At 40.5% G+C, this 64,489-nt stretch overlaps 2 protein-coding genes across 4 annotated transcripts; one reads left to right on the forward strand and one right to left on the reverse strand.

The window, feature by feature from the left end:
• Window positions 1–697: 697 nt before the first annotated feature.
• Window positions 698–6,851, reverse strand: LOC149303306 (DNA replication complex GINS protein PSF1). Of its 3 annotated transcripts, XM_089481624.1 has the most exons (7): window positions 6,777–6,851; window positions 4,688–4,752; window positions 4,240–4,338; window positions 3,652–3,742; window positions 2,837–2,953; window positions 2,075–2,149; window positions 698–766 (listed from the first exon to the last, which is right to left on the reverse strand). In XM_089481624.1, the coding sequence occupies exons 1-7, from the start codon at window positions 6,849–6,851 to the stop codon at window positions 698–700; spliced, it is 591 nt and encodes a 196-aa protein (XP_089337750.1). The 3 variants fall into 3 exon arrangements, with proteins under 3 accessions (XP_089337750.1, XP_089337751.1, XP_089337752.1); XM_089481625.1 differs by lacking the exon at window positions 2,837–2,953; XM_089481626.1 differs by lacking the exons at window positions 3,652–3,742; window positions 4,240–4,338; window positions 4,688–4,752.
• A 24,483-nt stretch (window positions 6,852–31,334) lies between these two features.
• Window positions 31,335–60,690, forward strand: LOC149303307 (lysophosphatidylserine lipase ABHD12). The gene is made up of 13 exons (XM_089481427.1): window positions 31,335–31,504; window positions 42,684–42,808; window positions 43,293–43,398; window positions 44,656–44,775; window positions 45,983–46,013; window positions 46,627–46,672; window positions 54,744–54,873; window positions 55,519–55,556; window positions 55,790–55,869; window positions 56,532–56,614; window positions 57,232–57,310; window positions 58,582–58,709; window positions 60,657–60,690. Exons 1-13 carry the CDS (start codon window positions 31,335–31,337, stop codon window positions 60,688–60,690), a joined length of 1,170 nt encoding a protein of 389 aa, XP_089337553.1.
• The last annotated feature ends 3,799 nt before the right edge of the window (window positions 60,691–64,489 follow it).

The following is a 64,489-nucleotide window of genomic DNA, read 5'->3' on the forward strand; positions in this document are numbered from 1 at the left end:
TTAAAGTGTGTCTGTTGTTGCAAAAATGACAAAGTGACATTGTTTTGTAGAGCATTCATTCCCGCTTACTCATTGTGCTAGCCAATCAGTAAACTAAATATTTACATTAAATATATATTTTTTAAAAACAGTGTTGGCACCTATGTATTGTCACAACAGAAGGGTTAAATATATATTTGCAGCAGGGGCTAATATTTATATATATCAGCAGCAGGGGCTAATATTAAAAGAATGAAAATTAACTGCCAGTTCAGCTGTTATTTTGAAATCATATTTCAATCACAGTCTTTACTTCAAACAGATAACTACATATTATGTAGTCAAATGCGTGTCTAACGCATATATATTTTATAATTGCCCCCGCCCCAAATACGAAAGCTGGAGATGCCACTGCTATCCTGCCACCAACATTGATCAATAGATAATCTAGGGAACAAGATGTTTTAAGGGCCTTTACATCACAAGTGCATGTTATGAAAACCATGTACTTTGATTTTCAAATGTGTATAAAAGTTCATATATGCAAAACACAGAAGTTAAAAAATAAAAATTTGTAAGCCATTATGTTTTATTACACAGACAGGGACGCAGAAGTATAATTCAACATTTAGTCATAAATACATACATTCTGGTGCTGATCTGAGTGAAGGCTACAAATTTATTTTGGTCTATAATTAGCGAGACATGGAGAGCATTTTTAAGATAACACGTGTTCCAGAACGCCTTGTCTAATTAACTGCTCACATTTCCATCTTGGCAAAAAATGCTGGAGGGGGGAAAAAAAACAAAACAACACATTTTTAATATGAAACAAATTAACATTCAACCCAAGATTAGCATCTACTCAAAGTAAGCCGTATGTTGTTATACAGCAAATGTAGGAAACCTTGGCCACACATATCTTACTATAATTTACAAACAATGAAAAAATAGTTACATTCGAAAGAAAGGAAGACTCCTAGTTACTCATCACCCAAATTATCGCGTAAATTTACAGATGAACTTGTATGTAATTTTCTAATAGTAATTTTTTATTTTTAAAGAAACAGTCTAGTCCCCAAATCTATATTGATTTCCATTTTTCACGGACTCCTAATAATTATACTGAATGCAAACCAGTGCGGGATTTTTGTACTTATCGAACTAGAGACTTCCGAAGCATAAAATAGTATTGTACAGTCAGGTAGGTTACCAGCCACAATAACCTGCTTCATCTCATTTTGTTCCAATAAACTTTATATGTAGACCTGGAGGCTGCCACTGTTATGTCATATTTTGGGGGACTTTCCTTGTGCAAACACCACACTGATTCTTCATAGCAATAATGTGTTGCTCCACAGGCTTTCATTAAAAAAAGACTGTCCAGCTGGGTTATTAAGCCATTATTGTGCCATTCTATAGTTTAACACAGGCAATGTGAAATGAGTCAGGGTTCTTGTCAAATGCACTGGGTTAAGGTAACAGCTAGAACACTTAGACAACAGTACAATATTTTTAAGAAACATACTTTTAACCGATACTAGTAATAAGAAAGTTTGGGGGAGTCTCTCCTCTGGCTGGCATCTAATGAAATCAGGAAGCTTTAATGTGTAAGCCTCTCGCACATGCTTAGTAGCATGGCACTAAAGCAGCGATTAATGGCATGTATGCTAGCAATACATCAGTGTTCAGATAGCATACACGCCATTAGAGATCAGTGATGGGAGATCGGTCCCGATGTATAGGGTCCCTGCATACAGTTGAAGAAGAAAGAAGTTGACAGAAGAACGCCAATAACTAATCATCTACACTGATTTTCATAAACAAAATTGACTTTCATTTACAATTATTGGAGTAGGTCCCCTTTAAACTGCTGTGATCTGCATTTCATACGCAAACAGAAGCACTCACTAGAAAGTAAGCTGTCAGCGTAAAATTGGTATAATATACTTATTTGAATGTCACCTAAGAGTCACGCAGTATGAGACATTCAAGCTGACAAATCCACATAGTACAAGTACTTTAGGCTATTCTAAGAAACAAATAGGACTTATATCCAATGACAGGCAATTGCTTTACGTGAACCATTAATTACCTGGCTGTTTTTCTTTAAGAGAATTGATGTTCCATCTTCAATTTCAAACTCCCCGTAGTCTCTTATGCAGCGTACCTGAGGGGGAAAAAGAAAGTGGTAAAATACAAAGGGTGATCTACTTTAAATATACCATATCTTCCCATATTTTGATTTGAAAACCTGTATTTTAAAGAAACATAGTCCAAAGCATTACAGGTCATCTTGCAGAGGTTTGCTCACAAGACACAGATTTAAAGGTGAAGAATCACTACAATTATAGACATGCCAGCTTGGGTATATTATATACACTATGGACAAAAATATTGGGACACTTGACCATTACATCAACAGGGATTTAATGACATTGCATTCTAAATACATAGACATTAATATGAAGCTGGTTCCCCCCTTTGCATCTATAACAGCTTCCAATCTTCTGGGAATGTTTTCCACAAGATTTTGGAGCGTTTGAGGGATTTTTCCCCATTCATCTAGTAGGGTTATTTGTGAGGTCAGGCACTGATGTTGGATAAGAAGGCCTGTCTCGCAATCTCCGTTCATCCCAAAGTTGTTTGATGGGGTTTAGGCCTTCCCCAAACTGTTTCCACAAAGCTGGAAGCATAGCATTGTGCAAAGTGTCTTTGTATGTCCCCTTTAACACATCAAGACATTTTGGACCATGCCATGACATAAAAAGTGTGCTCAGGCAAATAGCAAGACTGTCAACGACCCTGCAGACACAAAGTGAAAAAAGAAATCTTACGTACAAAACCACACACTCACCTCAATATATAAGCTTTTTGGCGGCTTCATATCCTGGGTTATATCCAAACCCTCTTCACCTCCTAGGGATCTCATGTATGTGGCCAAGGACCTTTTGTACTGATTAAACCAGTCAGTCTACAAAAAAAACAACACATTGGGGTTAACTAGAATTATAAAAATTAACAAAACATAAGTGACATTTTTGAAAAGGCAGCTGGTCTATGACATACTATAGTAGTATGCCGATAGCCAGAAATACATAATTAGCATGATAAACACAAAGTTTAAAATCCCAAATTAGAAACACCTAACAGTACCAGGCAGATTCATAATTTATAGATCCTCCAATAATTGTTTATTATATTATCTGTCTGCCTCTTCAGCCCCATCTTCGTGTTGGCAGAAGCAGGTGTTTCCTAAAATAAGGGGTACAGCAAAAAAGCTCTACAGGTTTACACAGTGCCAGAAAACTATGCTTAATACAGAAACCACTGCATAAAAGGGCCAGTTACCAGGGAATAAGCACAACACCGGTGGCCTGATTGCCCAATAGGGAGAATGGCCCCGTTCTGCAACCACCCTAGGCCGGCATATCCCACACAATCTGTGGAATTACGAGGGATATGCAGATTATGTGAAAATGTCATTCACGCAATCTGAAATTACGCACAAAGGATGAAAATGTCATTCACGCAATCTGAAATTACGCACAAAGGATGATAAAGGAGTCCTAATGTTTGCTTTACAATGGAAACGTTGCGTTATCCTTGTCTGAATTTTGAAAGTTTACTTTAAAGAATAGTTCTTTCCATAAATGTCTAACACCAACAAACCTCTTCTGCAGACATGTGGAATCTCAAGGCATTGGGGAGCACACTGCCATATTCCCATCGGAGAGCACGGATCCGAAGTAAGCGGTCATACCTGCAAATCAAAACAGCCTCACTTAGTGGCATAAGATAAGCAATATTTTGGGGAAAAACCTTGAAATTGACATTGAAAATGATCTTCATCCAATATCACTTTTTCAGTATACAAAGCTGATATTCTTTATAAAGAAATCTGTGAAGAGTGGATGTTGCATAAAAGTGGATCTGTCCAGGTTTTATAAAAAAAAAATTAACTACTCAGCCCAACAGTGTGCGTGCAGGAAGCATCAACTAGCAGCTGAACTACCAGCTTTAGGTACACAATGATGTCACTGACATATCGTACACATGCGTACTTGTTCCATTGGGCAAGATTGACACAGTGCTGCGAAAAAGGTATTTGCCCCTTTCCAGATTTTATTGTTTGCATTCTTAACAGGACCATGTAATATATATATATATATATATATACACACACACATACATAAATAAAACTCTTGTCTGATGTTACTTATTGTTAGTCTCTGTAACATTGGAATGTCAGACACTTACAGATACGCTACAATGCAGCGGCGATTCCTTAGCAGACAACAATGGCGGAATTTAATAGTTGGTATGAGGTCGCTGCGGCCTTCAGACTTTGCTTCGTTACTAATGGAAGAAAATCAGAAATAAGAGCAGCCAAGGTTAACATCCCAGCACAAATAAATTCTGTGTCTGGGATATGAAGTGTACTAAGGACAACAAATTAGTCCCCAGCATATGCCGAGGGAACCCTATTACTGGAAACGGCATTTTAAGGAAGAGTAACAGAATAATATTGTTTATTTTTGATGTGTAGCTGAAAGCTGCATTATGGATCTAAAAAAAGAACCTAAGCAACCTTCATTGCAATAGACGATTATCTGAATTAACAACGTATTACAGTGGCCTGTATGTGGAAACACGTATAATTAAATGTGTGTGTGTGTGTGTTCTCCCATAGCACAAGATGACTTACACATCTGCCTGGTTCTGTTCATATAAAGCTTTCATTTCTTCAAGAACCTGTCGGATCCCATCCTCCTGAAAATACAAGCGCACTAACCGAGATTATTACACGGAGAAAGCCTTAAACTACCTTGAAGTTTGAACTGTTTAAATAAAAACAGTGATTATATATATATATATATACATACACACACACACACACAGTATATATATATATAAAATAAATATAATAAAATTCTGTTTTAATACCTAGCAGATCCCTAGACAGCAGTTACAGTGTAATGATACATCCTATGACCTCGGTCTGCCCTTTCTTCTGATTTTTAGCTCTCATGCACGCTTGCAGGATTTCTAAGGGGCTCCTCTATCATCTGAGTGTCCTTTCCCGTCCCAGCCATCTTTCCCCATCTCCCTTAAGACCCACAACTTTAAGGACACTTACGATCATACGCGCCCTTCCTCCCATATTCCTTTAGCTCACCTTCCCTAACCCCTCTCCTGTAATACTTACTAGTGTGTCGGCTCCATCCCTAACAACGAAGCTTTTACCTCTTGTGTAATACACCCTAAATCCCTCTAGATCAGGGGTGTCCAACATGCGGCCCGCGAGACCTCGAGGTGTGGCCCACGTAAGATCGGCAGCCGGGGCAACCGATGTTACGCGACCTGTGGGAGGGTCTTCTGTACTGCATAGAGGAAGCCATGACTCTGCTCCAGTCCCGCTTCCTCTGTGCAGTACCAGAGACCGCAGAGGGAGGCCGCGCCCTCTGCTTAAGTCTGTGAGCGGCATCGAGGAGCTGCAGTGCAGGTAAGGGGGTGGGGGAGGGTGTTTGAATGAGTATGCGCGATTGAGGGAATTAATCTGTGAATGAATGAGTGTGTGTGTGTGTGATAGCATGGATGTGTAAGTGCTGGAACCTAGGCATGATGGGACTGTGATTGCGGTTAGCAATCACACTCCTATCATGCCAAGTCAGCCAGTACATGCTGAAACCTAGCTAGCTGCCCCCCTTGTGTATTGATGCTGCCAGCGGTATGGGGTCTGCACATCACTTACAGCCACCCTGTACCAGCATGTACTGGCTGACTTGGCATGATAGGAGTGTGATTGCTAACAGCAATCACAGCCCCATCATGCCTAGGTTCCAGCATTTACTGGTTGGATGTGTAAGTGCTGGAACCTAGGAATGATGGGACTTTGATTGCTGTTAGCAATCACACTCCTATCATGCCAAGTCAGCCAGTACATGTTGAAACCTAGCTAGCTGCCCCCTTGTGTATTGATGCTGCCAGCAGTATGGGGTGAGATTAAAATAAAGTAAATGACACAAAAACTTTACTTTTTGTAAAAGTAGGTAACACCCCAATTGGACAAAAAAAATTAGCAATATGACTTGGCATGATAGGAGTGTGATTGCTAACAACAATCACAGTCCCATCATGCCTAGGTACCAGCATTTACTGGTTGCCTGGGTATGATACGAGTGTGATTGTCCAATTGCGGTGTGTTACCTACTTTTATAAAAAGTAAAGGTTTTGTGTCATTTACTTTATTTTAATCTGCATATTTTATTAAAGGCCATATTTTCTCACAGTGAAAAATGAGTGCGGCCCTCGCACGGATACAATTCTGATGAAGTGGCCCACTGCAGAAAAAACTTGGACACCCCTGCTCTACATTGTAAACTCTTCTGCTTACCTATAATTTATGTAGGTAAAATTGTTATGTTACATACCAATTGTTATGCCCTAGAAATAAATAATACTTCTGTCGCACCATACCCGCCATTACCTTTAGAGAGCAATAATACTTTGTAAACACACGCTTAGCATTAAAATCAGGCTTCTATGTAAGAGTCATCAGCTTGCGCGGCTTTTGTGGCTGACAGAAAGCTATGAAGTCCTGCCAAATCCATGACTGCTAGCAGGTATGCTGCAAATCATTGGACTTTTGGGTCCAGCTCTTTTAGAATAGATGAGACTCTCGCCAATCTTCCTGGGGTCTCGTGAGTCTTTCTGCTTAATAAGGACTAAATATACTACGTGTACGGTACCCCTGTATACGTACTAAAGGCACTCTGTAACCGGGGGTCACTCACGTTGAAGGCGGGGAGCTGTCCATCCGAAGCACGTTGTAGCTCCCGGATCAGCTCTATTGCCTTTTCACAAAACATAGTGGACCAAAGCCTGACACCGCCGATAAAAAGTTTCGCGCCAGGACTACAGACGAACACCGGAATCTGACGTATACATGAGGCGGGCGTTCTGAGGAAGCGGTCGCCATTTTCGAACCTGGCAATGAAACCTATACCAAGCTATGGATAAGCGAGGATTACTTTACAGACAGGTTTAAGTACTTATTTTACAAAGTATTCCCCCCTCCTCGCCAGCTATAAACCAGAGATGTATCCGCGTGTCTCCGCTCTCTGGGTTATCCGGGTGCGGCCAATAGGTCAAACCCCGGAAAAATGGCCGCTCCCGTCATAATTTTAAATTTGTGACAGTAGTAGTGTTTCTCTTTGCCTTCTAGCTTTATGGGTCGCGGGAATACGGAATTGGCCGCCTAATGTTGTGAACCAATGGGTGGTTATCGCACTGGTCACTTAGTACGGAACGCTAGAAAGGACAATCTTTCTGTGGTTTGCGTGATCGCGTTGGACGAACTTATGTGGGGCTTGTGTCGGCGGGGTCGCAGGTGAGTCCACTGCCGGGAGAAGCGTGTGTGACGGTATAGTTTAGGGTCCGTTCACTAAACGGGAGAGTTGGATTTCAGCTCCTTGGCTTCACTATGCATTATGAAGGGCCAACCCCTGTGAGCTTCTTCTGCAGGGAGAGCTTGGCTAGCCCTGTCTAATGAACAGATAAAAACGAGAGGCTTCAGTCTCCTTACCTATTGAGTATCATGCATGGCCAGCTCAGCCCTTCTTGCGGAAGACGTTTGCTAGTGATGGCCCTTTATAATGAATGGCCGTTCTGCCTTGTCGCTTACTGTTTAACGCATAGCTCCTGGTATACAATAATAACGTGAAAGATTATGGCTGCGGTTTAGTATTTTATAATGACCCAGGCTAGGAGTAAAACTACACTGTACTTAATATTGCACCTTTTATATCACTGCAATAAACATTATTCTACTGTAAAAGCATACCTGGGAACTTCTCGGCTCTGGCTACCCAGAGCCTTCCCTTGCGGGACGCGGCCAGGACTGCACGCTGGGGAACACCCCCGTGTAAATGAAAAAATGGGCGCTCCCGCGATCCGGAGGATTTAGGTCTTGACCCGGAGGACAGGAGGAGTAGCGCTTACCCGGCAATCTCGGGGTCAAATCCGGAGAGTTCCCAGGTATGTGTATAGGTGATATTTAATGTGTATATATAAACCAAAACAAATATCGTATTAAAATATATATAATTATTACATCAAGAAAAATCCCTAAAGTTTATTTTTATAAAGGGCATTTTTTCATGGGAAATATATATATATATATATATATATATATTACAGAAAATGGCCTTCAATTCAAGTGGTTAATTATTAAATACTTAATAGTATTCTGACAATGTTGTATTAAATGGCGTTTTAGATTGTAAGCTCGTTTGAGCAGGGCCCTCCTCACCTGGGGACGTACTAAACAGCATATTGGGGATGATGGGATGATTGGCTGCAATGTTCAGCACTATCAATAGGTGTCAGTATACTTTTTACACTCATGGTAAATCAAAGTATGTTCTTTTTGGTAGTTCTAGATACTAAGTTGCAACGAATACATTGCAAAAAGAAGCTGCAAATGTTTAACTATTTACTTGCTGAAATATATACAGTTTTATAACGGAAACATGGTAAATTCTATAGAAATAATAGAAACATTTTAAGTAATCAACATATTGATATAATATGGTACATGTATGTGCAAACACCATATTTTACCTGTTTTGATTGGCACAATATGGGAATATATATTATTATTATTTTTACATGGGGATTATGGGTGGAATATTATAGTTACACATGCTAAGGAACACATTTGACCTGTTTTTGATAAGAATATGGCTATAAATATTTTTTACATGGGGAAGATGGGTGGAATATTATAGTTACACATGCTAAGGAACATATTTGACCCATTTCTGATAAGAATATGGGAGTATTATTATTTTTATATGGGGATTATGGGTAGAATATTATAGTTTAACATGCCAAGGAACACATTTGACCCATTTCTGATAAGAATATGGGAATATTATTATTTTTACATGGGGATTATGGGTTGAATATCATGGCTACAGATGCCAAGGAACAAATTTGACCTGTTTCGGATAAGAATATGGGTCTACTCATTTTTATACATGGTGATTATGGGTGGAATATTATAGTTACACATGCTAAGGAACATATTTGACCCATTGCTGATAAGAATATGGGAGTATTATTATTTTTATATGGGGATTATGGGTGGAATATTATAGTTACACATGCTAAGGAACATATTTGACCCATTTCTGATAAGAATATGGGAGTATTATTATTTTTATATGGGGATTATGGGTAGAATATTATAGTTTAACATGCCAAGGAACACATTTGACCCATTTCTGTTAAGAATATGGGAATATTATTATTTTTACATGGGGATTATGGGTAGAATATTATAGTTTAACATGCCAAGGAACACATTTGACCCATTTCTGATAAGAATATGGGAATATTATTATTTTTATATGGGGATTATGGGTAGAATATTATAGTTACACATGCTAAGGAACATATTTGACCCATTTCTGATAAGAATATGGGAGTATTATTATTTTTATATGGGGATTATGGGTGGAATATTATAGTTACACATGCCAAGGAACACATTTGACCCATTTCTGATAAGAATATGGGTATAATTATTTTTTTACATGGTGATTATGGGTGGAATATTATAGTTACACATGCTAAGGAACATATTTGACCCATTTCTGATAAGAATATGGGTATAATTATTTTTTTACATGGGGATTATGGGTGGAATATTATAGTTACACATGCTAAGGAACATATTTGACCTGTTTCGGATAAGAATATGGGTATACTCATTTTTTACATGGGGAATATGGGTGGAATATTATAGTTACACATGCTAAGGAACATATTTGACCCATTTCTGATAAGAATATGGGAGTATTATTTTTTTATATGGGGATTATGGGTAGAATATTATAGTTTATCATGCCAAGGAACACATTTGACCCATTTCTGATAAGAATATGGGAATATTCTTATTTTTACATGGGGATTATGGGTTGAATATCATGGTTACAGATGCCAAGGAACAAATTTGACCTTTTTCTGAAAGGAATATGGGAGTATTATTATTTTTATATGGGGATTATTGGTGGAATATTATAGTTACACATGCTAAGGAACACATTTGACCTGTTTTTGATAAGAATATGGCTATAAATATTTTTTTACATGGGGATTATGGGTGGAATATTATAGTTTCACATGACAAGGAACACATTTGACCCATTTCTGATAAGAATATGGGTATAATTATTTTTTTACATGGGGATTATGGGTGGAATATTATAGTTACACATGCTAAGGAACACATTTGACCTGTTTTTGATAAGAATATGGCTATAAATATTTTTTTACATGGGGATTATGGGTGGAATATTATAGTTTCACATGACAAGGAACACATTTGACCTGTTTCTGATAAGAATGTGGCTATAAATAATTTTTTACATGGGGATTATGGGTGGAATATCATGGTTACAAATGCCAAAGAACACATTTGACCTGCTTCTGATAAGAATATGGGAATTTTATTATTTTTACATGGGGATTGTGGGTGGAATATTATAGTTACACATCCTAAGGAACACATTTGACCTGTTTCTGATAAGAATATGGCTATAAATAATTTTTATATATGGGGATTATGGATGGAATAGTATGGTTACACATGTTTAGTACCTTATTTAACAAGTTTTTGTTAAGAATATGGCTATAATTATTTTCTACATGGGGCTTTTGGGTGCAATATCTAGGTTGCACATGCCATGGAACATAATTGACCTGTTTCTGATAAGAATATGGGTAAAATCATTTTTCTACATTGGGATTATGGGTGGAATATTATGGTTACACATGGCTAGTGATGTATTTCACTTGTTTCTGGTAAGAAAATGGGTATGATTAATTTTTTTCATACATATTATGGATACTATGATATGATTGCATGTGCCATGTAACATATTTGATCTATTTCTGTTAAGAAAATGGTTATAAATGTTTTTCTACATGGGGATTATGGGTGAAATGTCATGGTTACACACCCTTAGTAACATATTCGACCCATTTCTGATATGTTGAATGTTGGTATATTTTTTCTACATAGGGATTATGGGAGGAATAGAATGATCAAAGGGACACATTTGACCTGTTTCTGATAGGAATATAGTTATAGATATATAATATATATAATATGTTACTTAGCATGTGTAACTATAATATTCCACCCATAATCCCCCCCCGTAAAAAATAATTATACCCATATTCTTATCAGAAACAGGTGAAATACGTTCCTTAGCATGTGTAACCATGATATTCCACCCATAATCCCCATGTAAAAATAATAATACTCCCATATTCCTATCAGAAAAAGCCATATTCTTTTAGAAAAAGGTCAAATGTGTTATTTAGCATGTGTAACTATAATATTCCTCCCATAATCCCCATGTAAAAAAATGAGTACACCCATATTCTTATCAGAAATAGATCAAATGTGTTCCTTAGCATGTGTAACTATAATATTCCACCCACAATCCCATGTAAAACAAATAATTATACCCATATTCTTATCAGAAACAGGTCCAATATGTTCCTTAGTATGTGTAGCCATGATATTCCACCCATAATCCCCATGTAAAAAAATATTATACCCATATTCTCATCAGAAATGGGTGAAATGTCTTCCTCGGCATCTGTAACCATGATATTCCACCCATAATCCCCATGTAAAAAATAATTATACCCATATTCTTATCAGAAACAGGTCAAATATGTTACTTAGCATGTGTAACTATAATATTCCACCCATATTCCCCATGTAAAAAAATATTTATAGCCATATTCTTATCAAAAACAGGTCAAATATGTTTCTTAGCATGTGTAACTATAATATTCCACCCATATTCCCCATGTAAAAAATGAGTATACCCATATTCTTATCCGAAACAGGTGAAATGTGTTCCTTAGCATGTGTAACCATAATATTCCACCCATAATCCCCATGTAAAAAAATAATTATACCCATATTCTTATCAGAAATGGGTCAAATATGTTCCTTAGCATGTGTAACTATAATATTCCACCCATAATCCCCATATAAAAATAATAATACTCCCATATTCCTTTCAGAAAAAGGTCAAATTTGTTCCTTGGCATCTGTAACCATGATATTCCACCCATAATCCCCATGTAAAAATAATAATATTCCCATATTCTTATCAGAAATGTGTCAAATGTGTTCCTTGGCATGTGAAACTATAATATTCCACCCATAATCCCCATGTAAAAATAATAATATTCCCATAGTTTTATCAGAAATGGGTCAAATGTGTTCCTTGGCATGTGAAACTATAATATTCCACCCATAATCCCCATATAAAAAAAATAATACTCCCATATTCTTATCAGAAATGGGTCAAATATGTTCCTTAGCATGTGTAACTATAATATTCCACCCATAATCCCCATATAAATATAATAATACTCCCATATTCTTATCAGAAATGGGTCAAATATGTTCCTTAGCATGTGTAACTATAATATTCCACCCATAATCCCCATGTAAAAAAATGAGTATAACCATATTCTTATCCGAAACAGGTCAAATTTGTTCCTTGGCATCTGTAACCATGATATTCAACCCATAATCCCCATGTAAAAATAATAATATTCCCATATTCTTATCAGAAATGGGTCAAATATGTTCCTTAGCATGTGTAACTATAATATTCCACCCATAATCCCCATATAAAAATAATAATACTCCCATATTCCTTTCAGAAAAAGGTCAAATTTGTTCCTTGGCATCTGTAACCATGATATTCAACCCATAATCCCCATGTAAAAATAATATTCCCATATTCTTATCAGAAATGGGTCAAATGTGTTCCTTGGCATGTTAAACTATAATATTCTACCCATAATCCCCATATAAAAATAATAATACTCCCATATTCTTATCAGAAATGTGTCAAATGTGTTCCTTGGCATGTGAAACTATAATATTCCACCCATAATCCCCATGTAAAAAAATGAGTATACCCATATTCTTATCAGAAATGTGTCAAATATGTTCCTTAGCATGTGTAACTATAATATTCCACCCATAATCCCCATATAAAAATAATAATACTCCCATATTCTTATCAGAAATGGGTGAAATATGTTCCTTAGCATGTGTAACTATAATATTCCACCCATAATCCCCATGTAAAAAAATTATACTCATATTCTTATCAGAAATGTGTCAAATATGTTCCTTAGCATGTGTAACTATAATATTCCACCCATAATCCCCATATAAAAATAATAATACTCCCATATTCTTATCAGAAATGGGTGAAATATGTTCCTTAGCATGTGTAACTATAATATTCCACCCATATTCCCCATGTAAAAAAATACTCCCATATTCCTTTCAGAAAAAGGTCAAATTTGTTCCTTGGCATCTGTAACCATGATATTCAACCCATAATCCCCATGTAAAAATAATAATATTCCCATAGTTTTATCAGAAATGGGTCAAATGTGTTCCTTGGCATGTGAAACTATAATATTCCACCCATAATCCCCATATAAAAAAAATAATACTCCCATATTCTTATCAGAAATGGGTCAAAAATGTTCCTTAGCATGTGTAACTATAATATTCCACCCATATTCCCCATGTAAAAAAATAATTATACCCATATTCTTATCAGAAACAGGTCAAATGTGTTCCTTAGCATGTGTAACTATAATATTCCACCCATAATCCCCATGTAAAAAAATGAGTATACCCATATTCTTATCAGAAATGGGTCAAATGTGTTCCTTAGCATGTGAAACTATAATATTCCACCCATAATCCCCATATAATAATAATATATATTCCCATATTGTGCCAATCAAAACAGGTAAAATATGGTGTTTGCACATACATGTACCATATTATATCAATATGTTGATTACTTAAAATGTTTCTATTATTTCTATATAATTTACCATGATTCCGTTATAAAACTGTATATATTTCAGCAAGTAAATAGTTAAACATTTGCAGCTTCTTTTTGCAATGTACCGTATTTGCTCGATTATAAGACGACCCTGATTATAAGACGACCCCCCAAAATCTGAATATTAACTTAGGAAAAAAAGAAGAAGCCTGAATATAAGACGACCCTAAAGGAAAAAAGTTTTACCAGTAAATGTTAATTCATGTAAACTATTTTTTTTAATAAAAGCTATGATTGAGAAAAATATTTTTTTTGTTTTTATTTCTTGTATTTTCCAACCTGTCCCCCAGTTACGCACATCTGCCCCCAGGCTTGCCACTCCAATATGGCACTGTGGCCCATGATATGCCTTTTAACCCTCTATATGCCACTGTGCCCCATGGTATGCCTTTTGACCCCCTATGTGCCACTCTGCCTCCAGAAATGCCTTATACCCCTATATGCCACTCTGCCTCCAGAAATGCCTTATACCCCTATATCCCATTCTGGCATTTAGGGGGTTAAAATGCATATTATGGGGCAGAGTGGCATATAGGTGTATAAGGCATTTCAGGAGGCAGAGTGCTCTATTAAATGCCCCCTTAACGCCACTCCAGAAATGCCCTATGCCCCCATTTAACACACACACACACACACACACACACACACACACACCCTATACCCCCATTTAACTAACACACACACACACACACTCTCCCCTCCCCTCCCCTCTCAGCCCTCTCTTACCGGTGCTTCCAGCCGGGGCAGCGGGTTGACGTCGCCTTCTGCTGCAGCCGGAAGGAGGTGGAGTTGGCAGCGGGGGTTTGTATCCGTCCGTCGCGTGTACTTTCCCCGGCTGTCAGAGATCAGAGTTCCCCGCACCGGTGCGGGGAACTCTGATCTCTGACAGTCGGGGAAGGTTTGCGCGACGGACGCAGACAACCCCCGCTGCTAGCCACACCTCCTTCCGGCTGCAGCGGACGTTGTCTACGCGGATCGCGTAGACGTCAACCCGCTGCCCCGGCAATACAGCAGGAAGCACCGGTAAGTGTGTGTATGATGGGGGGGGGGGGTGAGACAGGAGGATCCAGGTCCCCTGCAGCGGTGCGGGGGATCTGGATCTTAGTCTCCTAATCAGACTCTATTTGAGGTCTGATTAGAAGACGACCCCGATTAGAAGACGAGGGGTATTTTTCAGAGCATTTGCTCTGAAAAAAACCTCGTCTTATAATCGAGCAAATACGGTATTCGTTGCAACTTAGTATCAAGAACTACCAAAAAGAACATACTTTGATTTACCATGAGTGTAAAAAGTATACTGACACCTATTGATAGTGCTGAACATTGCAGCCAATCATCCCATCATCCCCAATATGCTGTTTAGTACGTCCCCCTCACCTGTTGTTTCTGTATGTCAAGGTATTGTGTTATATACTACTTGTTCTATATATATTGTTATATGTCCTGTCTACCCATTGTACAGCGCTACGGAATATGATGGTGCTATCTAAAACAATAAATAATAATGTGATGAGCTCCTCGCGAGATTTACCCATTGTAACATCACTGCAGAATATGTTGGCTCTATGTAAATGTATAATAATAATTCATAAGCTATGACACGCATGTCCCTTGAAATGACACGAATGTGTTTTTTTTAGTTGGGTTGGCAGCAGATCACTGGCTTACACCTGAGAACATGCACAGTATATTCCTTACAGGATGAACATCTACGTATCTGAGGAGCAAGAATATAATTATTAGACTTGTGCAAATGGACCAAAAATGATTCGCACAATTTTGTTTGGTTCATTTTTGTACCATTGTTTTTTGGACAACAAATTTTGTTCTCTGGCTTCTTGGTTCGGACAAAATTTCAAGGGCTTTTCCATTGGAAATGCAATTCATTGTCACTCACACTCTCATTCACTGTTTCTCATGCTGTCTCTCAATGTCTCCCTGTCTTCTCCACCTGCCACTCCCCATGTCCCTGCCTCCTTTTCCATAGCTCCTTTTCTTCTCTTGCCTCTTCTTCTTCTTCTTCTGTCTCTTTTCTTCTGTCTACTTTCATCATCCACTTTTTCTCGGTATCAGCTCTGTTAACCAGGCCCCCTGAAGCTCTTCTGGAAAAGGGCCGAGCCTCCACCTGCTTCGTTTTCGTTTAGTTTTTGGGGGTTCTTGTCCTCTTTTTCGAACCTTCATACAAATTAACATACTTGGCAAATTCCGTTACAGATCGTACGAATCCGAATGCACAATTCTAAGAATTGCATTCCATTTTGGGCTGGGTGCAAAACCAGTCAGTCAAGTTTTCTTGTTAATTTCATTTTAGTATTTGTTTTTTTCATCTATGATGAAAATAAAGCCCAACCTTGTCCTTGACCAAAACCATGATTTTTTATTTCGAACTAGACAGTAAAGTAAATACACTTTTCTTCATTGTCTTAAAGGAAGTTCTGCTGAGCTTTCCTAGTTGCTAGATATCTTAGCAGATGCTTTTTAAAGATGCTGTTCCACTTAGTACCTTAATTACACTCTCTGATATGTTATGCAGGTCTTTTCCTTTGATTGTTTTGATGTAATACTGTGAATCATGTAATTCTGTTTAGAATGCAAATAATAAAAACATGTATAAAGTATTTTATCTCATTGTTTCAGAGAAAAGAATAAAATTACTGATCTGCTAAGGATTATATGCTTAACCTGCTAGAGAGTGCAATTAACACTTGCCTAAATGGAACTGCACCTGTAACACCTTAGTGACATGGGATGTACTATTACGCCATCTAAAACTTGCTCTATGGGAAAGAGGATGTAATAGTACATCTTATGGTTTTTGCACCGGCAGGGACGTTTTCCCGTTTCAGGGTGTCATTTGACAGTCTGAGGTCTCCCCCCTTGGCAGGAGACAGCATCGCTTGCTTCCTGCTGACCGATCTGGTGTAATGGCGCTCCACACGAGCATCAGTTTCACCGGAATAACAATATTAAATGTTCCCAGTGGGTCTGTCTAGGTACTGCGATCAGTAATGCGGGGCATTGCTTGCTGATCATTCTGTAATCACAAGGAGTGAGGTTTCAAGTGAAATAGGGAGGAAAAAAAGTGATTCTACCGTTTCAAATAATACTATAAAAATATTAATTTTTTTGAACAGTTATGAAAAATGTAAAAAATAATAGACTCCAGTGGTGTCACTATGATATAAGGGGTACTGTCCAGTTGCAAGCCAGATCCCTAAGGAATCTTTTGGTAAAAGAAAACTAAAATACAAAAAAAGAAAATCGGGGGGGGGAAATATTTAAGAAAATTAAAAAAAAATAAAAAATTGATGTCCCTCCCATTACAAATATACCTAAAACCTTTTTTGTTTTAATTAACTTTTTTGCCCTCCAATCCAAAGTTCAATAATAATAATAAAATGGTGCAGTATGCAAGGGAGCGTCATGCTTAGGGTGGCCAGAAATGTGACGTGAAGAGGACAGTTTAATAGAGCAGACTGGTAGCATTTAATGATACTTCTAATCATTGTTACGGCCGATACCTTAGGCAAAGCCTCGCCTTTGTCACATACTTGCTCCTCTATGGATAAAATACTGTTTTGATCCATTTCTTAATTTTTTTTCTAGTTACCTTTTAACTGTTTCAATCATAACCCCCACAAATTGGCTGTTTCAAGCAGCCAATCAGTGGCAAGGAAGGTCAGGAAGAGTAGGGGGTGTGTAAGGATCGTCTTACCAGAAGGAATCCGGGATGCAGGAAAGGAACACGCTTGCTCAGTACAGGACACGCACAAGGGGCCTGAGATGGATAACAGGGCACTTGGCGGTGTTGCTGTAAGCACGGGTGATCAGGACAGCGCCGTTAAGCAGACCAGGGTCAGGATACCGGAGGTTCTCAGAGTCGTTAGGAAAGCCAGGGTCAGGATACCAGAAATACACAGGAGCCGAATGGAAAGCCGAGGTCAGGATGCCAGAGATACACAATAACCGTTTAGCGGACCGGGGTCAGGATGCCAGAGATACACAAGTCGTAAGAATAGCCAGGGTCAGGATTCCAGAAGTTCACGATAGCCGTTGAGCAGACCAGGGTCAGGATACCAGCAAAAGTAACAGGATACAGGAAAAATACGAGGGGCTCAATAAGTACGGAAGCACCAGTACAACTGAGCACCGGTGGATAGGTAAGAGAAGTTTAAATAGCCCGGGGAGGCGTTCCCCGGCGTCCCTGACGTAACCGCGCCCACCGTCGCCATAGCGACGCAGCGGAATCCAGGCGGCGGTCAGCCGCATAAATATTCATGAAGCGGCCGCGCGTGCGAGCGGCTGCTTCATGTAGCAGGGAACGGTGCCGGCGTTTCTGCCGGGAGGATGGAGAGGAACTTCCCCGCGTCTGCCAGGTAAGTGCCTTACAGGATCCCCCCGCAAGACGCGACCTCTGGGGGCGTGGAGAACCCGGCTTGAGAGGATGCAGCTTGTGGAATCTGCGAACACAGACGGGGGCATGCACCTGATCTGCCGGTTCCCAGGTTCTTTCTTCTGGGCTATACCCCTTCCAGTGTATCAGGTATTCCAAGTGTCCACGATGGATCCTGGAGTCAACAATCTTTTGTACCACATATTCCTCCACCCCATTGATGACAACAGGAGCAGGCGGAGGAGGTACACGGCCAGGAAAGGGGTTAGCTACCCATGGCTTGACTAGAGATACGTGGAACACGGGATGGATCCGACATGTAGCGGGCAGTTTCAGCTGCACTGTTACTGGATTGATGATCCTGGTGATGACATAAGGACCGATAAACTTGGGTCCTAATTTTTTCGATGGCACCTGCAGGCGTAGGTTACTTGTGGACAACCAGACTTTGTCACCGCAACGGTAGGTTGGTGGGCTGGATCTATGACGATCTGCATATAATTTGTATGTTTTACGAGCCTTGCTCAGGTTCTCTTTCAGGGTTCGAAATTGTCTGGCAAGAGCGGTGACTCGGTCCGTAATCCCAGGAACCGTAGGTCCGGTGGGTAGGCCCGGAATCATGGTAGGATGGTAGCCGTAATTTGCAAAAAATGGTGACATTTGTATGGAACGTTGTTTTTGGTTGTTGTAGGTAAATTCCGCAGAGGGGAGGAACTGGAGCCAGTCAGTCTGGAGGTGAGTGGTGTAACATCTCAAATATTGTTCCAATATTTGGTTTAAACGTTCTGTTTGACCGTTGGTTTGAGGATGAAAGGCCGTGGACAGCGTGGGACGAATGTGCAAATTTCGACAGAAGATCTTCCAGAAGCGTGATGTGAATTGTACCCCCCGGTCAGAAGTGATGGTCTGTGGTAGTCCATGGAGCCGAAAAACGGTATTCAGGAACAAGGTGGCCGTGGTCGCTGCTGAGGGAATACCAATGGTGGGAATAAAATGTGCCATCTTAGTAAATCTGTCTACCACCACCATTATTGTGTCGTGTTTCTTTGAGGGTGGTAGATCCACAATAAAGTCCATAGAAATTTTCGACCAGGGGGCCGATGGGATAGGTAACGGGCGGAGGAGGCCTACCGGTTTCTTGCGTGTGGTCTTGGTCCGGGCACAGGTGGTACACGAGCGGACAAACGAGGTAACGTCTCGATCCAGTGAAGGCCACCAGAAATGACGTCGGACGAGATCTAGGGTCTTCTTAATGCCCCCATGTCCAGAAAGGAGGGAGTCATGACAGGTTTGTAATACCCTTAGACGGGCCGGTCGTGGTACAAATATCATGTTACGGTAATAGAGAAGGTTCCTGGTACGACGGATAGGAGGATGTGTTCTTGGTATTGGCACGCCGCGGGATGAAGTACGGATGTAGTCCATAAGGGGTGGTTGATGAGTGAGAAACAAATTGGATGGGAGAATGGTATCGGACTGACTCTTAGGGTGATGTGAAGTAACTGGTATTCGGGACAAGGCATCTGCTTTAATATTTCGGGATCCAGGGCGGTAGGTGATGTGTAAATTAAATCTTGTAAAGAAGAGAGCCCACCTTGCCTGTCTCGGACACAACCTACGTGCAGAACGGAGATACTCGAGGTTCCGATGGTCGGTATAAACCGTCACGGGGTGTATGGTACCTTCAAGAAGATGACGCCACGCTTCTAGTGCCTGCTTGATGGCCAACAATTCTCTATCCCCCACACTGTAGTTCATTTCTGAAGGGGTGAGTTTGCGAGAGTAATAGGCTACTGGGTGTAGACTCTGTTTTTCTCCATGTCTCTGAGATAAGATTGCCCCTACGGCTACATCCGAAGCGTCTACCTCCACATAAAAGGGTTCAGCAACGTTAGGTTGGATGAGAATAGGAGCCGTGGTAAAATACCGTTTCAAGATGTCAAATGCCTTCTGAGCGTCAGGTGACCATGCGAAATGAGAGGACTGGCGAGTAAGTCTCGTGATGGGTGCGATGACATGAGAGAAATTTCGAATGAATTTGCGATAGTAATTCGCGAAGCCGATGAAGCGCTGGATCGCTTTTTTATCAGAGGGTATCGGCCATTCCAATATCGCTGACACTTTCTTAGGATCCATTTGTAGACTCCCCGGCGTGATAATGAACCCCAGGAATTCTACTCGGGAGGATTCGAATTGGCATTTCTCTAGTTTAGCATAGAGATGATGTGAGCGTAGGCGTTTGAGGACCAGTTTAACCTGGTACCGATGTTCAGACAAAGTTGATGAGAAAATGAGGATGTCATCCAAATAGACTACCAGGAAGATGTCAAGGTAGTCCCGGAACACGTCATTTAGGAAATGTTGAAACGTCGCGGGGGCGTTACATAAACCGAAAGGCATTACGAGGTACTCAAAGTGTCCATAGCGACTTCGAAAGGCGGTCTTCCACTCGTCTCCCTCCCGTATGCGAACTAGATTGTAAGCCCCCCGGAGATCAATTTTAGTGAAGATGTGTGCATCTTTCAGTCGGTCCAGAAGTTCAGGAATAAGGGGCAACGGATATCTGTTCTTTATAGTGATTTTGTTTAATTCACGATAGTCGATGCAAGGGCGTAAACTGCCATCTTTTTTTTCTACAAAGAAGATTCCTGCACCGGCGGGGGAGGTAGACGGACGAATAAAACCCTTGGCTAAATTTTCTTGGATATAGTCTTTGAGGTAACGTAGTTCAGGTTCCGACAATGGAAATATTCTGCCAAAGGGAATGGGAGCTCCTGGGAGAAGATCGACAGGACAATCATAAGTCCTTTGGGGAGGAAGAGAGTCGGCTCCCTTCTTATCGAACACGTCGCTGAATTCTGCATATTGCTTGGGGAGACGTAGGACCGGAGAAGAGGATGAATCGTCAGGGAGTAGCAGGAGTGATTGGCGATTGGAGAGACAACGAGTGCGACAAAAAAAAGATTGGAAGGAGAGGGTGCCTGTGGCCCAGTTTATCGTAGGATTATGAAGCCTCAGCCAGGATAGTCCGAGAATAATTGGGAACATAGGTGATGGGATCAAGTCAAAGTTCAGATGTTCCATATGATTATTTCCCAGTAGTACCTGGAGTCGTGGTGTTTCTTGGGTGATGGGTCCAGAGGATAGCGGAGTGCCATCTACCACTTGGATATGTATTGGAGCTGCTTTGGTCAATGTTGGTATGTGCAATTGCTTGGCAAAGTCTTGATCCATAAAGCAGCTACTGGCACCGGAGTCAATGATGGCAGACACTGTAGTAGAATTACTGGTCCACTGCAGAAACAAGGGAATGGAAAGGTGAGGAGACCCGTCTCTAGGAAAGGAACTCAAGCAAACTGTAGTATGTGTGGGCTTACCCTTAGGAGGGCGTCGAGGACAGGAGTGGATCAGATGCCCGGGTTCACCACAGTATAGGCACAGATTGTTCCTCCGACGACGGGTTTTCTCAGCTTCGGATAGTGGGCCGCGTGCCAATCCGATCTGCATCGGTTCTTCCGGAGGGGGCATGATCGCTGGTAATTGGAGAGGAGGAAGGGTAGGAGCCGTAGGAGCAGTATGAGCCACAGGAGGGAAGTGGCGTCTCGGGGCAGGAACGGCTGAAGCAGCGCGTTCCAGGCGTCTTTCCCGAAACCTGCGGTCAAGCTGGATAGTCAGATATATTAAATCCTCTAATGAATTGGGGATACCCACACGGGCCAGTTCATCCTTTAAGCTCTCGGATAAACCCAGACGGAATTGGTCCCGAAGTGCTGGTTCGTTCCATGTACTTTCAAAAGCCAGGCTCCGGAATTCTGTGACGTATTCCTCCACAGGCCTTTTGCCTTGGTGTAACGCACGTATGGCTGCTTGTGCCGAGGTGGAACGAAACGGGTCATCAAACAAGGTATCCATAGCATGACTGAAATCAGCCCAGGAATTCAGGACGGAGTTATTGGTGTGAAGCAAATGATGGGCCCACAGTTGGGGTTCACCAGAGAGCAAGGAGATCACAGTTCGTACTTTAACATGGTCAGAGGAGTACGTTCTAGGTTGTAGTGAGAACAGGATCTGGCAGGATGTCATGAATGTGCGATAACGAGTTCTGTCCCCAGAGAAACGTTCAGGTAAAGGCACCTTAGGTTCAGGAGCCGTAGCACCGATTTCCTCCATCACCGGGGGCGGAGCTGTTCCCGAAGGGGATCCCCCGGAGGCAGGTAGATTTGTCTGGAGGTCCTGAAGTTGACGCTGCATGTGTGCGTGGCTAGTTTGGAGGTCTTGAAGAGAACGAGTAAGGGAGGCAATTTGTCCCGTGAGAGCCGAGAGTGCGTCAGCAATTCCTGCGGATTCCATGTTTGGGCTCAGTTGTTCTGTAAGGATCGTCTTACCAGAAGGAATCCGGGATGCAGGAAAGGAACACGCTTGCTCAGTACAGGACACGCACAAGGGGCCTGAGATGGATAACAGGGCACTTGGCGGTGTTGCTGTAAGCACGGGTGATCAGGACAGCGCCGTTAAGCAGACCAGGGTCAGGATACCGGAGGTTCTCAGAGTCGTTAGGAAAGCCAGGGTCAGGATACCAGAAATACACAGGAGCCGAATGGAAAGCCGAGGTCAGGATGCCAGAGATACACAATAACCGTTTAGCGGACCGGGGTCAGGATGCCAGAGATACACAAGTCGTAAGAATAGCCAGGGTCAGGATTCCAGAAGTTCACGATAGCCGTTGAGCAGACCAGGGTCAGGATACCAGCAAAAGTAACAGGATACAGGAAAAATACGAGGGGCTCAATAAGTACGGAAGCACCAGTACAACTGAGCACCGGTGGATAGGTAAGAGAAGTTTAAATAGCCCGGGGAGGCGTTCCCCGGCGTCCCTGACGTAACCGCGCCCACCGTCGCCATAGCGACGCAGCGGAATCCAGGCGGCGGTCAGCCGCATAAATATTCATGAAGCGGCCGCGCGTGCGAGCGGCTGCTTCATGTAGCAGGGAACGGTGCCGGCGTTTCTGCCGGGAGGATGGAGAGGAACTTCCCCGCGTCTGCCAGGTAAGTGCCTTACAGGGTGGGTAAGCTTCAGTTTCTCACTCAAGTAAGCTTTTTTTTCTATTTATTATTTTATAGAGTACTTTAATATGCATAGTTTCTTTATGAGACTGACTGGCGCTTCCCTTTAATATGTTTTCTTCTATAGACAGTAAACTGCCCCTCTAACCGCTTGACGACAATTGACATGCAAGGCGCATGACGGAAGTGCATTCATCATCTATCTCTTCGCTCAGCTGATCGTTTTCACCATATTGAAAGGCTGTGTGCCAACCATGCAGGTCAATAGGTCCCAGCTCACTAACCACTATGTGATCAGTAAAATAAAATTGAAAAATAGTTGAAAAAATAAAACAGACCCCAGTGATATCACCATGACACTATAAGGAGAATCATGCAGTTAAAGGAAAATATATCCAAAAAATCTAAAAGAAAAAAATGCAGTTAAAAGAAAATATATCCAAAAAATCTAAAAGAAAAAATGAAATGATATGCGCATGTCCCAAATGTGGCCATTTAGCCCACAAACAACCCAACCAACACCACATACTTTGGCAAAGGCTGGTGGTAGGAAGTGCATGGAATGGGTTAATATACCAGCATTTGAAATTCCCTGAGGTGTCTGGTTTTAAAAAATGTATGGATTGATGGGCTGACTTCAAAGATGGCCTAAGTAGGACATAGGGCCAGGATAGCCAGATTTGAAGAAAAAAAAATTGAAATAGCAATATGCTACTTATTGCCCTAAATGTGTTTTGGCCAACGGTTTGGCTCACAAACACCTAGGCGCCAGGACAAAATTATCAGCCGCCATGGCGACCTGGCGCCTGGGATTTGTCGAGCCCTGCCTTAAGGGTTTAACTGTTTAAAGCTAAGGTCAAAATTACGTCATCTTATTCTTAACAGAACCAATAAAATAATAAAATAAAGATATAATAAAATAAAAGATCTCTGTTTATTACATCTTATCACAATCTATTAAACAAAAGATATTTTATGGCATATTTTACTGGCCGCGGTTTTAATCAGCAATGCAGCCCATGTAAAAAAAAAATGAGAAAAAAATGGCATCTTTCTTTTAAAATAAATTGGTGCGTGGCAGAAAGATTCACAGACAGATGGGCAGATTAATCATTATAATTGGGATTTTTATATCGCATATATTCATTATTCTGCCATCTGTGTGTTTAGCTGTGAAACCTTTACTGCAGTTGTATGTTTACAACTGTTCACCAACGCTGTTTAGTCCCGAAGTCGGCAGTCCTGGCTGCGTCCCGCAAGGACTGGCTCCAGGTAGCCGGAGCCCAGAAGTTGCCAAGTATGTTGTTATGGATTAAAACTACTACTCTCAGCTATATGGTCACTTAAAAAAAAAAAAAAAAAAAAGAGGTAGGTTTGGTTACTTAAGAAATAGCACAGCATTCCATGGCGCTGACAATGAAGAAGAACGCCTCCCTGTGATCGATAATTAAACAATGAGTCTGAGCTCTTATAGTTTGCTCAAACAAACTGTCCTGACTTGTAAATGCACACATGGAAAGGTAAAGCCTTGGTTAAAACCTGCTCTGGAGTTTTGGGTCCACTAAATTTACGTTATTTACAGTAGGCATAATCCACACCTGTGTATAATATGCGGACTTAACTTTATAATCAATTGTGTAGGAACAAATGAAGTACTTGTGTGTATATTACGCAGCCATCAGATTAGGTCACTGGCTGATGATTTGTGAGACTGATCAATGATCGGTGACCTGTAGATTTTTATTCTAAAATAAAAAATAAAATGCAACCACTCTCAAATCACTTGTAAATGACAAGTGTAGCAGTTAAATCCGACCAGTGATCTAAAATGTCGCTAATCAGTGTTAAGATGATAATCAGACAAAATGGAAAAGAAATTATCAAGAATTTGTTTTTATTAATGTTTGTGTGTGTTTTTTCACCATATTACCTGGATGTTTCTGTCTCTCTCTCTCCCCTATCTCTCTCTCTCTCTCTCCCCTATTTCTCTCTTTCCTCCTTTTGTTGTGTAATTTGTAAAGATATTTAATGTTCATCTGCTCCTCATCACAAGGTGTCATAAATTGTAAGATGAAACTCATTGTGATCCATATGCTCCTGACTGTATGATCACTCACCTTGTCGTTCGTGTCATTTGTTCTTTTAACTCCTCTTATGACAAATCCAATAAAAAAATAAAAAACAAAAACAAAGTTTCATAGACTCTAAATTATATATTAATAATGAACAATATGTCTAATTTGAGATTTAGCCATTGTGTAGAACACATTACAAATGGAGGAAACAGTTATTAATAGTATACATCCATGCACTTTTAATGTTCTTTTCTTTTTCCCCAGAAACAAACTGATCATATTTGTTGCGTTTTCTCCCTCTCTACTTATATTATACCTGCATTGATCTGACTTTAGATTTTAATGAACGCAGGTAGCTGGGGACGGTAGCCTGATGCCTTGGGAGTTGTGTACCCTCTTTGTCTCCTAGATACTGTAACATGGCTCCATTTTTATTATTTGCTTGTTTACGTTCTCCTGCCACCCATTCCCCTGCTTACTGTTGTATTCTTCAGAGAGGAGATTCTTGCAGACAGTATATTTTGTTTTCTGTTTGTTCGTATATTTGTAGCGGCGGTATCTTTTTAACGGGAAAGATTGAGTTTTGAAGTTTAGTACAAAGTGTAGTCTCCTTTAAAGAGCAGTTCCTTATACTGATCACGCAATAGTTTCAACAACTATTAACCCTTTATTTTCCAGAATACGTTATGTTCTCCCCTTATATGAGACATAATGATTTGTAGTTAACAGCATTTCATGCTTATAAAGGATCTCGTGGTGAATTCAAGAGAGGCTTCTGGACTGGCATCCTAATAGCACAAGGCACTTGTGTGGGGTCCTCAGACTTTTGGCGGTATTACCAGGACAGTTTAATGTCCCTGACACCCCATTAAAGAAGAATGCTTGTTAAAGTAGTCTGTGAGTGCTTTTAATATGCATTCTTAAAAAAAAAAAAACCACTGCTGCCTTGTGGTCCGACATTTCTTGCCACGGAAGATGGGGGTAAATTGAAATGGCTGACTTCAAAGATGGCCTAAGTAGGAAATAGGGCTAGGATAGCCAGATTTGAAAATAAATTGTTTTGAAATTACTTTTTGAAAAACTCAAGACAAGTATTGGAATCTATTTTTTGGAAAAAAAAATATAATTTGTGACTACAGTAAAAGAAAATAACCGCTAAACAGCAACAGGAGCGCTAGTCACGCATACGCATGGGGGTCTAAATAGACCCCTGCCAACAGCATTCTCTGAGCCAACTATGCAGCTAACTGGCAGCAAGAATATCACTTGTAGGGAGATGAATTCAACTCAACATATCTCCGAAACTGTAAAGGGATTACACAGCTATCATATCCATCTAAAGTGCATATAACGGCAGGAGTGTCCCTTTTAAAAAGCAATTGAATTGGGATAACTGCTCTAATAGTTATACAATACTTCATGCTTCAAAAAATGAAACGGCAACAAACCATAACAATTCCTTTATAAACATGGGTTATAATAAGTTTTATAGCCTTTCTATTTGGGGTGCACTTGGCATTAGTAACAACCGCAGTCGCAGGAATCGCAACTGTTAGTGGGCTCACCGCTCTAGGGGACCGGCTGACCCCTGTAAGCACATGCCCGTGGTAAATCTGCTCTCCTTGTACAACAAGAGCCCGCAGCTTACCACTTGCTTTTTACCGCACGGTCGCCTTATGCAGTAAAAGCGAAGCTGCTTGCACAGTAGGCAAGTGTGAAAGAAAAACATGGGGCTACGAGAGGGAAGGAATAAGATAGTGAGTGGGAGTGAGTATGTATGCAAGAATGAAAATGTATGTTTACATTAATGTATATGTGTAAGTGTTTGGGGGCAAAGATGGCCCAGCAATACTGATTGGGGACTAAGATGGCAATGATAAGCTGTTTTGGGGGCAACGGTGACACTGTAGGATATGTTGCTCGTGAAGTCGGGGGGCCCTTTGCTTTCTAGTTACGCACCTGCTTGGATAGTTCCATTGCTTATTGTAAACTAGGGCTGCAACAACTAATTGATAAAAATCGATAATAATCTATGATGAAAATCGTCAATGATTTTCATTATCAATTAGTTGAATGATCGATTTGCTGTATTCGCTCGAATATAAGACCTTGTTTAAAAGTTTTTTTATTCTGCTGTTTGGTTCTAACACCCAGTTTTTTCATTAAATTTTTTAAAATAAACAAAAAAATGGATATTGTTTTTTATCTAATAGAGAAAATAATGGGCCAACTATTTCATTATAAAAATAATCATTAGTTGCAGCCCTATTGTAAACAGATGAGGTGCATTTGGTTAGAAATGTAAAGTTCTGCCTGTAACCTTAGTCATTGCATTAAATTCCTCCTTATCCGGGTTATACGGTATTTTTATGACTTATTTTTTTTCTGCGTATCGTATAAGCAGATCAGCGTACGTTGACAATATTTTTTGGTACCTTAGCTCTATAGCACCTAAGCATTGTGTTACCTGTAGTAATTTTACCCTTGTAGATGAACCTTGGCTTTGCTGATATTTGGTTACGGGTGAATGATACCTGGTGCCGTATCACCAGAAGACAAACAAGAAGGATTCTAAAAGGATCTGTAAGAAAAAAGGAACATTTTAGTCGTTTTCCATTCAAAAGCTGATCAACAGTAACTTTTGGATTAATGTTTATTGATGTATAAATTGCAGGAGGTTTAAACAGTTAACATCTCTAAGTCCAAGGGCCAGGTGCCTGTGCTCTTCTCTTGTAAGAAGTACCGTATTTGCTCGATTATAAGACGACCCTGATTATAAGACGACCCCCCAAAATCTGAATATTAACTTAGGAAAAAAGTTTTTATTTCTTGTATTTTCCAGCCTGTCCCCCAGTTACGCACATCTGCCCCCAGGCTTGCCACACCAATATGGCACTGTGGCCCATGATATGCCTTTTAACCCTCTATATGCCACTGTGCCCCATGGTATGCCTTTTGACCCCCTATATGCCACTCTGCCTCCAGAAATGCCTTATACCCCTATATCCCATTCTGGCATTTAGGGGGTTAAAATGCATATTATGGGGCAGAGTGGCATATAGGGAGGTATAAGGCATTTCAGGAGGCAGAGTGGCATTAAGGGAGTTAAAAGGCATTGTATAGAGCACTCTGCCTCCAGAAATGCCTTATACCCCTATATGCCACTCTGGCATTTAGGGGGTTAAAAGGCATATTATGGGGCAGAGTGGCATATAGGGAGGTATAAGGCATTTCAGGAGGCAGAGTGCTCTATTAAATGCCCCCTTAACGCCACTCCAGAAATGCCCTATGCCCCCATTTAACTAACACACACACACACACACTCTCCCCCCCCCTCCCCCTCTCCTCTCCTCCCCTCTCCTCTCTCCTCTCTCCCCTCTCAGCCCTCTCTTACCGGTGCTTCCAGCCGGGGCAGCGGGTTGACGTCGCCTTCTGCTGCAGCCGGAAGGAGGTGGAGTTGGCAGCGGGGGTTTGTATGCGTCCGTCGCGTATACTTTCCCCGGCTGTCAGAGATCTCTGACAGTCGGGGAAGGTCTACGCGACGGACGCAGACAACCCCCGCTGCTAGCCACACCTCCTTCCGGCTGCAGCGGACGTTGTCTACGCGGATCGCGTAGACGTCAACCCGCTGCCCCGGCAATACAGCAGGAAGCACCGGTAAGTGTGTATGATGGGGGGGGGGGGTGAGACAGGAGGATCCAGGTCCCCTGCAGCGGTGCGGGGGATCTGGATCTTAGTCTCCTAATCAGACTCTATTTGAGGTCTGATTAGAAGACGACCCCGATTAGAAGACGAGGGGTATTTTTCAGAGCATTTGCTCTGAAAAAAACCTCGTCTTATAATCGAGCAAATACGGTAAGTTGTGGAGTAGAAATGCACACCTCCATGAGATGGCAAAATATGTAAAATAAGTAGGTACTTCCAGAGAGGTGCAGGAATAACGGGCGTTCTCCTGAATAGCCACAGATAACAGGCAAACAAAATACTAAATTCCGCACACAGTCTTAAAAATGCATGTTTATTCAAAAGCCCATAAAGTAAATTCATCTGCTACTTCCATTGTAGGAAGGGCTAAGGGGGAGTTTTTGACACACCTCACCTAATTAGCTACGCATTATGCTCGATCAGCTCTGTCTTTCTTACACAAAAAGCTCACAAGGGCTTTTCATTTCATAAAGCATAGCGACATAAAGAACTTATACCTTACTGAGAGGGCAGTAGATCAATGGAACAGTCTCCCAGTAGCTGTGGTATAATACTATTTAAACATGCGTGGGATAGGCATAAAGCTACCCTGAATCTAAGACATGATGAAGGTCTGAGTCTCTACATCAGGAACATTGGACAGTCTTCATGTGCCGAATGGCTCCTATCTGGCGTCAATTTCCATGTTTCTATGGGTCAATTGAAACGCTTAAGTGACAAATTACAGGATTAGTGAGCATTTGGTTTAGACGGATTTGGGCAAGTTTGGGACTAATATTTTATTTTAGAATGGGTTACTGTTCCCATGGGACAGCTTCAATCTTGGGGCTTGGTCCCATGAAGCAGCGATCAGATCTTGTGGTCTGGAGATCGGTCCAGCGATATGGCAGATCTTCCTCCTCCATGATCTTCTTTACCCTGCATGCCAGGGAGTTATGTCACGTCTGGGCACACAGGACAGCCGGAGAGACCTGGAGGGATCTACAGAGCACGCCGAGCATAATAAATAATGTGGGCAGCATGCTTCCTACAGCAGATGTGTCCTATAGATTAAGGTTATCTATGGCACATGCAGCTGTCCAAACAGACTGGTCCTGACATCAAAATATAAATTCGCTGGGTATGTTGGTGTCAAGGCATTGTTTTCATGAACTAATAGTGTACATGTAGAGCTGCTGCGAATCACCTTTGTCTTGGAGTCACCTGCCTCACCGAATAACCACAAGCAGCAGTCCTGAAACATACCCTACAATTTATAATTGTTAAGTCTTTAGTCCAAATGTGTATTAAGAGGATTGACTTGATGGGCATTACTACCCCTGCTAAGGGTTGTATAAAAATGTGTATATATTTTTATAGGCAATAATAGACATTGATATAAATCTTTTATGTGGGTCTCCATGCCAGGGACATTGGTGGCTCGGAGGAATTAAAGCCTATATTAAAGGAATATCCCCAACAAGACCTGCCTATAGCACCAACAATTTCTGCAGCGCTTCTTACAGTCCATATATTCAGAGGATCTGACAAACTGATGACATTAGGTAGAGAGACCTCTGCTCAGGAGCTTACACTCTATAATTCTGGCCAAGTGGGTGTGATGGAATACCTGCTGCTAAACTTAATATCCCGTTCTTGGTTATCATTGGGATTCATAGTCAGAACGATACCCACATAAAAGGAGCTTTTCAACCACAATCTAACAGTTATGTTGACAGTTAACACTGGTGTGCAGACTCTGGATTCCTAGTTTCAGGTCTAGTTCCCAGTGATAGCTCTTGCATTAGAATATATGGCCATAGTATAAGGATATAGTTTGGAGAACTCTTTTTTCAATATGGAGCAGTCACCATAGCAACTAGAAATATTTCCACTATAAGGGCCCAATGTATTAATCTCCCTTATTCATGTTTCCCACGGCTCGCCCTAGCTAAACTGGTTATCCGTGTCCCCGCCCCTCCCGTGTGATTGGTCGGATGGGAGGTCACAGTGGAAGGGGCGGTTCCTGTGTGCCTCAGCTGATATAACACGGCATCTGCAGCCTCCTGACTGGCTCTTCGCTCTCCTGATGTGCTCATCCCCGCTCGCCTAGCGCTGCCGCAGCTTCCCAGTCTGGTCCCCCCGAAAACCTGCTCAGTGATGAGAAAGAGAGCCGAGTGTGGCCCCCGGGAACATGACAGCTTTGGCGCGGCTCCTCTGGACAAGGAGTGCCGATTAAAGAACTTACGGATCGCGGCGAGCAAGGGGACCAAGGGGTACTATCCTCAGGACTCGGACTGCGACAGCAGGGGCATGAAGAGGTTCAGCAGGTAAACGGCAGGGAGGGCACAGGGGCTGTTACATGGAGATCAGGACAGCTTTCATGTATCGTTCCCTACCCCGACACGTACAGGCTTAATGGCATCTTGTGTCGGTGTGATCTGCGTCCGGGCATTTGAACCCCCGCACCGGGAGGATGGCTGCGGAGGCCTGCCACCGATTGCCACCAATTAAAGCGCAGAGTTAAGCTGCATACGGTGGGGTTATTCGATCACATGCTCGGCATGTTACATAATTCTCATTTTATACATGGTGAGACCCAACCGGCCCATCTGGTCTGCCCATGATATAAAGACTCAGACCCTAATCAGTCCTAGATCTTGTCTTAGATCCAGGATATCTTTATGCTGATCTCATACAGGTTTAAATTCCCTCACTGTATTAGCCTCTACCACTTATGCTGGGAGGCTGTTCCGCTTACCCACCACCCTCTCACTGAGTAATACTTCATTCCATTTCATGTAAACCTCTCACTCCGTTTTTAGATTATGAGCTCCATTGCTATTAACTGTACATAGGAAAATGATAGATTTAATCAAAACTGAATATTGTGCCTGTGTAACCTGGTTTCAGTTTAACGCAGAGAAAGAAATCGTGCTCATGGGTAGCCGCTCACCTAATTGTTATCAATTCTGGAAAGACGTCCGCTATTAGAGCGCGTAGCTGCACTGTTTGTATAGGCGATCTACGCTATGTTTGCGGAGGTGGAATTCCTTAGCTCGCTGCAAGGTGTATGTGACTTTGGTAATTATAGAGCGCAGCTAATAAGCGAGTTGATCTGCTGGGCCGGATGTTCTCAAATGTAGGAGCGTATAAGAGACTGTTGCTATAAAAGCTGACTCTGCGAGATAATAATGTGTAAAACTCCCATGACACAGAGACAACAGTGAGTCACCCTGCAAACCTCCTTATCTCACCTTTATTGCTGTCCCAAAAAGCCGGGTCAAACGCTGTTTGCAGTTCACAGGTATAATTAACCCTGTGCGAGATGGTGACCCTTGTGGAGGACATAAAATGTTGTTGTGCGGTCTCGAACCGTCCGACGGGTTAATTCCTATTAGTATGCGTTGATTACACACACCTTTCCTTAAAGATGGACGAATGGGGTTTGGTTGCCATGACAACAAAGATGTTTGGGCTACAGCCATTCATGTTTGTTGTTCGAATACAGCGAGCGCCATCTTAAAAAAAAAAAAAAGCCAAAGTTGTTAATGTGGAGCAATCACCATGGAAACCAGTAAAGCGCTCCCCTTTGTTTCCCCAACATTGTTTGCAATAGAATAGTCAGAGCCCGGCGGCTGCATACACACTACCGGTTTTCAGAGATAATAGACTCAAAAGTTGTTTTTTCAAGCTTAGAATAACGTCACGCTTTCAGGATTTATGTAAAGTAATCCCCGGCTAATGAGGTTTTTACATGTAAGCAAAAATTTAGCCTACGGGACCTACATTTGTACAAAATAAAAATGTAAATATACATTTTTTATTTTTATTTTTTACAAATAAAAGGGTGTATTAGAATTAATTTATTAATTAGAAAAAACACACCCACTACATAAGCTTTGAATTCTCCAGATCTTATATACTGGCCATTTATCTTTGGCTCTCAGGGAGGAATTCCTGGCCCTCTCACCTGGCCCTGGCAGGCATTATTGAAAGACAAGCTGAGCAGGTACTAAGTGGAACTGATCTATCCAAAACCCCGCCTGTTGTCCGTAGCCTTAGTATGAATGTCTCATCATAAACCTGCAGTTCCACCTATTCTATTTGACTATTTTCAACAAAATGCTACATTAGAAACCACAGTCCTGGTTCCATTAAATCCTGAATCCCACAAATAATTTTTAATCATAATACGTTTTGCTTGATTCCGATTATCTTGCTGGGAGCAGTTGTTTTGGCACATAAGCAGGTACTGATGGGTTGTTGGCATAGAAACTAAAAAAAGCTTCTTAAAAGTATATATTTTATGTGATTAAAAGTTCAGAGATAAGAATAAAAGACACATCTAGTAATGTGCTTTTGGTCAACGGGCTGGAGAGAGCAATCAATTCTTTGTCTAAGTAAAGAGGTTACGATTAGTCCTGTGTGTGTGTATATATATGTGTGTGTATATATATATATATATATATATATATATATATATATATATATATTAAATTGGCCAGTTAAAATATCACTATGGCTCTTTTAACCTGATTGTATGCATTTTATGTTTAGTTACCCAGTAAATGGCAACTTGCAAGGAGAACAGATGTAACCGTTAAAGAGACACTCCAGCCATCATATGCACTTTAATGTATATAATAGCTGCATGGTGTTGTCCTTCCAAACGCATGTATTTCAATGGGAGCACATTCCTAACACTGATTGGTTGCTTGAAGCAGCCAATCAGTGGCAAGTAATGGCAGAGCACGGAGGAGAAGGGCAGCTTCTAGGTCAGGCAAGTGTTATGGGAAACCTCAGTTATTTTGATAGATCGGTGGCTCTTTAATAATTTTGCTGACTGCAGTTAGTCTCCCTCCGGCGTTTGTCCTCAAGTCACTTGACCTTGGTTTTCTCTTCTTGCTTTGAGTTGTGAAAAGTATAACTTTCAATACCATACTAAGCAAAATAATCTGTCGAATGAAGAGTTAATCTTGTAAAAGCCTTACAAAAACTGTTAAGTCACAACAACATATCAGTGCCTGCAAATATTAAAGAGCCATGTCTAACAGGGCTTATGCATTAAACAGTATTAGGAATAATGTAGCCAATGCTGTGTTTGGGTACAAAAGTGTCCGATCCACCAGAATACTTTTCTTGTGCGGCTGTTTCCCTTTAAAATTCTTGTAAATTTTTTTTTATCAATTGTTCCTTAAAATGACACAGTTTTATGGATCAGTCTGTACAGTAGCATAGAGAGAATAATCCGATTCCTGGGAGACTCCCCTTAAATTCCTGTGATTTTCCCCCTGCAAATGCACGGTGGGATTCTGCCCCAGCTTTTTTGGGGTTTGCCCCAAACACATTACTTTGCATGAGATATGCTCCTCTCAGTCAGCTCCAGCACTGGCCCGGCCACTGATTGGCTGTTTCACGCCGTTGGACCATAAAGGTGGGCGGCAGCTGCAGCTTCTCCCTAAAGTATTTTTTTTCGTAAAGGGCTTGGTAATGAATTGCAATGTTAATACACTTCAGAGTGTGGTTATTCATTGCTGAGGGCTGTATGAACGTTATTGGCATTTAACACTAAAACAGATTTTTGTCTTGATTCATAGTCCAGGACAGCAGGGGCCAGGAACACTATTGCTCCATGATCTGCTCAGATTTTTATAATAAGCGTATTTATCTTTCAATGTTATTTTTGTCTATTTTGAGCAGCCCCCTAATGCGCAATGGTCAGGTCTGGCAATGGTTTTTGGGTGAATTTGGGTTACTTTGTTCAGGGACGTTGGGCAAGGTTTTCCCCAATGAGTTGCGCATCTGTTCCTGCCTAATATTGCAATTTGACTGGCATCCAGAGCATTGTTTCCCAATGTTTTTCCTGTGTAACTGGCTGTTAAAACAGACTTTTCTTGCTGAGTGTCCAATTTTGTAACTTGTCCACAAAATAACAATGCATTCAGTTCAAGGACCATGTGGATGGAGCATTCCATGGGTTGAGGAGCTCTGTGCCGGATCATCGTAGTGTTGGAAAAGTACCCTGTATGCTTGTGAGCTTCCCCTAGCTGGATATTTGACAGTGTCTTATGCAGGTGTGGGCTGTGTAAGCCTGCGGGCAATGCCATCTTGGGCATCAGGTCAATCATCAAAGCAAACTTTCCAGCACCCATCTAGTATATGAAAGAACCTGTGGCTAGAAGCACCTTCTTCACTTTGTCCTGACTTAAGAAAGACCTACTGTGGCCTTTCATTTGTTGGAATGAGTTCTGGGTCCCTTGGCTGCCCTCTGAGGCTGGCAGAGGAGCTCCACTCCAACGTCTTGGGTTCTGTAGTTGGACTGCCCCATTCTATTTTATTCCAACTGAATTATTAACCAACACTAATAATGCCTCTTCACAACAGCACAACCAAGGCGGGTCCACAAGGATTTAGAGCACCTTCTTCTCGTCAACATTTATTTAATTCATTTAATCCATTGGCACATCCAAATACAAATACTCTAGCTGCATGCAAACCTTTTTGGTTTAATGCTATGATATAAATGATAGCACCAATGTTTTGGAAGGCTTACAACTGCAAACAAGGTGATAAACTCAACAAATAAACTACAAATAAAGAATAGCAGCATAATATAATCCAAGTGCGTATGTTTACTTAAGAGGCAAGCCTCGCTTCTTCCCCACGGTCTATTTAGCATTCTAGATGCCACTGGCATCCGATTTAGATACAAGTGCATTAAATCTCTTGCAATCCCTTACTGCCATTGGAAGAAAGATAATCTTATGATACATCCTCCTGTGATATATATATATATATATATATATATAATTTTTATAGAGAACTTGGATCAAGATGGTGGCTAGCAGAGGGCTTGCGCTGTTAAAGAATTTCCTTCATATTAGCCCCTACCAATTCTGATGGGAGGCTGTTCCATTTATCCAACACTCTCCCAGTAAAATAAATGATTGCAGCATACTAATGTCTCTTAAATTCTACACTTCTTTCTGATTGCTCTCTTTTTATTCTATGTAAATCATATATCTTGAGATCACAACTTTGCCTAATGTTTCTTCTGCCTCAAGTCTTCTTATACCTTTCTTGCAGTCTCTTCAATGCATATAGACAATGTTTTCATTCAATTGGGAAATCTCTTGATTGTTTTTAGTCAGTTGTGTAAAATTGTGCAACTTTCCCCGTGGCCACAGTCTCTCTGTGCGCATAGTGTTCAGACACTGAATAGTTTCGCTGTTGGAGATCTCCTCGGTACTGCAGATACAATGACTGCGGTACTTTGCTTGCTGCATTGTTGTGTGGTGACCGATGCCGGTATTGCAGATTTAGCACGCTATGCACTAATCTAAGTAAATACACCTTAGAGTTGCTGCCCTGGGGCCGGGTCATCCGCACACTGAAATTAGCTATTTTAATGGAAGTTTGTGTTTCCGTCTTTTATCCTTGTTGCAATAAGCAATGATGCTTTCTTTATAACTCAGATCTGACAAAGGTGTCCTATGTGTGCCTAATATTATTATATACATGCATTAACAGGGCAGAGCGAACCCTGGGAGCCGCGTAATTTAACGGCTTTTTTAGAGAACCTTTAATGTATGTTAATCTCTGTGGAAGAATAACTTTCTGGCTTCTAAAAGTTCTTGTTGGCTACTAAATTCCACAAACCTGGCCCAGAGCTTAGATGTTTTATGCCCAATGTCTCTGTCCTGATCATTTTGCACTTTTCAGTCTTTTTTTTTTTTTTTTGGTTTGTTTCTATTCACAAGGTTCTGTGGATTTGAAGTTGGGGATGCTGGGTGGTCATTTTGTCCTCAAAGACTTGGTATGATTTGTGAAGAGCCTCTTTTTATTATAATAAAGACTTTATTATGCGTTATGGACAAGGCCAGGCTTGGGTACTGACACACTAAGTGAACTGTGCCTTTGGCACCAACTTTCCGTTGAATTAAGGGAAGAATTTCATGGCAATTCCCTTTAGAACATCAGTGCCCAAGGGAGCCACCAAGTGTGTCTATATGCCAGTGCTGGCCATTGTTATCGGGGGCCAAAAAAAGTGAGCTTCTCTAATAAGGTCAAAGTTTTCTAAGGTCTAAGTAAAGCAAAGTTACTGTGAAGAGATGTTTACATCATGTTCTTCATATATATATTGGAGGCTTCTTGTTTGGTGCATATAGGATAAATGGGTAGGGGGGGTCCATGATACCAGGTTCAACAAACCCCCACCACCACGAACACAGGAAACCGCACCCTAGAACCTAAGCTTTCAGCTATGGAACACAAGAACTGGTTCTATTCCAGGTGCTCGATGGAGTCGTATGATGCAACATTACATTACCCCCGCAGTAGTAGCGCTTCTGGCTCATGCGTTTTATGGCCGGGTCCTGTCGTTAAGCCCAATTGCATACTGTTTATTCATTTGCATTATATCACATTCTGCCATTACTGTCTAATAACATCAAGATATAATGTTCATCTTGTTTTTGATAGTCCTGTGATGTCTGCCCACATTGGATAAATCCAAAAGTTATGCTGTCATCTGGTGTTACTTCTCCTAGCTAATGAATTTTCCAGCATGACGTTGCCTCCGCCCAAATCCACAGAGGTTACACCCTGGAGATAATGCTGGTGGCTGGACCTAAAGGACGTTGTCTGCAGTCCTTTGTAGTCAAAATAAAGAATATGATTATCTAACATGAAGGGTGTTTCGTGTTGTGTATGCTAATCTTATATTTACCATTAGGGGATCTTAATATTTACAGCTGGAATGGAGTTCAGTAGCCAGCCATGTTAAGCAACATGAAGAATACGTCTTTTAAGACAGGTTTATTCCCATTTATAAGCACAATGAAGACCCATAAGAAACTCTTTATAATGCTGCTGATTTCTCAGGTTGCTATGTTGATATGCGACCAGAGGTTACTTCATAACCTATTTAGGAGCTGAACTTTAAAGGGACACTCCAGCCATCATATACACTTTAACACATATGATAGCTGCCTAGTGTCTCACTTGCAAATGCGTGGGGGGATTCTGGAGCTTCTGGCTCGTTGTTTGGACTTTTCCCCGCGGCCCTAGAGCGTTTCAGGCCCCCGTTGTTCTGACTTCTCTTTGCGGTCCCAGAGCGCTTCCGGCCCGTTGTTCAGGCACCCCCAGACCATATCTGCTCCCTCTTCCAGATGGGAAGGTCTCTGGGTCCAGGGGGAAAAGCCTGTACAACAGAGGGGACACATTATCCCTTATGCAAAATATTTCTGGTCCCAAGCATTTCAGATAAGGGATACTCTTGAAATCTTTAAATTCTCGAGAACAGGAAATTAATTTGGCTTCTTCCATGTTGTACTAAACAATATAGTGAACTGTTTTGCTGCCTCGTCAGAATATTGTGAATATACAATACCTTTTACATGGAACAATTACAGAGGAATTTTTGGAGGTGTCATTGGTGATCCTTCCAAATGCAGTAGGGATTTTCTTTTCCTTGGCTCTTCTTTTTCTTGCAATGTTTGGCTTCTATAAATAGTTCCATACAAAGAGCTGCATTGTGCGTACAAGGGGGGCAGTATTGTTGAGTTGCACACTCTTGCATATAATGGATGCCAAGAAAAGAAAGAGAGAGCAAAAACAGTACACAATATGTGAGGGATCAAATTACAATCGTTTTCATATTAAAAAGGCCCCTATACAGAAGAATGTATATTATAGTACTCTGTGACTAGTTTTAATATTTATTCTTTCAAAATGGGGGGGGCACTTACCTGGTGTAGTACCTGCAGTTCTTGATACGGATACCGAATGGTTTCAGGAAAGTGCTCCTACAGAAATCAATGGGATCACTTTCCACACATGCAACTGCGTGGAGATAAGTATATCCTGTACAAGGAAATGTGTTCGGCTGAACACGTCTTCTGCCAGGAGAATATCTGGGGGTGAACAGATCCCCCACATGCAGCGTTCATCGAGCCAAAGCTAGAGCCCACTCCATCCCGCCTAAACACATCTGCTGCCCTGCCAATAGAAGAAATGTTCTACTAGACTACACTACTAGTGGCTTCATTGCTAGTTGACTTTGCCAAATTGACATTTAAAAAAAGTAGTTGTCTTCTGTAGACAGCTCTGGTGCTGAAGGCAAATCTAACGGGATGATTTCCTTTAAGTATATATGGATGCATTGTGTTTTATCCATTGGGCTGCCCTCAGGATTTGCAGAGCCACTTTGCCCTCCAGTAGGGACAAGAGACGTATCCCATTACTCTGCTTCACTCAGACATTGGGAGAGTCCTCCTAAGTTTGGACTTGGAGTGGGAGTCTTGTGGCCCTGAAAAACTTTCCTGGATCCCCAACAAGGCGGATATGCTTTACTCCCCATCGTATAACATTATTTACTTTTTAAAATGTTTGCACGCATGTGATAAGTAACAGTCTCTAAAGATACATACAGAAATTGTATGTAAATATGGTCAAGTCCCTTGGAGCTGTAGAACTGCAGTTATGTGGACGCGTTTAGAAGCACTGACTACCCTCCCTTGATATTCATATTACTATGGGAGCAGGACCTGCGGCTACAGTCGAACAGACTTGGCATCTCATAATGCCCCACAGCTCTGTGATCTTAAAATAGTTTGAAGGTGAAGTCCTTGTAGAGTGCAAAGCAATTACCAATAACCTTAAGTGCTGTCTTAATAAAACAGCATCGTATCCCGCAGCAGTAATGCCCTTGGCCCACCACAAGGATAGTGTTTGTACTTTAATAACTGCCAACTCTTGTTCTGTATATTAATAAACACTATTAATGTTTCTGCTGCTGAACTCAGATGATGCCGCATGTGATCCTTCACCTGATTCACATTGTTAAGCACATAACAAAGAGAATGTAACCTGGTGGTGCCCAATGTACAGCATTTTTAAGATTTGGCCTTAAGTGACCTCTTGATGTTAAGCTACATTACATTTATATTTCAATATGCTGTATGTACATTGTCCCTATTTCATTTCATAGCAGGTTTGGTTAGAATTATAGAGGTTAGAGAGGTATTTGGCACTCCCTGCTTATACGACCTTCTATGAATATTGGCTGCAGCGAACACTCCTAAACCACCACCTTTCCATAAAGGTCTCCTTGGACATTGGAGTCCATTCTTTAGGCATTAGCGGTAGAAAATTGTATTTTGTTTCATTTAGCTCCTCCCCCAGCAGCCTGTACTGAAAGCAGCGAGCATTCCTCAGTACAATTCTTGCACAACATAGAACTCCCATTGTAGTCAGCATGAGCTGAGCACTTAGTCACTTGTATGCTAATATATATGGGATTGACTGCTGATTCCATGACTACTGAGCCTGTGCAAGAAGCTTACATGCTATTGCTTCCTGGTTTCAATAGAGGCAGCCAGGGGAGCATGTAACATGTAACATGCAGTAAAATGTGCTGGTATCCCAGAAAAATGGACTCCAATATTTAAAAAAAAAAAATAGAACCTAATATTTCTTTTTTGGGTAGACTGTTCCTTTATTTACAAACTTCCCAATTGCTTTCCGCACAGGATTTTTATTACAGTGTTCTGATGTGAGGTAAAATGGTAACTGATCGATCTTGGGAATATTTCAGGATCAGTGGTTTGCTAATGTGCAGTTAAGCCATTAAATGTTCAATTTTCGGTTTTTAAAAAATACCCCGTTTCAGACTTGATAATATTTTCTGTAGTGGTGACGTAAGTCGGTGTAGGCGAGCGCTGAATACAATACATTCCATTGCAGGCTGTACAGAACCTCCGGTTAGTGCTGTGTATAATTATTGTAGCACACTGTGTCTTGTCAGAGAGAGTTATAGGTCATGGGGACAGATTTGGGAAGAGGTTTGTAACACCTGACTAACTAGCAGGAGGAATGGAAAAACAATGGCTTTTGGGTGACATCCAGTCATTTGACACGACATATTTGGCACCTTGCCTAAGCGTGTGGCTTTTCTGTTCCTCGTGTGGGGATAATAATGACTGGTGTTTTCTAGAGATTTTTTATAAAACTGTACAGTACGTGGTTTAACCAGGTTGAAGAAATCATTGTCGAGCGCTGAAAATTCTACAATAACCCTTACAGAATTAAAATGTATAAATTGCTTTCTTAGTAGGGTATAGATGCTACCAAATTAAAGGGTAACCGGCAAAATAAGGAGGTGTACTGGAGGGTAAGGCATTGCTAGTGAGCTGTTGGCCTATGACAGCTTAGTTGGTAGCATAGAAAATTACCCCCCTGTATCTGTATTTGAAATCTGTTGATAAGCAGAGCCCCCACATCATGTCCTGGGAACTCTCCGGGGGAAGCACTGCTTTCCTGGGTTTCCGGGTCACTTTCCTTCTTTCTCCAAGCCGGTGGAGAGGCGCTTGCCGTGCCCACTCCCTGCCTACGTCCCCTTCTACTCCCACCTTATTTAAGGGGCCCAACCTCAATATGCAACTAGTCTCGTCTCCTCATGGAGCCACAACCCCAGAGAGACTACCCTGAGACATCTCTAGGTGTGTACATGGTAAGTAAACCATAACATGTCTGATGTTTTTACTGTCCAACTACAGCAGCAATAATAAAAGAAAAGTGATGTTAGATGCTTGGGAGATTGCTGCTTAAGCCTTTTCTGTTTAGTGATTGAAATTCAAAGATGTATTAAAGCAGCGTGCCTTCTTTTTTCAATAATTATTAAAAGTGAAAATATCTGCTTTTATACTACCTTTTTCCATGAATAGTATGTTAAAATGTGTGGGTTATCATGAGCCTTCCCAGCATAAGTGATGTCCATGTTGCTTAGGTGTAATGTAGCCCGTTAAGTGATGGCCCTTATGAATATAGCAGGGAACTCTACCCAAAGTGTCTGGGTGAGTCCCTGCTACTCCACTGTGGGTCATGGGAGCATCACCCCTATGTGCAGCTTACCGTGCCAGTATGCAGAAGATGGAGCTCCAGGTAGCTTACCCTTGGAAGTTTCAATGTATGTTTGAAGTTTAGTAGCTGACAAGTGTGTTCATAAAAACGAAAAAGGCTCTCTTCTTCTGTAAAGCAAGTTTGGTTTCTTCTCTCACCTTTAACCGCACGTCATAATTGGTCTACTTTGTAAAGGTTTATGGCCAGAGGTGTATCTTTGAATGAAACAAAACGGCACGTGGACAGAGTTCTGTCTCAAGTTACTAGTTTTAATAGACCACTGTACACTTTTGACCATGGTTCCTGCCACACTATTGCTGGAGATTGTGTGGGACTTAATGCAGTTTGGGTGCTAGCTTTGGAACTAGAAGAATCTCTCCATGAGTAGCAAACAGTGGAAGCTTTAGCACAGGATCTCATCCTTTTTGTATTCTAAATGTATAATTTGCTTATTAGCGAGGACATAAACCACCAAGTGCTATTTTGTGACATCAACATTTTTATAGACTTTTTGTGTTCTCAAAAAATAAATGTCCGCAAGTGAGTTGATTATGCTGTTTGATATTATCTTATTCATTATATATATTGTTTTTGTTTGCTTTTTAGGCGCTATGGGTTGTTGTCGAGATTACGAATGTTTCTTATATCATTGGTTGGATTATATATAGCTATTCCATTCCTTGTAAAGATCTGTCCTGCAATCCAAACCCAGCTGGTCTTTTTAAATTTAGGTATGTTTTTTCATTTATTGCCATTTTTATCTGTGTTGACTTATCTTCTATCATTAGTGCAACCATTGAACTTTTGGGGATTATGTTAAATTGTTTTCAGATGGACTGAGCCCTAGTATTGGGTCATGTTAGGTACCCAGCTACTAAGGGTAATCAGAAATTCAAATCACATTGCTGGAGTTTCTATAGAATAAATTAGACCCAAAGTGTGGTGTACTTTACAGAGCTTCTTAAGCCTGTGTCATAAATGTATGCTCGTGCTATATAATGGTGATATTCTTCAAGTGTTTCAGCAACACACGTTAACATTCTGTTTTTGTCTTTTAACCTCTTCTTGTTTTCTGTAATATAAAATGGAAATATCATAAAAGCACATGACTGTTCAGCTATATGCTTCGAAACAGCATGTATTGTTGAAAAAAGGGAGTGTTGTATATTTTATATTGAATCCTTATGTTTCTATGTATTTTTTTCCTTTTTGTAGTGAGGTTTCCTTACTTTATTGATCTGAAGAGGCCTCAGGATCAAGGTTTAAATCATACTTGTAACTTTTACCTGCAGCCTGAAGAAGATGTAACCATTGGTGTCTGGTAAGTAACAGAAAAGAAAGTGGGACTGTCAAGAAAAGTTCACATCGGTACTTTGCAATGCCTTTGTAAAAAAAAAAAAAAAGGATCCCTATAAATATGTTAGAACTTGTGGCTGTTTGTTTTATATTATTTATTTATACTATTTATTTTTGCTACAAGGACAACAACATTTGACAATTATGATAGGAAGTAGGGCTTCAAAAGTATATGCTTCTGAAACAATTCTTGATGAAAATATTGCTTAAATATATATTTACCCACCCATTTTATACATTCTGTTATGTGTCTAGATTATCCCAGCTTCAGCTTTTATGAAGTATTTTGTTTTATTGGTTAACTAATCAAGCCTCCAGTTTAGACATAGTGGCAGCTGCTTCTGGGCACAAGCAGTCATCCTTCAGCACATGGGAGAGGAAAAAACCTCGTAGGGAGGAAACCAGCGGTATAACACGGGGGCAGCCGCATATTTTTTGCACCCCCAGTACTCCCTTTTCTTCATTCCATTTTTCTCACTACACTTGTCCTTTTTTATTTCTTTCTTATTGTTTCTAGCATTCCTTTTGCTATATTACTGTAGTTTTGGTGCTCTGTGAAAGATAATTTAAGCACAATTGTGATAGTGTCTGCATTGCACCTAGTGACTTCTGTCTGTCCTTCGATTGTTCTTGCTCTGGTACCCACCTATTCAGTCCCAGCTTCTACCTGCGATGCTGTCTCTTTTCCTTACTGTTTTCAAAGGCAGCCCCTTTGCCTGAGTTCTTAACAACAAAGTGTTGTTATATTGATATATTCTGATATTACACAATATTGTTATATCATAGTTCTTATTAGTATTATTGTTGTTAATAATATGAGGGGACACAGATGCCAGCACTTTAAATATTTTTTTATAGCTGCTCACACAGTGTATGAGCTGTCGCACTATTACATGCATTACTATTACATGTAATGCGTAGTGTGCCACTCTGATCGGTCACTTTTTACCGGTCTTTCGACATGCCGTTCCACTGCAGTCCCAGGCTTTTAATTGCAGACATTCAGCCCCAAAGACCTATAGTAATAATGGTATGTGGGATGTGAGGCTGTAAACCTGACACCCAGGCTTGTATACTATCGGGGCAGAGCAGTGGGTATGTTGCTGTCATTCCACCAAATCCCCGAGGTGGAAGTTGGTTCCATTTTATTTTGATTTGAAGTATTAAGGGACCTAATGAAACCGTGGTGTTCAGTTTTTCAAAGTATTTTCTTTATTTTTAGGCACACCATTCCTGGTGTTTTATGGAAAGCTGCTCAAGAAAAGGACCTGGCGTGGTATGAGGAGATTTTGTCTGCAAACTACCCAGTGATTCTCTATTTACATGGAAATGCAGGGACGCGGTGAGTATTACCAATATCTTTATTTACCAATTATCTTCTAAAATGTTATGCATGGACATTTTGTTTGAGACAATCCTTTTATGTGCGCCAAGATACCTCCCGAGAGTCCTGTTGGAAAGTCCAATTATTTTTTTTTATTGCTCCAACCAAGCAGCCCCACTTTTGTGGGCAGTGAGTATCATGGGCTAGTTGGGGAGATCTGAGGCTCTCACCTCTCTAGCTCACCAAGCCATGAAATCATTTGGAGTCTGTGGTTTGCACAGTATACACGCCAATCACAGCTGCCGTGTGACCTGCTAATTTTAACCCCTTAATCCTTGGAATATCAGATGTGGGGAAGGCACATGGGTGCCCTGCATGTAAGACAAGACCAAGGACTAAATACGGTTTGTGTTTTTTACAGCAGGGACACTATGGGCAGACTAGATGTCTGAATGGTTCTTATCTGACGTCTGATTCTATGTTTCATTCAGCACGGCACGTTTACAGTCAACCCATAGAATTTATTTGATAGTAATCCAATGTATACAAACCCAAGGAAATCATGAACTCCAATCTGACAGAGGGGAAAATGCCAACAGACCAAAAAAAGTTGTTGTGCCACAGGCCAAATATGTATTAAGTAGGTAGATTCTCACAGAAGCTTTAGTGTTCTGTGTCTCTGCATTTGATGTTAAAATAAGAAACCAGCTATTGATTTTCCATTTTGAAAGACCTTTTGTTTAGTTGAGCATTATTTTCTTAACCAATTCATGTACTGAGGTATTCTGCATCGTACAGACGGGAGCTTTTAGGGGCAAACCTGACCGAGGAAACCAGACTGCCATGCTGATGAAAAAAAACACTGGATGAAATACTACATCCTTTGGGTCATTATGACTCTTTTTAGCAGATAATAGTACATCCTGAGGGTATTAAGGAGTTAAGTGGCAACTCATGGTTTTTATGTTGGTCAGAATACATCTTCCTCTGGCAAAGGAGACAGATCTTGCATTAAACGATTGCTAGGACCATAAAACTCCTGGAAGGGAAAGTACATGAAGCTCTGAAATTGACCAGTTACTGTCGTGAATATAAAGTGTTTATGGAAAATAAGCTCAATCGCTCTAATTTATCTGACCTAGAACGGTTCTAAAATGCCTTATTAATAAGAAGCTTTATCAGATGTGCTGTGTATTGTATTCATTTTCTGCTTTTCCTTCCACAGTGGTGGTGATCACAGAGTACAACTGTACAAGGTATTGATGTTTTCTTGTTTCTAAAATTGACCCGATATGTACACCTCTGTACCTTGCAATTGTCTTTATTTCTTATATCTGTACAAAGTGATGGTTTAAAACATCTCATGCTGCACTGGTACGCGTGATTGCTGGCTGCGACTACACTCCGTGAGCCGGCTGGAGAGAGATTATAGATCTTCCTTGTAATGGCCCAATATGCTTTATGGAGGACTGTGCCTACCCAACATAGCCTCCACGGCAAACTTACTCTTAAAAAGGCAGCTAGACGGGCTATGACTTCTTGTCCCAGCACTCCGCATAGGACAGCGGCCGCGGAGGTTAATGGAGGGGGCAGCACCCAGACAAAATACTCCACTGGATACATATATCACTGCCGTTGGTATTAAATTCTTTTTACAGTACCTAGTATAAGAAGCCAGTTCTGTCCCTTCCCGTGAGCCATAGGTAGTACTGTGATGCGACTGCCCTGAAGACTTTGTTGCTAGTATAGCAGCAATAATGCTGATGGCTATTTCTGGTTTTTCTCTGTAAGGCTGATTTGGCAGCTTTTGTGTGAGTTGTTTGTTCATTTTTTTATGATATTTTGAATTTTGTCCCTTTTCTATTACAGGTCCTTAGCTCGATTGGGTTTCACATTATTTCATTTGATTATAGAGGTGAGTTTTAGACCAGATGACCTGCTGTAGAGAGCATTTGATGATTGTTGCTGTTGGGAAGTCAGCAAGTTCTTGGTCAAGACAGATTCAAACAGAAATGTCTCGTGGTCTGAAGCTTGTATCTGCTTCCTCTTTTTGTGAACATCTGAATTTCTATTTCTGTGTTTTTACACTGTTAAAAATAACCATATTAACCATGACGATTTTCATGAGACTATGAAAAGGAATGTTAGCTTTTCTTTATCCATGGTTACAGATACTATGGTACCAATGATTGTTAAATATATATAAGTATGAGAGAAAGAGCTCTGACATAATTGTACATTATGTCGTGAATGTACATTTCACTTTCAAAATGTGTATATATTGTGAACCCCCATTGGAATTACCCACCAGCCGCCGCTGGTCAAGGGTGCTACACATAGGATCCGTCGTGAGTGCCAAATACTCTACGTACGCCCCTGGCTATTTCATTTATGTTTCACTGCAAAGAAAATTAAAGCTGGTGCAGCCATGTTCCCAACATGCTCATCATCTCTTTATTTTTGCAGACATGATATGTGTTCCTGGTGGAATAAGCCCAATATATGTAAATAAAAAGAATGATAGAGAGCATGGCATTGTTGAGAAATGTAAAAATCCAAAGGCAAAGTATACTGCCAAGGTACTGTGCTGTCAGCAGTGATCAGAAAACGTACTTGGGATTAATTAGAACATTACAACTATCAGGATTTCATACAGGGACACTGCAGCCATCACATGCGCATAATGATTCTGACAGCTGAGTGTCCCTTTAAAGTTAAATTCCCCCCCATGGTAGGATTCATCAGTATACCTGATTATGCATTTTGCTGCCTTTGTCGCCCCTGAGCCCCTTCTCTTGTAAGAGGTGCATTCGGCCTATAATATAATATAAAATTACCTTTTTTTTTTTTTCTTGTCACTCAACCGTTGCCTTATCGATTCAACTATTTTAATATCCACACATGTCATATACAATAGTTTTATTTTTTATGTGGGGCTGTATACTGGCCTAAACCGCCTAGGATTAGGGGGGGCAGGACTGGCTCACGGGGGGGGTATCTCTCTGCTGTCCAACTGTGACATAGATCACTCACTTAGGTGATCAGCCCCCCAGGTGCCAAGCAGCCCACTTAAAAGGGCTCTGCATGACTTTAAGACATGGAACATTGGGATACAGTGTGATATCCCGGCACCATATAGTGAACATGATGACCGGGTTTATTATGTACAGTTGTGTGTAAAAGAAAGTAAACCCTCTTTGAATTCTATGCTTTTACATATAAGGACATAATAATAATATTAATAATTGTGACCAACCCTATAAAAGCTGAAGTTTTAGCAGTTTGCTGGTCTGGAGCATTCAGGTGTTAACACAATGCGAAGGAGGAAAGACATCCGCTATTATCATCAAATTCTGTAGCGCTGTACAATGGGCGGACAAGACACAACAAGTAGTATGTACCATAACAATTTGACTTACAGAGACAACAGGCAAGGAGGGCCCTGCTCAACGAGCTTACATGATAGAGAAGCAATTGTTGCTGCCCATCAATCTGCAAAGGGTTATTCATTCATTATATATTCATTCTACAGTGAGAAATATTATTCAAAAGGGAAAATGAAAAAACCCAAGAGTTACATTGTTACATATATGTAGTTACACAGGCTGAAAAAAGACACTCCTCATAAAGTTCAGCCTTTCCCACATCTGTTAATTGCTGTTGATCACTCCTGTGTTCCAATGGTACAGGAGCTAATCCTGTTAGCACAGGTAGAAATGTACTTGTTTTCCATGAAAACAGCTAAGTGACCCCAAACATTTTATTGATATATAGTGTGTGTACACTAAATAAGAAGGAGGGAAATGGTCAAAAGACACAAAAAAATGCTCTGGTTCTATATTGTAAAAATTTCCTGGTAATCAAGGGGTTAAGGCAGACAATTTAACCCTTCTGTTGTGAGAATATATAATATTTAATGTAAATATTTAATTTACTGATTGGCTAGCACAATGTGTCAGCGGGAATGAATGCTCTACAAAACAATGTCACTTTGTCATTTTTGCAACAACAGACACACTTTAAAGCAAAATAATATCCATCATTGCACTATGTTTTTAAACAGAATCCTTAAATGCCATCTCAATCACATAAACACTCACTAGCAGTTCAGAGGTTAAACTTTCTCAGTCATGGCTACTCTATGACATCAGAAACATGAGAAGAGTCATAGCAGGGATCCAAGAGTTCCGTGTGCCCATTTTTCTTCACAGTGTAGAGGTGAATAGAGGCGAATAACGTGACTAGAGAGATTACAGAAAGCTGCAGCCATGCCCCTTTGGGCAACATGCAGTATTTGCATGGACTATTTAGATAACAGTTGTGACGTGGCAGCGATTTGTTGCGGGCACACTTTCCATCACAAGTGCATCCTTCAGTGGTTTTGCACTAGCCCCAAAGTATCGTGCCCACGGTGCAGAAAGGAGCTGAAAAGCAGCAAATGTTTTCTGGAAAAGTTATATTTTGATGTGGGAGAGCAGGATGGTCCTGCTCTTGACCCAGAATCTTTAAAGAGGGAAGTCGACCAACTGACTTCCCAACTGCAGGAACAACAGCAGCGCATTGAAGAACAGCAGAAAGAGTTGAAAGCAAACATGGAGGAGCTTGAGAGATATAGAAAGGAGATTCAATCTGGAAAGAACATAGAGACGCTGCTGGAATCGCAGACAGTGGAGGTACGGATGGTGGTGACGCAAATGGGGACAGGACCGGAAGCATTTTTAGACCTAGCTTCCTACAGCCTAGCTATAACCAAAGATTACAACGATTTGAAGGAGGAACACAAGGTCTCTGAGGAGATGATTGAACATCTAAAATCAGAATTAAATATCTCTAATGAAAGGGCTCAGAGCGCTGTAATCGAATATGAAAAATTACGAGAAGAGCAGAATACCACCTGGAATACTCTGATTGCTATCCAAAAAGAGCTGGCTGTCAACAGGAATGATGTAAAAAATGCAGAGAAAGATATTGTGAGCGCAGTAAAGGAAGCAGAGCCAATGCAGGAAACAATTATCTCCCAACCACCATCAGAAGGAGCCATAAATTGCCGCTTGTATAATAACCTCGCACCACCTGGACTTCAGAGATCCATCCTCTGCCTCGCTGATGACATCTTGCGTAAAACAGTTACCCCACCAACAACAACCAAGGCCGCTACTCGACCTGAAGAATCTGAGAGGCTTCTCTTCTTTGGACTGCGGCAACCAAAGCTTGGCTCCCCTGGTTAGAGGGAACAATAACAAGCTTAAGAACATCTATTCTAGTGAAAGAGCTGTATCTCTTGTGGATTGTATTGGATATTTAGATTACTTAGAATTAGTAATTAATAAATAGTTAAATGTATAATTGTCTTCTGTGTGAGTTGCTTTAGTATATAGTGATGGGGTTATGCATTACCACCATATCTGTTCAGTAAATGGTATTTATTTAAACGTAATTTATTTATAAGTTAATAGTTTATTTTTTCGGATTTCTGTTTTTTCCAGTTGACATACAGTTTACAAATTTGCGGAAAAAATAATCTATTCTTGCCAACATAATTTTTTTTTGTGGGTGTCATTTTAAAGTGTCAGGAGCACATGCGCACGTGAACTCCCAAGCGCAAAAGGGATAAAAAAATTAGCAAAATTCATCAAAAATTCGTTTTGATCTAATATAGATTAAAATGGATTTTTGATGAATTTTGCCAAAAAAAATTCTCTTTCGCGCTTTGGGGTTCGTGCCATGAAGCCTCCTTTCCCCTGATGTAGCCTGCCTATGCCTATCGCACGTGCGATAGGAAGAAAGGCCCTATTTGGCTCAATTACTGGCGCGCTGGCTGAGCCGCCCGTTTAATCTCTGTTCGCACAGTAAAGGCTGTGTGAGCGGTGGGGGGGGGCTCCCAGCCGTTTGCGCCCAGCCCGGAGTCTCCCCGCCCTCCTCAGTGAGTGACGCAAGCAGGGAGGCGGGGCTAACAATGTTATTTGGGCTGCTGAAAGTTAGGGGAGGTAATTTAGGGGCAGTTATGGTTGATGGGGTCTTTAGGGTTAAGTTAGAGAAATGTATTTTAACCTGTATATTACGTCGTAAATGTACATTTCATTTTAGAAATTTATATATTGTGAACCCCCATTGGAATTACCCACCAGCCGTCACTAATTGCGTGGCTAATGAGCATAACTGCATGGTGTCCTTACTTACTCCATCTCTAATCTTCCTGTGTAAAGCAAAACGTAAAGGCAAACCTCTTTCACAGACTCATTTCAGAGATATATATATATATATATATATATATATATATATATATATATACACACACACACCAGGTTTGGGTGCTGGTGGAATAAAAATGGAGGACGATTTGGTGAGCTACGGGGCTGCATTGGTGGTAATGGGGCGGTCCTGGCACTTTAAGGCCAGCAGCTGCTTGATGATATGCCTGGCATATTCAGCCAGTGGCCCACCAGACATTTGCCCAGTGTGCCAGATGGCCAGTCCGGGCCTGGTGAGCTAAATGGCCCTTAGATGCTGTCAAATTCAGTGTGCACCTCATACATACATTTTACTTTTGTGCGGTATTTAATTTACGTTACAGTCATTTGAAAGAATCAACTGCTGGCTTTTCACATACTTATGATGCTGTCTTGGTTTTAAAACCTGGAATATTTGTCATCTGAAGGGAAAAAATGATCGCTGCATTTTGTGTAGCTGTGCATGGTAAATTATCTAGCGTTACACATGTAGAGCATATAGCACTGGTTTCTTCCTTTGTGCATTTGGTGTATCTCAGATCTCCCTTATAAGTAGCCCAGCAGAATTTTAATACCCTGTGTCGTGGCCACAGTCCAAGGGGCTGTCATGGTGCACAATAATGTCCGTGAATTTTACAGAGATTGACGTTTGCAGATATTTAATCACATTGGAACATAAAAATTCACCTAAATATTCCATAACTGGTTGAGGGTTTGCATAATTTACAATCCTCTAGATATATATCATAGAAAAGTATTACTATCAGTATCTGATCCATCAACATGGACCTGCAGAGTCCGTTTCACATCATGTGATGGGCAGCACAAGTTACCCGGCTGCCTTATTTGTAGGTTATGTAGCTCTGTTTGCTTGGGGATATGACATACAAGATTCTTTATTAAAAAAAAAAACCCCAAAACAGTGTTTCTAATTATATTAATTTGCCCGTGGTATTTGTAATACACAAGGTTATGTTCCGGAAGGCTGTAAGATATATATCGATAATATAGATTTTTAAATTACATTTTTGTAGCACAAAAACCCTTGCATCCGGATTCCTTAAATGCTTGTTTTATCATCTTACATTTGCAATGCTTTTTTGGGCTTGGAATTAATCAGATTGTAGGAGAAGAGAAATGCTCACAAATTCCGCAATGTGAGGAAATGAATAGCTTGCTCATTCATCTCTAAAATAAGAAGCATTAATTGAAACGTGGGAGGCAGAGAACTTCCGCCATCATTTTGTGTGGGTGGACAGCCGGCATCTTCACTGTGTTCTTCCGCACATTATCATGTGCCTTCTGCTTCTGTTTGGCAATGTTCTGTAGTTCGACCTAGAATATTATATGGTGATAATGCTGCTCTACTTGATTATACGTCGGTACGCTGGCTCTCGTCTCCTTATGGTAATGATCCATACAGATACTTCCTATGGACATTCTTGTTTTGCTAATGCAAGTGTTATAGTGTGTAAGAATACCAGAGAACCAGCAGTTTTATTCTTTGCCTGTATTACTTTAAAAGCCTACTTTCCAAAATTGCTTTTTTTGTTGTTTTTAGTGCATTACATTTTACTTCCTTCAGATCGGAGCATGCATTCTGTGGTTTTTGGAGTTATAGAATGTGATTTTCACTGACGCATACTGAGGTATGCTCCCTGCATTCAGTAGCGGCAGCTGGAGGAGGAGTTAAATAGGATGGAATTATCTTATTCCAGTAACTAATTGCTTGCAGTAGAAAGTGCTGGAGTCAATACAACATGGACTCCCAACATGAAAATGGAGTACTCCTTTAACAGTTTCTCATGGTCAGGAGGGGACACCTTCATTGCTGCTTGGGGAAAAATATACAACTGTTAATACTGTTTACCTTTAAGGTTTCCATGAGGATTACCAAAATTAAGAAGTCACTATATAGAACTGCTGTGATTGACTCCTAAATGTTTAATTTCTGAGTAGACTTGGAGTCAGCACAATTAGGACGTTTCTAGGTATGTACAAATCCGTTCATGCTCAATAATTTAAGCCCTCCAGCCAAAGCCTGTTTCACTCGTGCGTTCTGTCTGCCATACATTAAATATGCAGCTGAATTAAGCCGGTCATCTGTATAATGTCAGTCATTGTGCTGTTAGTTTATTGTTGTGCACTTTAAGTCATTAGTATACCTAATAAGTAACTCAAACAATGTAAGACCAATCGCTCCGCTGACCGTAAAATGTTGAGGCGCTCATCTGTCATTTTATTTAAAATTATTAATTTTGTTATTGGATGTTTTTAATGTACGCTAAACTAAATGATTGGGTTGGGATAGCAAAAGGGTGATCTTCTGTATTTTTTGTAAATATAGGGAATACAAATTTGAGGGTTTGGAGATTATATTAACTTTGACAGCATTGCCAAGTTTTTATTAGCTGTTGGCAGCATTTGAGAGGTGTGGGCCTTTTATTCTGTTTTTTTTCTGTTTTCGAAGGACCGTCCAACTCTATGCTTTAGTGGTGACTGTCTCCCGTGGAAAGGGTGGCTATTCAGACAGGCCAGAATGTATGGGAGACTCATTGATGGGAACAGCGCTTAAAGGTGCTGCAAAACAAATAAGCCATAGTAGATATGTTATTTTATTATTTCCAATAGTCTTGAACTCCTTCCCTGGAATTGATCTGTACAACGGTTTCATTGGTATTACTACTTTAAAAAATCAGAGCAGCCTGAAGACCCGATACTGTATTTGACCAGAAACCCCCGTGTGTGAATTTGAGGGGATTCTGTAGACTCCCCCCAAAGGGACCACACATCATATGCATTAAGTAAACCCACCTTCTCACGTGGTTTCCATTATTGGTAGCCTGTAGTGTTTGGATGCCAAAAATACGTGTTTTTTTTTTTTTGTTTGTTTTTTAATTAAGACAATGACCCTGATATGGCCAAGGCCTCTGTGTTAAACCTTTTGTTTATCCTGGTGAAGCAGAGCACATGATGGTAACCATTCTTCTTAAGCAGTAAGTTACAAGAATCTCCCCAGTTGTTTGGTAGGTGAGCAGATTGACCAGAGTCTGGATGTCTTTTGTAGATACCAGTATATGGAACCCCGGTGCACAAAATACAAAATGTATGCAAATAGGGCTTGTGCATAATTGTAAAAGAGCACATGCCAATTCAGACATACCGTAGGTTTATTTTGCTTTGATATTCTCCAACCCTAATCACCTAATACCCAGTAATTGCTGTCTGTCCAGTTCAATGCATTGTTGTGTAGTCATCACTAATTCTTCCGTAGAGGTTTGTATTGGTTGCGTTGCTGAATCCGCAGTACCTTGCTGGTCTGTATAATGAGGACATTTGCGTATTACTGAAGGACTGAAAAGCGTTTGGTTGTAACAATGTGCTGTCTGAAAACTCTTACGCAAGTCTGACATCAGAAGAGAAAAGGAAAATTCCTACACAAGATGCATCAAATTCATCAGGATGGACATCTAGCAGCCTGGTACATTTACTCAGCAACAGGGGTAATAACACACAAGGAACGTGGGAAGATGTGCTCTGAGTGCTTGCACGCTCGCAGTGCTTCTGACTAATTAGGGGAAAGAGCTCATGGCAAAATATAAACACGGGGTAATTAACCTAGCAGCATCTCATTCTGGAACTGTTCTTAAGTTGCGCATGAAGTAGAGTGCCGGACCCCCCTAAACATACAGCAGATACCTATAGAAACCTGTATAGAAAAGTAAATATTTGATTATATTTCATCTTTTGTTTCAGGTTGGGGAGATTCTGTGGGATCTCCATCAGAAAGTGGAATGACCTATGATGCCCTCCATGTCTTTGATTGGATAAAAGCCCGAAGTGGTGATAATCCAGTCTACATATGGGGGCATTCCCTAGGCACGGGGTAAGTTCTTGTTTAGATGTTTTGCGTTTATCAAGCAGAGGAACAGTAGCAGTTGCAATTTATTAAATGTCGGAATCCATAAATTACTTGGGTATGAAGGGTTTGTGCGTAGCCAAGCCAAACATTTTGTTTTTCTTTCTTATTGAATACCTTTTGGTGAGGTCTGCTTTTTACGTAGACTATGCAAAAAAAAAGCAAGGATTCATTCATTTTAGGCCTTGCTGTAGTGAAAAGACATAACCGTCGAAATGTTTTACCTTCGTATGTCCACATGTGGACCATGTTTCCATGTCTGCACCCTTTGTTTATCTGTGACGGGTTCTGCCTTTGCCAAATTGTGCATCTTAGTTTTTGTGAACATTAATTGACCAGTTTGTAGATTCTGTGAGATAGAAGTAAATGTCCTAAATTGTTTAAATCTAATACATTTATTATGGGAGAAGGAGACGGAAACTGGAAATGTCATGTTAGAAGAACAAGATATTTGAAAACAAATAGCAGATACAGTTTTGTTAGGTGCTGTGTAAACCTGCATGTTTGCTTTGGGTAGATGTTGTGCCAGAAGGCACTCAAAGAAAATCTCATCTGTATTTCTTATTAATATGAAATCGGGCAGACATAACATTAACTGTTTGTTACTTTCAGAGTTGCAACCAATTTAGTAAGAAGGCTTTGTGAAAGAGGTAAAGTAAATATTATTTCTACTTTGTTTTCTGGGCTCGAGTCTTTTGTAAGGTTGGTCTTTGCTGGGTTGGAGCTTTGACTTTGAGAAGCAAAAAATGTGCCCTGCCATCCCTTTCTATAAATACTGTAGTATTTTCCTGCGTATGTGCAGCTCAATGTAAGCAGTGGAGTAGCCGCATTAATAATTAACATCTTCTATTTGAAACTAATGAAGAAACACTTTGCCCCCCAGAAACCCCACCTGATGCCCTTATCTTGGAATCGCCATTTACCAATATCCGAGAAGAGGCAAAAAGTCATCCATTTTCTGTGGCAAGTACAAACATAAAAATTCACTATGTATCATTATTAAAATGATAAAAGGTTTGAAATGCTCAAAAAGTATAGCTTCTAATTACTACCTATAGAGTTTGCTGGGTTGCCCATCTGGACTTACTCTAGAAATGCCTTCTTCAGAAAGCTCACAGCGGGGCTCATACAACTTATACACTCACGCCAACGCACATACGCACACACATACTCACACTTACACATACACACCTATGCTCACACACATAGACACCCATGCTCACAAAAAAAACCATTTACACACACTTACACATGCTCACACAAAAACACATGTGCATCCATACAGTCATGCACATATACAGTCATGCTGACACACAAACACACACATACGCTATCACACACAAATACTTATACACTCTCTTTACTGCCTCTTCCACCCCTCTTACCTCACTGGCAGCAGCTTTCTCTATGGCGATCGGACGCTGTGCCAGCCTTGCATTTATCTGCAGGGTAACATAACCTCAGATTACGTGACCCCGCTGCCTTCCAGCTTCCCTGGGCAGGTCCAGATTTGGATTCTTTGGTTTATTATATTGTATATCCTAGTATCCATACTTTAAGATCAGGCTTGGTGTCTATATATAGTAAAATCAGCCTGGTGCTTAACTATTCTTTTGTTCATTCAGATATACAGACATTTTCCAGGCTTTGACTGGTTTTTCTTGGATCCTATCACTGCAAGTGGAATAAAGTTTGCCAATGATGAGAAGTAAGTTGCTGAGTTCTTAACCTCTATGTCCAATCCCCATGACACATTAGTCACACTGGATTTACCAATACCTAGTGCAAAGATAAATGTATAACAATAACAACATTTTGTACATCTAGGGGTTCACACCTACTTCAGACACTGTCCCATGCAGCCCCTCTGATGAAGAATGCATGTTAAAGTATTTACTTTAATATACATGCTTTAGTCTTTATGTTGAAATATACGTCCATGTCCCAGTTTTCGGCTCCTGATTGGTATCGCATCATGTACTGTGGCACACCGGATAAATCTTCAGCCACACTCAACTCCTCCAAGCATAGGAGCTAGCTGGTAGAAAGGAGGCAAATGCATAGATTTTGCTTCTATGCATTTGCAAAGGGGAGAAAACAGTAATTTTAAAGGGGACACTTGGCTATCATATGCATTAAAGTGCATGTGATGACTGTAGTGTTCCTTTAAATAATGCAAATATGAGTATACCATGTTTAAGGTAGCATCTTAACAAAGGAGATGAAACTTTGAAGAAGAAGAAGAAAAGAAGCTATTTCTTTACAGAACCTCAAAATGCGTTTTAATGATGCTTTTCTGATTTTTTTTGTCTTTCCATTCTCCAGTGTGAAGTATATATCGTGCCCTCTCCTTATTCTACACGCAGAAGATGATCCTGTTATTCCTTTCCATCTCGGTAGAAAGGTACTGGTTATCCTTATGTTCCTGGGCATGCATATATTATTATCATAAAATGAAAAGGCTAACTCCCTGGCATAGAAAGTAGAACTGCTCTGTGAATTAATTCGGCAACTCCCAGCCTCTGCACGCTTTGTGCCTTCTGACCTCGGCGTGTGCTCCACAAGTTGAAGAACTTGCCAGGGTGGTCCGGCGTTAACAAGAACGCAGTGATTAAAAATTCATCTGTTTATTTGATCTCCGGTATTAGGAATGAGCTTTCAGTGATCAGTACTGGAGTTGCTCATTATATATTTCTCCAGGCCCCTGATGTACATGAGCATTTTTTTCCATTGATCTTCCTATTGCAGGGCTCGTAAACACGTTTTTTACCTTTGCAATAACTCAAAGCTTTGTTTAATTCCGTATCTAAAACTGATAAAGCAGCAGCATTGGGGTTGTAGTCCTATTATTTATTGGTTTATAGAGAGTTTAATGAACCAGTCTTTTAATCTTCACTCGAATTGTAATCCTGAGATTACCTTTTGTTTCATCCAGAAAACGTTAGTGTCGTAAATAAGACAAAAAAACATTTCTTGCACGTGATTTTTCTTATATCATATTTTACATCATTTTAGATACACAGATCATTTCTTTTTTAACATAAGCTTTCTTCACAATTATTGGCTCAGCATTTTTGGTCTAACAAGCATACCGGGGAACTTTCTAAATGAGCTCATGCTGAGACGCTGAGAAGCTTTTTAATAGCTCATTGTGAAGATTCTATATAGCAACTCTCCAGATGTTGCCCAAATGGCTCTAAAAGCAGTCCTCATGGAAACATTGACTTCTTATTATTTAAAGATACACTTAATTGAGTCACCTGCATTCAAGCAGGAATAGCAACCATTATATACTAGGATTCTTCGATATGATCACAGCAGTATAGAAAGAAGGAGTCATCCAGACTGTGTGACCCTGAGAATCTGCCTCTTGACCTTGAGAGTTCCCAGGTATGCCAATGAGCAAAAGCTTTGTGCTTCGTATTGTGGCCATTTGTTATGTAATAAACAAATCGTATTATTTACATTCACAATAATCTATAAATTACACGCCTGGCTGGTGGTTTCGCATATGGCAGCGTTTTAGCATATGGCACCGTACAGGACAGTTACAGCATGTCCAGGTTTCGCTTGTGTTCTCATCTGTTGTGTTCGGATGTCCTAAGTATTCCAACCTTCTTAGTAAATAAAACCACCCAGGGTATGTCGCTGTTCCGTTGGGTTTTATTTCTGCAGTTGTACAACATTGCTGCTCCATCAAGAAGTTTACGTGATTTCAAAGTGCAGTTTGTCCCCTTCCACAAAGATCTCGGATACAGACACAAGTACATTTATAGGAGTCCTGAGCTCCGTCAGATACTAAGGTGAGCTGCTACATTACAGTCCGTCTCTGTATATATAACATAAGTTGATTTCTTTTTTTTGGCATGGCCTACATTGCAATGACCGATAGGAGCAGTAACCTGTTATCATTGCTGGATTCTGGGCGATTTACCAGACGGTCTTATTGTGTAAGGACTGGGAGGAAGGGTGTGAATCGCTGCTGTTTTATTTATGTTTCAAAGAGAGAGACATTTAAACTTGGGTGATATTGAGCTGCGTGTGGTTTTAGGGAAGGGTAACAAAAAGGACCACCTAATCATTATTTTTAAAAATAATACATATATACATATTAGTGACACGTGCCAATTATAGGTTTCCCAACCTGGTTTTGTAACAGAGTTTGAAATGTTTAATTTTAAGGGACAGTCTAGTATGGGGATGAGCTCAAACGGTAGAACAACATGTGTGGGATAGACATAAAGCTATCCTAAAGACAAGATCAAGTACTGATTAAGGTCTTTACATCAGGAAAATGGGCAGAATAGAACGGGATGAATGGTTCTTATCTGCCATCTAAAATGGGTGTAAGACTCCTGTCCTCGTGGGACACCAACAGGAATTGTGTGTATTTGTGCCTGAAACTATTTTTTTATTATTATTATTTAAATCCCTGTGCTCAAGCTGGGAAAAAAATGCACTGTTTAAGGACCACCGAGAACTGGTTTAAAACATGTACTTTAGCATTATTTCCAACATCGAGAACTTTCTTACTTAATAAGCTGCAGGCACTTTCAGTAAACAGAACATTCAGGACCAGGAGCAAACTGGGACAAAAATATACTCCCGGCATTTTCATACACATAGCAGCCCTCAGCCTCTTGGTTCATATAGTAACAGACGTGCATGCGCACAGCAATATACGCGCAATATCACTGATGCCAATATGCAAAGAGAAGGGTATGTCTTCTAAACCTACTTGTTCACTTTTCTGGCTGCTCCCTCTTTATTCCTGTGAGCAGCAACCCCGGCTTATCTCTACAACACCTGCTCACAGGATGATAATTTGGTGCATGGAAGAATACAACCCCTAAAAAAAAGTGGCCCTGTACTAGTTCCGGGTAGCCGTGACCTTGTTCCGGGTAGCCGTGACCTTGTTCCGGGTAGCCGTGACCTTGAGTCCATGAAAACAGAAGTTAAAATGGAAGTGGGCATTCACGTGGAATATCATCTAGGAAAAAATCCATTTTTATTGTTATCCCTATTCATAACAGTGATTTTTTTTCTCGTTCATCAGATAGATCAGTTAAATCCGCCTTTCACGACTACTGTTGTTCTCTTCCACAAAGGCATTTTGAGAAAGGTGCATTAAAGCACAGCAATTGTGTTGGTTACAAAGAGTTTTAAGAAATGCTTGACATAATGGTTAATTTGTAACGGTGAAACAATTCAGGGCATTTTCTGTCCCTTAATTAAAGCACCCAAAGTATTGCTTATACTTTAAACAACAAGCCTTATTGTAGAACATAGTGGAACCGTACAGCTCAAAGTAAGCAGCATTCATTATCTTAATGTGTTGTGCAGTCATGTTTACCTTTCACCTTTTCTCTTGGCGTATCTAGTGGGAAATGTTTGTTAAATGTATTTAAGGTAACAGTAGTCTGTTATGATCGATGTTGGGAACATGTACAAACAGGGTTGCCGAGAGGATTTGACTTTGATGGCTTTCACGGTTACGTGGCTATTGTTGCCTACAAACATCGTGTAACCTGCATGTTCAGCATAGAAGGACCACCCAGGTATATATTCCAGTATGGGTATAGATAGAGCCAGTACTGCTGGTGGACACTCAGAACTCAGGACAATCGGTGCAGGGGACCAGTCGGTTGACTTCGTCACCAATTTCCCAGGTTCGTTGGGATAGATTAATAGCCAGCTTGCTGTACCAAGACTTGTGAGCTCAACGCGTCCTCATTGTTTCTTTTCTACAGGGATTTTCTGGGAAACACAGAGCATCAGCAATAAAGTCACCAATGCAAGGCAGACATCTCCTGTAACCCTCAGCATGACTATGGACCAAAAATGTTTGAACAAACAACAAGCTTCAGTTGCTTGCTACATTTCTTGCTTAAACTTTCGGATGGGATTGAATGCATTCTGGCACGAACAGGATCAAATGTCAGGATGTCCGTAACACCCCTTGAGTTTTATATTTCAACTGGACCATAGTTGATGGACATTAATGGGAATAATATGTTTACTGAGCAGGGAACATAGACTTGGTTAAAAAAACATCTCAGCTGCCAGAAGAACCAACTTAAGAACGGATTGTCCACCACTGCGAATACCTCTGTCTCTATTGTTGCGGAGTTGATTTTTTTTTCCTTCTTCAAAAATGGACTAATTATAAGAGGAGAACATGAGGTTACAATTCAGAGACTGGAAGCTGGGAAGATGTCCCAGTAAGAGTTGATGCATGTAACTGGGATGTTAAGGCTCCCTAGGAATCCATTACTAGCAGCCACATGATGGCTTTGCCACCAATATTATTGTCCCCTAAAACGCAGCTAACCTTTCATGCATGCATGAAGTACACGGTTATTTATTATTATTGAACCGTTGCTTAAGTTTTAAGTATTCAAATACCAGATCATACCATTTTTGTTTTTATGTTCTAACCCTTTAAGACTAACATGCATCAGACTACAGGGTGAAAGAAAAGTGGTTTGTAGGTACTTCAACCCAACGCTTTCTGGGTGTCCTCAATATTATATTATGTCTTTATTAAGCTCTTATTTGTAGGATTTGCACATTGTTAGAAATCTGGAAACCGGGCAATGTCTTTCGGGGGAGGGGATCTGAGAATGCGTTGTTTTATTGGTTACCATGAGATATAAGGTGTCTCGGTTATTTACTTTGTGCTGTTGGGTGAACGTGGTAATATTTTTGCTGAGGTTTGCTATATGATGGATCACTGCTTGTCATCAGATCGTAACAGTCTCTTCTGGTAGATACCCAAAGTCATCACGAGCATACACACACGCGCACGCATACACACGCACACACACATACACACGATAGCATGTTCAGCACGGCATGTACGGCTCCATACGTGCCTCACATCTTTTTCATTCTTAATAGAGGTATTCTTCTTTATTATATGAATGGTTCATTTTACAGTAAATTTAATTTTATTAATATTATGTTTGTGTGCCTGACGCCCCATTTGTTACTACATAAAAAAGTGAGTATTACCTGCATGCCTAAAGAGTGTATATTTCATGTGTTACACAGAAAGAACTGTCTAAGGATTAAAAATAATAATGAAAACCCTCATTAGAACATAAAACACCTAGTTTGAAAGCAAGTATGAGGGTCACTCACATTATTTAAATGATGGTCTACAGATTTAATAAGCAATAAGAATATGTGGGATCAGCAGTCTTCACTTCCAGGATTATGCCACCTTTTGGTTATCCCTTCTGTTCATTCTCTTAAGTTAAAAACAGACGTGGAAATAATAATTATGCAGGTTTTGACACCAACTTCCCTGCGTTTTAGTGCCGTGTATCTAAATCCGACGCGGTCAAAACAGTTACATTTATTAGAAATCGAAAGGCACGAGCAGAAGGTAATTTTATAAATATAATATATATATATATATATATATATATATATATATATATATAGTGTTTTACACCATACACATTGGTGGCATCTAAGGTGAACTTTGCTGATATATTGCCAGCCTAAAAAGTTGCTGTCATTTTGTTCCTTTTGATTTTGAACCACAAACGAATCAAAAATACTGTATGTATGTACACATACATGAATATAATGTTACATATGATGATCGCAAAGGCTTGTTAGTCACTTGAACATAAAATTTCCCTAATTTAAAAGTTGTTTTGGAATAAAAACTTTTGGGACTTGCTTAGGAAAATACCAAATAACAGACCCTGAACTCTTTCTCAAACAACCCATTATTAGAATGATTAAAACAGTCACATGGAAAATATCTTCTTTGAGAATCAAACACAGTGGTGGATGCAAAAAATCTAGTATAATTTCAACGTGATACTGATTCTCTATGACTTTTTATCTAATGAAGCCCTTTCATGTATTGATATTTGAGGTAGATGGTCCCTCTGTGTGATTATGACTGAGCCATTCTGTTTAACACAAGAAAGTGTGTTTGTCTAGTTGATTGGGCCAGGGAAACCGGGTTAAAACACACGATTTTTTTTGCAGCTACTAGTAATAGTCGGTCATTCTCCTTTGGCGATGTCTCGTTTTATATCAAATGTATTCTCCTAAATACTTGATATTTGTTTGGCTCTTGGCTCCACTCCTTTCAGGTTTACGGCATGGAACCAGTTCAGCCGGTTAGAGTGCCAGTGGCACAGGTGGGTGCTAGCAGGGCTCCATCCTGGATACCTGTGCATGCGCTGCAAGCACATTAGAACTGGCAGTGCTGCCAACAAGTAGACAAGAAGCAGCTTTTGAGAAGCAGCATTTCTGAGCCAAATTCCCTTTTTTAAATCTACTGTAGAAAACAAAGTTGCATGGCTGTTGGAGTAGTAGGGAAAGCCATATGGTTCTAACCACCATTTAAAACACTGCATATTGTTGCTTTGTGCATTAATGTAACTTTCCCATTTAATATACACCATTACACTCCTGGGAATGCTGCCGTTGGTCTTTTGTGGCTTTTTCATTTACTCGTTCATTTGGTGGTATAGCTTTCATGTTACAGCATGTACAGCGAGATTTGGCAGATGCTTAAAATGGTTTCATGTGAGTGCGGGTAAGGACGTACACATGAATGCTTTTCAGGTTCTAATTTATTCACATACTTTATGGATTTAGTCAATCTCATCCAAGATCATTGTATTTCGGTCATTAAAATCGCAGTAAACTGGTAAATGTGACATTTGACATATGGCTCAAGTTCGCTATTTTGATGTCACTTTTTTGCATCCATTACTAACCATTTATATCAGTTTGGCACACTGTTAATAATGTATATTTACTTCTGGTCTTAAGGTCACCATATTATTACAGATTATTAATTTACATCGCATCAGTACACCATGGATGATCCTGTTTAGACCATTGCTTTGGGTTGGTAGGGTGATCACTTTTTAAATTTTGCATGATTGTTGTGTGATATGCTACTTGTTTTTCCTGTTTGCCCATTGTACAGTGCTGTGGAATATGATGGCGCTATATGAATCAAGAAGTGATAACCCCAAATTCATTAAAATGATGTAACGTCCAATGTAGATGGTATGACTAAGTCCAAGGGAACGTCTGTTCCAACAGAATTGGTCACATTCCAGATTATTTAGAATATATCTATAATATATATCGGAGAAATAGGTTTTTGTACTTGATTATCAATAAACATGCCATCTTCCCTGAGGGATTAGGGCAAATAAAGGATCGCTGCCTGACTGTGCCTTGGGTGTTTGGAGGTGTTACGCCATCTATAGTTTAAAATTCTAAAAATAACTTGAATATTTATCAAGTTTTGGATTCTGAAATGATTATGGCTGGGATCACTCTGGCCCTAGGTAAACTTAGCTGGAAAACGGGTGCCATTTTTTATTTACCCGCTGAGATACAAAGTTATTGAAGGACGACCAGGAGATATCCAAAGCAAAGCTATTCTTAGTTTATACGCTCCTACTAACGTTTAATCACATCCACAACATCTAAAGTGTTCGTTCCAGGATTATCGCTTTGCATTTTTCAGGCTTTTTTGGGTGTGGAGAGGTTAGGGTCGAGTATTAAAAACTTCCAGACATTAGGGTGTTGCAGC

Source organism: Sceloporus occidentalis, unplaced genomic scaffold (genome assembly GCF_023333645.1).
Source record: "Sceloporus occidentalis isolate IW3139 unplaced genomic scaffold, rSceOcc1.0.p SCAF_15, whole genome shotgun sequence".
NCBI classification, from domain to species: domain Eukaryota; kingdom Metazoa; phylum Chordata; class Lepidosauria; order Squamata; family Phrynosomatidae; genus Sceloporus; species Sceloporus occidentalis.

What these genes read in the sequence shown, in the direction of transcription:
- LOC149303306 (XM_089481624.1), bottom strand. Translation starts at nt 6,851, where the DNA reads ATGTTTTGTGAAAAGGCAATAGAGCTGATCCGGGAGCTACAACGTGCT. An exon ending in GAACAGAACCAGGCAGATGT is followed by an intron (nt 4,339 to 4,687) that starts GTAAGTCATCTT and finishes TTCTTCCATTAG; the next exon opens with TAACGAAGCAAAGTCTGAAG. An exon ending in CAAAAAGCTTATATATTGAG is followed by an intron (nt 2,150 to 2,836) that starts GTGAGTGTGTGG and finishes TTTCCCCCTCAG; the next exon opens with GTACGCTGCATAAGAGACTA.
- LOC149303307 (XM_089481427.1), top strand. Translation starts at nt 31,335, where the DNA reads ATGAGAAAGAGAGCCGAGTGTGGCCCCCGGGAACATGACAGCTTTGGC. An exon ending in AAAGTCATCCATTTTCTGTG is followed by an intron (nt 55,870 to 56,531) that starts GCAAGTACAAAC and finishes TTGTTCATTCAG; the next exon opens with ATATACAGACATTTTCCAGG. An exon ending in AAGTTTGCCAATGATGAGAA is followed by an intron (nt 56,615 to 57,231) that starts GTAAGTTGCTGA and finishes TCCATTCTCCAG; the next exon opens with TGTGAAGTATATATCGTGCC.